General features: G+C 45.0%; 1 protein-coding gene across 2 annotated transcripts; it reads left to right on the forward strand.

The window, feature by feature from the left end:
• Positions 1–9744: 9744 nt before the first annotated feature.
• LOC147464927 (S-adenosyl-L-methionine-dependent methyltransferases superfamily protein) lies at positions 9745–50798 on the forward strand. 2 transcript variants are annotated; one of them, XM_086517105.1, is made up of 10 exons: positions 9745–10020; positions 42523–42601; positions 42699–42793; positions 47207–47287; positions 47447–47556; positions 47841–47945; positions 48039–48131; positions 48248–48316; positions 48469–48557; positions 48674–50798. In XM_086517105.1, exons 1-10 carry the CDS (start codon positions 9889–9891, stop codon positions 50344–50346), a joined length of 2526 nt encoding a protein of 841 aa, XP_086373231.1. In that variant the 5' UTR covers positions 9745–9888; the 3' UTR covers positions 50347–50798. The 2 variants fall into 2 exon arrangements, with proteins under 2 accessions (XP_086373231.1, XP_086373235.1); XM_086517109.1 differs by having other exon boundaries at positions 9746–10020; positions 47216–47287; positions 48674–50774.
• The last annotated feature ends 21291 nt before the right edge of the window (positions 50799–72089 follow it).

Below are 72089 nucleotides of genomic sequence, written 5' to 3' on the forward strand. Positions count from 1 at the left end.
TTTCAATTGAGGTTTTTTCAAATCTCGGATCCCTTCTTGAATCTGTGATGTTGGATCTTTTACCCCAAACTTCTCCAAGCACTTTCCAAATGTTGCCCACATGTTTGGTCTTATCCGGAGGAGCTTTGCTAGCGTAATATTACAAGTCACATGCGTAGACAATATGTATATCAACCCCTTAGAGTCCATATCCTTTCTTGACAAGAGTCTTTGTGATGGCACCACCTTCACATCTGATTTGGCTTCATACTCTCCCATGTATGAGGGTAAGGTTTTCAAAGATTGAGGTTGACTCTTTATAGAGCGTACTGATCCCTTATCCCCCCAATATGAGAGAATGTCTAGATATGCTTGAGATCCTGCCTCGAACTCCTCAATAGGTGGAAGCTGGTTTGGTTGACTCTCTGACTCAACTCTTTTGCGTCGTTTGATTCTCGTATTTATCTCCAAAGCTCATCTAGGCCATCATCCCCTCTGTAGGCCTCTGGTATTGTAGGATGAAAACCATCAGATGTCTGATCCATAGTCTTCATCACTACCCTTGGATTTTCTATTTTTGCTGTGGAATTCTCGATGGTCCCTTTAGTTTCATGCCTCGGTGAGATTATTGATGTTGGAGTTGGAACTTCTATCCAACTCTTTGTGTCAGGACAACGGCAAGGCCGGACTAGACAAGGGCAAGGCCGAGCTAGGCAGTGTGGAAAGGGAGTCCAACTAGGGCAAAGGGATAGGAGACATTGCTATATAGTGGGTGGTTGGGAGGTGGACTCCTAGGTTCTAGTTCCCCTTGTCTTACACTGGTATCAGAGCTTAGGGCAACTGCAGCTATGGCAAAGGGAAGGAGGAGGTCATGAGGTTGTTGCATGCCTGGCTAGAAGAGGTTCATCTCTCTCTCTCTCTCTCTCTCTCTCTCTCTCTCTCTCTCTCTCTCTCTCTCTCTCTCTCTCTCTCTCTCTCTCTCTCTCTCTCTCTCTCTCTCTCTCAAGCTGCGGCTATGGCGGACTGTTAGGTGTCGAGATGAGCGCGAGAAGCGACCCTAGCACACAGGGGAGGTCCAACTTCGACTTGCATGAAAATGGGCGGCGTTGGTCTTGCTGGGTTCGCCTTGTGCCAAGCATGAAAATTCATCACATGGCCACAACGTGAAAAGCCTTTCAACGCCCGTCATCTCCCCGAGATGCTCTGCGTAGTCGGCCCGCCATGGCTGCAAGAGGAATTTCGCTTTTTTTTTTTAATTGGGCACCCTAATTTTGGGGCACCCCCACCCAATTAAGGGTCAGAGCCCATGACTCGGGTCGGCAAGGCTATACACAGGCGGTCGACATTCAAATTCGACCTGGTTTTTGGGGTTTTTGGGGCGATTTTCTCACATCCCTCCACTTTCACAACCCCGACACAGAGACAACAACAAAGGCGATATTGCTATTGATTCGTGGATCATCGAAGCATTGATCGGCAAGGCTACAACCTACCATGGTAGGGAACATGGTATATCCTTGAGAACCGCTTGAGACTCGGTGGCAGGGAACATCTGCACGGAGATGAAAAGCTTAGCATGCATGCTCATGCATCATGCAAAACATCAACGGCACGGCAAGTCGAGCTGCATGATTAACAAGGTATGCATAGATTTTCCGTTTGTTTGGTAAATGTTTCAAAATGCTGCATAGTTATATCATGCAACAGAAGTGAGCACACTCCAAGCACAAGCACGACTTGTGACAGTTATCTGAAGCATTCAAATATTGTTGCCTACATTATTGGCAAGGGCCAATTATTAGTTGCAAGCCCACATCAAGCACGGCTTGAATACACAGAGTCTCAATCAGAAGCATGGCTTCTACTGAGTGCTTGGATAGAGCACGCCCATCTACGGTTCAAGTTTTCTTCAAAGACAAGGTATGAATATTTGTTGCACTTTTCTTGTTTAATTAGTTCTTAGTATGCAGTTGTCAACTATTATATTGGAGCACCGCTCACTTGGTCTCCAAGGTGTTGTTCTAATCATTGAGCAAGGCTCATTAAGTGCATATAAAACTGTTGTGTTACATACAACACTCCAGAGTTAACCCTTGCAACTTCTTATCATGCATGGCATGTACATATCTACAAGGGAAATGTCCCAAGCAAGGCTTTCATTTTTGTACTGCTCCGAATCTGGAGTAGGCTAGGAAACTATCCATTGGAGACATTTTTATAACTGTATGGTATGACCATTTCATGGCTATGCGAGTTCTAGCTACAGTAAGGCAAGTGTAGGCAAGGCCTGTAGTTTGTCATGCAAATTTCTTTCTCGCTTATTTTCCATTGGCAAAGTAGGCAAAAGTACTCGGCATGGACGACCATTTTTCACAGCTTGCAAACCTGCAAAACAGTTAGGAGTATCTTTGCTTGAGTTTTTAAGACATGATCTCGTTTCACAACAAGGCTTATGTCCATGCCTGGCAAAGGTTAGGGCATGGTAATGCTGGAGAATCTCATGGAGATCAGCACAGCCTGTTGCTAATCTTGATGAAGGAGGCCATCGGTGCTAGACAGGACCAACCATTAACAACCATTTCAAGAAGCTGTCAAGCAAATTGTTAGGGCTTGTTTTCACTGAAGCAAGGATCCGTCTCCGTAATCAGGCCAAGTAGGTACGAGGTACATATTTTTCAAGAAATTTTTTATGTTTTGTTTTTCAATACATTGTACAATTTGACAAGGTCAATTATTTGTAACTGCTCGACAAGGTCGATTTTCTTTTACTACGACATTTGTCTATGAGCAAGAGGATCTGTAGATATGAGGCATGGTAGCATCCAAAGTGGGTCTACTGAAAAGCATCATGCAAAGCCAAGACTTCCATGTTCGGCATATGCTATGAGCATACAAACTTGGGACGGACTTGACAATATGCCAGCAGGTTATTTCATAAGAAACGGACGGGCGTATATGATACAAGGGACGTATCTATACATACGACATACCCCACTCGTGCAACAGATATGGCTACGCGCCATTTTTAAGCGAGTTTTCTTCCACGGAATATCGGGCCAAATGGTTACAGCAACGACCAGGTTAGCCAAGTTTAAGTTTTTCTTGTTTTCCCTATTTATACTTTACTTGGCAATTACTGTCATTGTGCAAAGCAAAGTGCTTTGGCAATTTTCAAGGGAGCAAGGCTTCGGGGAACTGGCAAAATAGGAAAAATCATTTCACAGAATCCCTCCCAGTATAAACTGTGCAAGGCACTTACGGTTTTGGTTCTCACGGTTGAGGCCATCACTCTCAGCAAGGGCTTACAATTCTGCATGCAAGGCATGCTAGTGAGGTGGATTCAATTCTACCGCTTCATGCATTACACTTCCGCTATCACACTCGCAACTCCGTCAAGGAAAGACTAAGGATGGATTTATTTTGATATGATTGTTGGCTGCTATCAACACACAACAACACTAACAGGAACCTAAATCTAGGACTTATTTTACGGGCAAAGTGCCAATGCTCAGTCGTCCTCATACAATCACGACCCCTGCATGGTAGGTGGGTCGCAATGACTTTTATGTTCTTCGGTTACCTCTCTCAATGAGAGAGTCATACCGGAAAACTGTGGAATGCTTATACGATAAGCTGCAATTTAGGCATAACATGCGTAAGAGCACACAGCTTGGGTACATGCTCTAACAACTTAAGGAAAGTTCCTCAGCCCAACACGCTCTTGTTCTCTCTCTCTCTCTCTCTTTAAGGGAATAATGAAAATCTTCTAAGAAGCTTTTGATACATGTTTTTCTCGTGAGTCAGCATGAGCCAAGGTGCTATACCTCTCAGCTACCACGTGGCTAAGCTACTACTCAAATTAGTCTTCATCGGTTTGTCCATTGAACACTCATTTGCATAATGGCTATGAGCCATAATGGCTAAGAGCCATTGTCAGATTTTGGGTAAGACCCAACTGTTGGCATTCCTTGGGAGCTTGTGCTTAAGATCGAACAGCTATCTGCCCAGTGGAGTACACGTCGAACACATCGACGTTAGCAGACACTCAAGAGTCTTGTCATTACGGACGTTTAGGGTGTCATTTTTGAACTACATGCTTTCGTGCAACACTCAAGTTGAGTTTTAATCTTCGACTCACATCAGCTGATCTATACCACGGCATCTAGAGGCAGCAAACAGTGGAGACAGCACGGCTGTTGATACAAACTAGGCATCTCACTTGTATGGATTTCTGCTCTCTCTATAGCACGCAGTGTTTTGGGGTAAGACCCCGCGGGTGCTTACTAAATCACCCATATACTTTCAAGGAAAGAATTCCACAATCTATCATGCGGTTGCGGAAAAAATTCAACTTTTCAAGTTGATTCTCATCATTCTGTACACGGTTAACTATGTTGGTTACCGTTACTTGCTAGTTGAGAAGTTCCTACAATGGGTCTGGCCAAGGGGTTTGACTACGTAGATTTTACCCAGCAGGTTTGGATTGCAAAGGCAACACCCAGGGTTTCCAGTGCAAGGTTGCTTGGTTTTTCCACAGGTGTGAGACGTGCTCCTGTGCATTTGAACACGGGTAACTGAACTTTCAGTTCAATCCCCAGGGCCATGCCAAGGGCATGTCGGAACAAGTATTTTGGGCCATAGTGTCCACATTTATGCTGTTATGAATCCACTTGTCGGATTCGATTTGGCACATGTTCTCACATGGGATACAACATGGTCTAGGGACTCAAGGAGTTCGGTTTAGCCAGTGTGGAGCAAGGCTAATGAGGGTCCCTCTCACTCCCGTCGTACAGTTACCTCCACACACAAGTACATCTTGTACTTGTCGGATGTTCTTTTTTCAGACATCCTTAGTTGAGACATATTCCACATGTGGCGAATATGAGTCTCTGGGACTGACACTGGCGCCACTAATTCAAGTATGTGTCACGACAAGGTCCCTAGGTGTTGGTCAAATATGTTTTCTAGACCATACAACACGACGTATCAGGAGAAATTTCGGTGGCCAAAAATTGTCGGATACTTAGAATAACTTGTTCAGGTACAAGTATTGATAAACAACATTATAGATGGTTGTTTATACATGTAGCAAGGCTCTGAGTGGTTAATGAAAACGTTTCATTGTTGTCCCTAGAAGTGATTAATGTTTCGTCTTCTATTATGGTTCAAACATTTCAGCAAGGCTTGAAAATGATTATCACTGAAAGTATTTAGTTTCTTTTTGGAACTATTTACATTCCTCTTTACTGGGTGCTACGCACATCATATTCGCCATCAATATTGGCAAGGATGATCATGGATATGCAGGTTCGGATCTGTTTTTTGCTAAATGCATGCACACTAGGTGTTATGGGCCCTAGTGTTTAGCAAAAGCTGATTTGGAACGGCATGCGTATTCATCCAGTTGTTGCTTATGAAGCACTTTGCACTCTATGTGCAGTATCTCTATGAGACTACTTTAGAGTCTACCAATCACCCACAGAGGTCATGGCTCGGTTTGGGTGCTTGGGGATTTTTCAAGTTAACCACAATGGTTATTCCAGACATTGTTGCTTCCTCAAAAATGTTACACGATGTTGTGATTCCCATTTACTAGTCATTTGGGCAGACTGTCTGTAAACTGTGGGGGAAACACACCTCAGAACTATTAGTTATCCAAGGGGATAGGCAGATTACAAAGTGTAATCTTGGGCTAAAGGATATGCAAAGTGCGTACATTAGCACCAAGCACTCCAATTAATAAGCATTTATTGCTCTTCTTGGAGTTTACTTACTATCAATTAACGCATGTTGCGACTAGGTAGTCTCTTCATGTATAAGTCAGGTTCTCAACCTTGAACACTCGTTAGGGTGGGGCTGTTTACTAATGATGAACTTGGAAAACAAGTCAAGGACTTAAACTTGGCTGATGAGTCATGTTAGCAAGTTACTTTCATGGAAAGTGAAAAGAGGTACTCTTTAGGGTACATCTTTGAGTGATAACTAGTTTTGCATACTCATCTGTGTTCTAAATGGAGTCTACACACTATGATTGGGTAGGAATCAGTAACACAAGATGGTTGCAAATGGACAACAATGTGAAAAATCAAGATGTTACTCTTGGTTTCATTGAACCTCCTGCTGAACCGTGTTCCGGTCAACCAAACAGATGGATCCATGAAGGATGCCACTTGGGAAAACATTAGTGTTCTTAAGAAGAAGTTTCCCACTTTTGTTTTCGACGACGAAAACTCTTCTTTAAGGGGGGAGTAATGTCAGGACAACGGCAAGGCCGGACTAGACAAGGGCAAGGCCGGGCTAAGCAGTGTGGAAAGGGAGTCCAACTAGGGCAAAGGGCTAGGAGCCATTGCTATATAGTGGGTGGTTGGGAGGTGGACTCCTAGGTTTTAGTTCCCCTTGTCTTACACTTTGGCTTACTTGCACGTGGCTCTAGCAAAGCTTAGGCAATTTGGATCTTTCTCTGACACATCTCCAACCTTTTCTTTTTAAACTCTTCATAAGGATACATCATCCATTTTTTTTCCTGGTTTTGCTTAGTTTGAAGTCACGCTTTGTGAGCTTTCATAAGTGCATCTAGAGGTTCATTCGCTTTTTCAACTAGTACAGATCCTCAGAAACTTACACTCTTTGGTCTCTGGTCTCTTTTTCTCGTTAGGTCTCTGGTCTCAGGGATTTTCAACTCAAGGTTAGTTTGTTTCTCTAATCTCTCTAATCTGTCCCTAGTTTGTTTTAACTCCTCCTCTAGGGCTATCTGTTCATGTTCCTTCCTAGCTTTCATGCATGCCTTCCTAGCTTTCCAGGTGTTTCGTTGACTTTTTTGTTCATAAATAGGCACACCTATTTTGGGTTTCTCAATTATCAGTTCTTCCCTTGCTTTTTGAGCTTGCACTCTTGTGATGACCTGTATAGGTATCACCATTTCATTTTCTGAAACGGTACTTGATGGGATCGCCCCCAATATGTTTAATGTAGTTTTCACTATTTTATTTGGGTTTTCGGACAATCCCCGATCAAATGCGTAATGCCGCAATCTGGATAAATACACATTCACTCTCGTGATCTCTGTGTGAGGATAGTCTTTCATAAGGTGGTCACACCACACTTGTAGCACGGTCCTAAGGGTTGGCGAGGTGCTCTTGGAGCCGCTCTTTGTTGATAGGCAGGTCTTGGTCCTGTTAACCCACCGTTGGCTATGAACAACAATGTGCGTTCATCCAAATTGTATCTACCTTCTCTTGCAGCATGAATTGTTGTTGGTGATCCAACATTCCCAATCATGCTCCAAGGTTCCGGTGCTTTTGGCTCTTTGGGTGAATAGTATGTTGAACTAGCCCCGTATTCACTTGGCTCTTTGTAATACACATGCACAAGCACTAAAACTTGTTCCTCCGATTCCTCTATAATGGGTGTATATCTAGTGCCCCACTGGTCGCGTTCCTGGAAGAGGTGGTTGTTGCTCCAAAACTGGCTGTGGCCGTTCAACCCCTCCTGGTCCTGGAAAATTTCCTACCACATACCTAGGAATTGGTGGTACTTGAGGAGGTGCTACTTGGGTTGGTGGAGCATACTATCGCTCTCTCACATACCCCTTGTTGTAGTAACACTCTTCCGTAGCGTGATTTGTCCAGTTCTGCTCAATGGCACACCACTTAGGTTGTTTAGCTTGTGGCTTAGCAAACAGACTTATCCTTTAAAGAACTTCCTCAACAAGTTTCTCTTGATTTATCGTTACCTTGCTCTTTTGTGCTCACTTTGTAGACTTATATCCGCTTTGCTGTGATGATGAGTCATCATCTAAGTCTTTGTAGTCACCTTCCTTGTAAACAACACAATTGTCTACTAGGCATAGTGCCTCCTTGATCAACTTGTTTAAAGTTGAGCTCTTCTTCATATGCAAATCCTTCTGAAGATCTGCATTTCTCAGTCCTTGGATAAATATTAGCATGAGTTGGGATTGAGTTGGTAATTCTTCCATAGGGTAAAATTTTACATAGCATTTCAACCTGAAGACTGCCTTTCTAACGGATTCTCACTCTTTCTGCTTGAACTTATGGATTTGTGATACTGCATTATGAGCTATCCCTCTTTGAGAGAATTCCTTGATAAACTTGTCAAATACCTCCTCCATTGATTCAAAATCTCTACGTTCAACAGAGTCAAACTGGGTGGTGGCATCCTCCTCTAGGATTAACCCAAATCTTGCAGTACTTCCCCAACCTTGATGACATGCACAAAGGCTTCCACATGGTCCCGTGGATCCCTATTTCCAAAATATTTCTTGTTAACCTATTTTTGGACTTGAGAAGGTCTGATCCTTCGGTGATTTATTATTCTAAACATAGGATCCTCTATTCCTCCTCTATAAGCCCTTTGTGGCCTAAGATATGGTACATGTTCCTTCCCTAGGGGTGCTCCTAATCCATAGATCCTGATTGGTCTAGCAAGTGTTCATTCTTCTGCTCGGCTTCTTTCTTCTCATTCTCATTGTGGTGCTTCCGTCCTCATCAAATTTAGCGTTCTTGTCCTACTCTCATCCTAGTATTGCCAATGGAGTGGTGGTTTTGGTGGTGCTTCTAGCCTTGACACAGCCTGATATCCACCCCCTTTTGTGTTCACGTATGGTGTTGCAAAGTGTTTGAGCCATGCTTGGAATGATAGTGATGCTTATGAGTTCTAAGGGTTAGGAAGTGGTTGTTTGTTTGATTGTGCTGTGGTGTCATAATCATCTGAGAAGGGATTTGTAGACTTGATTGGGGTTTTTATGGGCTTTTGCTTCCCTACCAAAGCTTGTGCCATCAGTTCTGGAGTTATCACTCTCCCTACATCGTCTGCGTGAATTGGCTCATATTCTCATTTGTACTTATCGACAAAAACAATATGGTTTCCCATTATCAACTCATATGAAAACAAGTATAGGACTTTGTCCATGTTTAACTCATTCACATTGGGCTCCATGCACCGGTAGTAACAAGCGACTCTTCCTTCCTCGTGCTTGTAAATCTCAATATTTTCATGAATGGTCGCCATTCTCTCACTCTCTTGTCATGAATGTAGCAGGCTCCAGAAAGAGTGAGTATAGGAGGTATCTCTCAAGTCTCCATGACTACTTTTGCTACGTTGTCTCCATATCGATTGTAATTTTTTGGGTCTTTGACAATGAGATAGTGGTTTCCCTCTTCATCGCAAAGCCTATCGCCATCGTCAGTTACCATGATTACTGCTAATCCTCTCGCTGACCGTTCTTCAATACAAATGCATTAACGTCCTTGAACATTAGCATACATCAGGGCCCCATGGCCATTGGTTCCCTTAAGAAAAACTGCAGTGTATTTTGGCATGTTTAAGGGTTTTTGAGAGGTGCTACCTCCCATGGTCCCTTACTGCTGGAAACCTCCAAGTTGTTGGTTAGCCATCCGATGATATAATCCTTTGGATCAAGTGTTAGTATCACTGCCCTCAAACATATCAACAACTATAAAGACATCTTAGTTTCCAAAGACTGACGCCTCTTTTGATATTTATTTTTATATTAATTCTTGAGCAAAGTTACAATGCCGTGGGTCCTCTCTGCTTGAAAGCTCTTCAACAATCAGAGCCACAGAGTGGTCCTGGGGTCTTATTTAAAGGCCTCGAAACCTCTCACATGAAAATCTTCAAACTCAAAAGCCCCAAAAGCTTGAAGGTGCATTTTAGCCATATCATTTTTCTCGCTTATTGGAAACATTTTGTGTGTGTGTGTGTGTGTGTGTGAGAGAGAGAGAGAGAGAGAGAGAATGGCAGGCCTCCATGTATTTTGTTTTGCCTCGTTTTTGAGAGAGAGAGAGAGAGAGAGAGAGAGAGCGCAGAAGAGGAGGAAGAAGACAGAGAGCGCGAAAGAGCGAGAGAGAGATGGGCTGGCCTTAGAGAAGAATGGCATCGCAAGCTTTACCTGGATACCCTGCGCATCACTTAAACTCGCGAACTTCTGGAACTCTTCAAGCTCGCCTCCACAACTTTGTCAAATATGCACTCCTTCAACAGCTAGTACCTCCTGGTTCCACTGTGAGTGCGCCGCTCTTCTCTTCTTTTATTCAAATTCTCACAGACACGTTCTAGCGTGCAGCGACATAGCTACACCCCACTTTTTGAGAGCTGATACAATGCGCCATGTGTACTTTCAGTGCAGAAACCTAGTTTTTCTTTTCGACTTCTTTCATTGATGAACCTGGCGGCAGACTCTAGGATCTTTTTCTGCCTCCATCCTCATGTTCACACAGAACATCAGCTGAGTTTATGTAAACAATGGCGGGAGAGAGAGGTGCGTAGCCAATTGGGTGGGCCATTGGCCGCAGCTTTGACTTGCAGAGTTCAAGTTGGAATCTCCGCGTTTTGCGCTGAAAAGGATGCCGGCATTGTGGATCTTCCCGGGGGGGGGGGGGGGGGGGGGGGGGGGGGGGGGGGGGAGAAGTTAGGATTTTGTAACCCAATGGGTGCACGCCGGGTAGGAAGCATGCACCTTCTTTCCATTCTGCCGCCGGCCAGCCTAAGAGCTCCATAGTGAAGTGATCACAACACGTAACAAAGTGACAAACATCGGCAATACAATTCAATCAACACCATCTTGAGGATATCACAAAGTTGCCAAACCAAAGAGAGCATCCAAACATGTGACCCATGTGACGAAAGTCTTGTTCTGTGGTGAGGGAAGACAACACCTGGCAGGTGAGTCTGGTGGTAGGTTGAGACTTGTTAGGAATTGGAGGTTATTTCCTGGTTTCTGAAGGAGTGGGGCAAGGCGTGCGCAAGGGTGGAGAGAGAGCGAGAGAGAATGACCAAAGAGTAATAACTCTACAACTACAGAGTGCTCATACAATTGGATAAATGAGGGATAGGGACACGTATACTTGTAAAGTGCCTAGAGACCCACAAAATGGGACAGACAGAAGTGTGGTGATGACATATCTTCAACAATTTCCTGTCACGTGCAGTGGAAGTGATTTATGATGATAACTCAGGATGAGTGCTTAGTGTGTACTCACGGTTCCTTTTACTTTGTGAGAGAGTTTCTTTTACCCCATGGGAGAGGTATCCAATAGATTAGAGAGAGAAGAGAGAATGATACTGTGAGCATAGCAACTAAAATACGCGTATTTTAAACGTACAGTACATCTCATAACGTTTTCTATTCTAATGTTTTTTTGCTCAAAACGTATTCTATTCTAATATCTTTTGCTAGTTGATGAAGTGTATTTTAGAGCGTCATGGTGCTTGTTTTGTGTATGCTATGGTTAAACATTGAAGAGTCATTGAGGAGGTGCATGATCCTACTTCATTTGTCCTTATTAAAGTATCATATCTAAAAAAGTTGACATATTTTTATATTTGATTCTAAAAAATACGTGTAGTACGCGTATTGTACGTTGCGTATTAAACGTCCCATCTCAGTGAGTGAAGGTTCTGTAATTGAAGAGAGCCCAAGGGGGCTCACTTCTCAGAGCATCTGGACGTAGAGTCTGAGAGCTAGCACCCGCGGGAAGTGTACTTTGCTCAAAGATTAATATAAAAGAAATACCGGAAGGGGCGCCAATCTTTGTGGCCAATATCTCTCGGCACGGAATTGCAAGCGTTGAGGCGGAGGAGGCAATACGGCAAATTCAAGAGTTTAGCAGAAGATGAGTACGGGCCACCTCGTCCTACACAATATGAACTTCTGGAGATGCAACGTCGACAACAGGTTGACGAATGCACAAAGCAGATGCTTCAGTTTACTAAAGATCCCCAGTTAGCAAAATTTTTGATCGAGGAGTCCATTGCTGAAGTGCATACTCAGTGGCAGAAAGCCACCGAACCACCGATCAAACCGGCAATCAAGAAACCTCCTACTCAGAGGATGTTTACTAAAGAAGAACTTCAAGAGGTGGTTTAGACCTAGATTAGTCAGCTTTTGGACACGAAGAATCAATCGAAAAAGCAATTGAAGAAGCGCAAGAAGGGGACTGACTACCTCGGTTACTTGGGCCGTTAATCTTCTTTTGCATCTGAAGAAAGCAGAAGAAGCGTGCGCGTTTTGAAGGACTACCCAATTCTTCTTTCTCTTCTTCTGACAGATCTTCTAGCTCTTCCAATTCGAGTGACAAGGACAAAAAGGGCAAGAAGCGAAGCAAAAAGCACAGCTTTGGAAAGAACAAGAAAAAGGCAAAGAAGGTCAGATTCTGACCAGTTTTTGATAGCTCTACGAAGGAGTCACCCTCTCACAGTTTGGACTGGCTCCGTTCTTCAATGGCTTGACACGTCAGCTGTTTGTGACAATCTTAGCATTTAGCATCATTGTATCAGCATTTTGTGCAAGTAATAAAGCAAGTACTTGCTTTGACAACAGAGCAAGGGCTCTCTCTCTCTCTCTCTGTGTGTGTGTGTGTCTCTGCGTCTCTCTCTTTCATTCAATTCAGTTTCTTTTTTCAAGCAAAGCAAAGTAACCTTGTGTTTGTGCGGAGTACTAGATCCAAGTTGAATCCTTAAATCCTTCCGCTGCACTTGATATTGGTATCGGAGCTCTGTGCACTTGCGCCACATCGACAAGCTTCTGCTATAGTCTAGCGTCAGTCTTAGCTTAGGACCTAGGCTGGCACCCTTGTGAGCCTCTAGCAAGACGTGCATGTCCAGGTTGGTCATAGGTGCATACCATCTCTTGAACAGTACAATCACAAGCCAGCATAAGCATTTACCACGTGTGAACCACCTCCTAGCATTGCACTTTAATAAGTGACTTTTTGCTTTATTTAACCTTGGTTGTGGGGTTCACTGCTTGACCTAGATTTTAATGCCTATATAGGCAGCATAGGGCAGTGCTTGAAGAGCAGAGGAGAAAGCAGAAGAACCCGTGGTGCCCGCAACACCAAGACCCTCAGCCAACCTCTTAGTGTTTTTCAGCGTTTTCAGCATTCAGTCCATAACCTTGTCGCGGTAATGCACGTTATGCCAAATGCCCACGGTAGTGTAATAACATTTGTCAAAACGCGTGTACAAACCATTTTTGCAAGTGTTTCAAAATTGAAAAACCTAATCTAATGGACTCGTTTAGACATGCAGATCTTGCGAACAGGCTCACAAGATTGCCGGTTTTAATCCTCCTAGGATTCTAGACACCCCTATCTATGAAGAAGGGGAAAACTAGCTCTGGAAGTCGATGAAGCATGGCCACGTGTCACACAGAGCCATGTGCTCGTGACATTTAGCCATTCCCCGTTGTCATGCTACGTACACAATGTGAAATAAAAACATTCACCTCACTTTTGACACTTTTCGATGTATGGAAATAAAAGCAATCATGTATATATTGTGATATATGCTAAAGCGGCTACTACGGTCGTTATCATGTACATATCTATCTAGGGAGTTGTGGCCTTGGATGTGGCGCTGTTGCGTGTTTTTTCACTTGATATGATACCTAATTTGATTTGCAAAAACTGCCAAAAATAGCAACTAACGGACGTCGTCGTAAATTGCATGGAAAGTGACCAAAATGGAAAAGTGATGAAAAATGATGCATATCTATGCTTTTTATGCTTATCCGAGTGATCCCACAAATTTAGGGAATTTTTTGGCTCTGTTTGGGATTTTTTCGCATAAAAAATGGTCTTTTTTGGAACGAAAATTAGCTAAAAATGACCTAGTTTTAGTCAGAAGTGGAAAAAGACCCAAAATTTGACAATTAGCTCATATTGCCGTGGGGAAGAGATAGGGCTGCTTCTTAGTGTAAAAAACTTGCAATTTTCCTCTTCTATGCAATTCACTTCATGGTTGCTTCATGAGTGTGTAGTGCAATCTTGCCTCTCCACTAACTTGTATCTGAGCTTGTGAGAGAGTGAATTAGGGTTTCCCCTCATCAAAATGGTGTGTGGGCTTTCAATATGGAAGCTCTTAAATCTTTGCAAAATCAGAAAATGGTCGTCGTGAAGGTGCAAGCTCGTGAATTCCTTTCAGCTGTTTGAAGTTACGACTATGTAATTGGCGGCGAGGCTACAAGATTCCATGAAAGAGGTTTGAGTTTTGAATGGGTTTTGTGCTTGTATGGAAGTTGAGTGTCACGTGCACATCTAACCCTATGTGTACGTGGACAAGCTAATTCATGGCAAGGGTTCAGTTCAGTTCAGTTAGCCTAGATTAGGAAGTGTTCTGGCACTTCTGTGCGTCTGTTCGCAGACCGTGAGATGTATATCCTCTGGTTGCACACAACATGATCGGATTACCATCAGAACCCATCAGGAGCATTTTTACAGTGCATAGACTTATTTTCCCTATTTTAGATTATTTTTAAGTGACTTTTGTTGGGAACTAGGTAGGGCAAACTTTGTAAGTGGATATATAAGAAACCCTAGCGCCTAGCACTTTCTGGCAAAAGAGGCAGCAGGGACCTGACATCCACAGTGCACCTTCTCAAGCAAGACCCCCCGACAAGAAGACTCAGTGTTTTTAGCCAAGAACAGCCAACGTTTTTCTTCAAGTGCAGAATCAGCCCAGCGTTTTGCATTTGTAGGCCAACCCGACAATACCAGCAGGACAACAGAAGCCTAGCGTTTTTACAGCAGACCCCAGATCAGCCCTAGCGTTTTTGGATAGCAATTCAGCCTCAACGTTTTGCAGTTCCTTCTCGACAGAAGTCCCATATGCATCAGCGTTTTCAGTTTTCAGCATCAAGACACCGCAAAACAAGTCCCGAACCTCGCAGATCTCACTTTCCCGCAGCAGACCCTCACCGCACGGTCAGATCAGCGAGCGTTTGCAGTTTCAGCCCGGAAAACACAGATTTCAGCATCTGCGTTTTCAGCGTGTCGTCATTGCATCGTCGTCGTCACCGACATAGAGTCAGAATTCAGCAGATAAAGATATGTAGATTTCAGCCATTAGCGTTTTCGGATTTCAGCCGGTCTCGTCGTCGTCCTCATTGTCGTTGACATCGTCGGCAAGTCCAAAGCATTGTAGAGATTTGTGCAATCAATAATAGACCGCTTTCGCCATAGAGATTGGGGCCTTCGGAGGAGGGTTTGACAACATTCTGGTGTCGTATTCTCTTCTCTCTCTATCTCTAAGTCTCAGCACCTTCATTCACGATGTTCATCACTTTGTTTGTGTCCATTGCACTCTCCCACTAAAGGAACGGAAGGCTCTCCCTTTCGTAAGTAAAAAGAACCCTTGAGCATAGTTCGGAGCACTCATCTTGAGCAAAGTTCAACCTTCACTTCCGTTGCACCTTACATTGGTATCAGAGCTTTGGCAGTGTTTTGTATCACTCAAGGAAAGAACCACAAGAATTTTTTTTTGCTTGTTGCGGTCGCACGTAACCCAAGTCCTCTTGGACGTGTCGATTCCTAATCGTGTTTTGAAGAGTGACATGAAACCCAAGAAAGAAGGGCTTGTCTAGTCTCCCCTTGTTTCTCTTTTCACTCATTGAGAGCGGAACGTGCACTTAGCGGCCGGCCAATCGACGTGAGGTGGGAAAAAGCAACTTTGGTGTGAATGCAAGGCCGCCAAGGGGTGCGCCTACGGAAAAGAGAAGAGCTCGGGTGAAGAGAAGATCCTTCTCTAACATAGATTTCAAGCGAAAGAAGAACCGCAAGAACCTCAAGAATCCCAAGACCCTCAAGAACCTCAAGAACTCAAGAACCAAGACCCACACGAACCAAACTTCCTCGTGAACTTAAGAACCAAAGATCTCAGTGTATGGTCATCACCCGAAGCGGAATGGATACTTTGCATGAAGGTGATGAGCATGAAGAAGGTGAAGAAGAATTTTCCCCACTAGGAGCTTTTTCCGACCCTCCCTCGTTCCCATCTACGCCAAGGATTGTACCAAATCCTCTGGAGGCTTTGGTCAAGACGATGATGGACAAGAGAATACAACAAGAAGCGCAACGCGCCGCCTTGGAGTGCGAGCGGAAGCAAGAGAAGCAGAACGAATGGCAGCTATAGAGCGTAAATACAAAGAAAGAATGGCAGTCATAGAGCGCGAGCGCGAGCGCGAGCAAGCATGCTTAGCGGCCGAAGAATGAATAGCAGAATTGGATTGCAAGTGCGAAGAGCGTGAAGCACAAAGAGCCCAACACATGCAAGAGTTGTTCCGACTCTTTTCTAGTGTGCAGGTACAGATCGACAAGAATCAGGAGAAGACTCTTTCAGTCTCTTCTTTTCCAAAGCACGATACACATGATTTGCATGATAATGATAAGCATGATGATTTGCATGATCAAGATGTGATTATTCACGAGCATGATGATTTGCAGGAAGAAACTGTGATTGTTCACAAGGATGATGGTTTAGTTGATACTTTGTCTAGTGAAGCTAACCTCATTGCAGATTCGATCAATCACGAAGAACCGATCTTGGCTCTTGAGTCGAGGTCCAAAGAATACCCACAGGAAGATTCGATCAATCACGAAGAACCGATCTTGGCCCTCGAGTCGAGGTCCACAGAATTCCCACAGGAAGTATTATGTGTTCGAATGATTAGTCAGCACGCATTGTTCGAGTGTTTCATTCGTGATGCTTTCTTGTATTTTAGTCACCGTCCGTATGTGATCTCTTTTCCCAGGCATGCCATATTGTACGTTGAACATGATTCACTCATGAATGAGCACGGATGTATGCGGATTATTCATGAAAAGAAGAAATGTTTGCATTCAAGGAATTCACATTCCATGTCTCTTCCTTGGCATGACACAGTATCCGAAAGGCACAAGAAGGATTGAGCATCAAGCATCGGCATTTCCATTGTGTTTTGCCATAGTTGATTGATTTAGATCAGAAAGTCAAGATTCGATCCCATTATTTGCGTGTGTTTGATGAACGGTTTCACACTCCGTCTCTATGTTCATCTCCATTGCTTGCACAGTTTTTTCAAAGAACTAGAATTTTTCCAGTCACTTTACATGGAATGGGTATGTTCATGTTTTTGTGTTGGAAGTGGTTTCAGGAAATTTCAGCCTCGGAGATTCTTGAAGAAGATAGACGCATGACTACAGACGAAGTTGAAGCATTGAAGGAGCCACAGATGATTTTGTGTAGCTTTCGGCGCGGCCCAAAGAAGCAAGCATTGCAGACCTTTATGAAGTTCAAGTATCGCACGACCCATGCATCCGAGTGGGCCGGCGAATAGTACTTTCTAGGATATCAGACGCTGTTGGCGATCTCCCTCAACGCCATAAAGTTCGGTACCCGTACCGCACTTTGAAAAGGAGGGGATGTCACGTGCAATCTAACCCTATGTGTACGTGGACAAGCTAATTCATGGCAAGGGGTCCAGTTCAGTTCAGTTAGCCTAGATTAGGAAGTGTTCTGGCACTTTTGTGAGTCTGTTCGCAGACCGTGCATGTCCAGGCACTTAGAGTAGATGCATATCCTCTGGTTGCGCATAGCATGATCATCAGATTACTATCAGAACCCATCATGAGCATTTTTACAATGCATAGACTTATTTTCCCTATTTTAGTCTGTCACGTGACACATCCAACCCTATGTGTCCGTGGACAAGCTACAACATGATCCGGGTTCAGTTCAGTCAAGTCAGTCTAGATTAGAAGTGATCTGACACTTTTGTGAGTCTATTCGTAGACCGTGCATGCCGAGTCACTTAGCATAGATGCATATCCTCTGGTTGCACACAGCATGATCATCAGTATTCCCTTTAGAATCCATCAGATTCAGTCGGGTGAATTTTTGTCACGTGACACATCCAACCCTATGTGTTCGTGGACAAGCTACAACATGATCAGGGTTCAGTCAATCCAGTCAGTCTAGATTAGAAGTGATCTGGCACTTTTGTGAGTCTATTCGTAGACCGTACATGCCCAGTCACTGAGTGTAGATGCATATCCTCTGGTTGCACACAGCATGATCATCAGTATTCCCTTCAGAATCCATCAGATTCAGTCAGGGGAATTTTCCAGTGCATTTAGCCTATTTTCCCTATTTTTGGTATTTTTCACTTATTATTTTTAAGTGACTTTCCAACAAAAGTAGGTAGGGCAATTTTGCTAAGTTTGTATATAAGCAAACCCAAGTTAGCACTAAATGGCAGAAGAGGAAGCAGGAGCTTCTCGTTCAACAGGCACCTTCTCAGCAGGAACCCCTCAGTACCCCTAGCGTTTTTGGTCTCCATCACCATCTCCCTCTAGCCCTTGGTGTTTTCAGCTTGCATCATCACCAACAGTCCTCCAAGCCCTGGCGGTTGCAGATCGCTAGCAGCAGTACCAGATCCCCTAGCCTTTTCCAGTTTGCCATCGTCGGAACTTCCTAGACAGCCTAGGGCTTTTGCTAGCGTTTTTCAGATCTGCCAGCGTTTTTGTCTTCAGCCATTCCGCAGCAGAAAGGTCAGCGTTTTCAGCCCTATTGGACAGCAGCAGAATCAGCCCTAATTGGTTGCAGAAGAACCCCCATTTTCAGCCATAAAATCGCAACCAAAACAGTCATTTTCAGCCACCGAAACAGTCCCGAAATTCAGCAGATAGAAGACCACAGATTTCAGCCCTAAAGTCGTCGTCGTCATCACCATCTTCGTCATCAGCATAGTCCCAAAGTTGCATCAGTCCATTGCATACGCATTGTACCACTTTGTGCAATCATAAGTAGACCACTCTCGCCGACGAGAGTGGGGCCTTCGGAGGAGGGTTTTACAACGTCTCTGGTGTCGTATCTCTCTTCTCTCTATCTCTCAGTCTCATACACTTGCACGCACATTGTCCATTCACTTTGTTCGTGATCATAGCACTTTCCATTAAGAACGGAAGGCTCTCTAAAAGGAACCTTGAGCACAGTTCGGAGCACTCATCTTGAGCAAAGCGCAAACATTCATTCCGCTGCACCTAACATTGGTATCAGAGCTTTGGCAGTGTTCTGTTAACTCAAGGAAAGAACCACAAGAAACACAGTTTTTTTTTTCGCTTGTTGAGGTCGCACGAACCCAAGTTCGCTTGGGCATGTCGATTCCTAATCGTGTTTGTTGAAGAGGGACAGGAATCCCAAGAAAGAAGGGCTTGTCGAACCTCCCCTTGTGTCTCTTTTCACTCATTGAGAGCGGACTGTGCACTTAGCGGCCGGCCAATCGACGTGAGGTGTGAAAAAGCAACCTTGGTGTGAGCGCAAGGCCACCAAGGGGTGCGCCCGCGGAAAAGAGTAGAACTCGGGTGAAGAGAAGATTCTTCTCAAACGCGATTTGCATGCGAAAGAAAACCTCAAGAACCTCAAGACCCTCAAGAACCCAAGAACCCAAGATCCTCAAGAATCCAAGTTCCTCGTGAACTTAAGAACCAAAGATCATAGTGCATGGTCGTCACCCGAAGCGGAATGGATACTTTGCATACAGGTGATGAGCATGAGAGAGGCGGCGAAGATTTTTCCCCACCATGGGATTTTTTCGACCCTCCCCCCTTTGCCATCTACGCCACGAGTTGTACTAACTCCTATGGAGATGATGGTCAAGTCAATGATGGACATGATGCTGGCTCAACAAGAAGCGACTCGCATTACGATGGAACGAAATGAAAGAAATACAATACAACAACAAGAAGCGAATCAAGTTGCGTTGGCACAACAAGAAACCTATCGCCTTGCTTTCGAACGCGAGCGCGATGAAAGAAATGACCGAAAAGCAGAAAGGGAGGCCGAGCGAGAGGCTCAAAGAGAACTACGAACTCAAGAATTGCTTCGACAAGTGCTAGCCTCGAAGACCGAACCAACCAAAGATCGTGGGAGTTCCTCAAGTGGTGCAAGCCACGATGCGGATTCCAACCATCCAATCACAGAGAAGTTGACTTTCAGTAAGTATGACGGTAAGATGGATGCTACGGTTATTCATTCTTGGTTGCATCAATTTAATGCTTATTTTGCGACAACTAAGAACAAAGGAAATAGCAAAGTCTTGACGACAGCTATGTACCTTGCCGGTGATGCAATCAATTGGTACCACGCATGGCAAGAGGCACAGCTAGCCGCGCACTTAGAGGAAGCCGACGGATTCACGCCTCTTTCCTTCGATTGGGCTGATTTACAAGACAAGCTCAAGGCGCGGTTTATGCCACCTCAGTACCTTGCACGATTGAAGGATGATTGGCGCGCTCTCAAGCAAAATGGTATGCCGGTTATGTCTTTTTCTAATCGTTTTTTGTAGTTAGGTACCCAATTACGCAAAGAGGCATTCCTTTTTGGATTGGACGAGTATATCAAGTACAATGTCGAGGCGCTCGATCCAATCGATCTCAACAAGGCGGTAGCAATTGCTCTCGCACAGGAGATGAAGCACAACAAGGGAAAGCCTAAGGAGAACAAGACTTCCACAAGTACCTTGCAAACTTCTTAGAACCCTCAGAACGGTAAGAATGGTAAGAATGGTAACTCTTCTAACCAATCTTCCAACAGTCTCTCAAAAAAGAATTCTTCCAATGAATCTAAGGGTAAGGCTAACACAATTGCTAAACCTAAGCTTACTCCAGATGAAAAGGTAGCACAAGGAATTGTAGGAGGATACATCACGTCGGAAGAGCAAAGCACTTATTCTAAGGAAGGTCGTTGTTTTCATTGTCACATTAAGGGTCACATAAAAAGAACATGTCCTAAGCTTGAATCGAATGAATCTAAAGAATCCACAGAACCCACTTCCTCTGTCAATGCAATTAATGATAACACGAGTGTGCCCCAAGTTTCTCAGGACCCTCCCATTGATGATTCTTTCATTAAATGTTATGGTCGTACGTCGGGGCACCGCTTTGTCATATTATTTGACCCAGGTAGTATGCATGATGTGATCAATTCCTCTCTTGTTGAGAGAGCCCGCCTCGAAGTTAGTCCGAGATCTCCTATCGAGGTCTCTGGCTTTGTTCCCGGTATGGACACTCTCATCACGGAGGAGTGCCTTGATGTGTTGTTTGCAATTAAGAAACTGCCTTCACTAGAAGATTTGTTGTTTCTCCTCTCTCAGGATGTGATATGATTTTGGGCATTCGATGGTTTCGTGATAATGACGCTCTCATGAAATTTGCGGCTAACACTATAACTCTCAATGTCGACAATGATTCTCCTATTGTCATTCATGGAGAGGACATTGCTCATTCTCCATCTCTCATTGCTAATATGCAGGACAAGATTGAACGGATTCAGGAAAAGAAGACTCTCTCAGTCTCTTCTTCTCCAAAGCAAGACACACAGGATTTGCATGATTGTGTGAATCATGATGATGATTTGATTGATAATGATTTGCATGATGATTTGGATGACAATGACAAGCATGATGATTTGCATGATCAAGATGTGATTTCTCACAAGCATGATGAGTTGCATGAAGAAGATGTGATTGTTCACCATGATGATGTGTTAGTGGATGCTTTTTCTAGCGAAGCTAACCTCGTTGCAGATTCGATCAATCACGAAGGATCGATCTTGGCTCTCGAGCATAGGTCCGAAGAGCCCTCACAGGAAGTGTTATGTGTTCGCATGATTGATACAAGTATCACATGACCCACACCTCAGAGTGGGCAAGCGAAGAGTCTCTTCCAGGATTCCGGATACTAATGGCGATCTCCTTCGACGCCATACAGTTCGGTATCAGTACCTCACTTTGAAAAGGAGGGGATGTCACGTGACACATCCAACCCTATGTGTCCTTGGACAAGCTACAACATGATCGGGGTTCAGTTAGTCCAGTCAGTCTAGATTAGAAGTGATCTGGCACTTTTGTGAGTCTATTCGTAGACCGTGCATGCACAGTCACTGAGTGTAGATGCATATCCTCTGGTTGCACACAGCATGATCATCAGTATTCCCTTCAGAATCCGTCAGATTGAGTGAGGGGAATTTTCCAGTGCATTTAGCCTATTTTTCCTATTTTTGGTATTTTCACTTCTTATTTTTAAGTGTCTTTCCAACAAAAGTAGGTAGGGTAATTTTGCTAAGTTTGTATATAAGCAAACCCAAGTTAGCACTAAATGGCAGAAGAGGCAGCAGGAGCTTCCCGCTCAACAGGCACCTTCTCAACTGGAACCCCTCAGTACCCCTAGCGTTTTTGGTCTCCATCACCATCTCCCTCTAGCCCTTGGCGTTTTCAGCTTGCATCATCGCCAACAGTCCTCCAAGCCCTGGCGGTTGCAGATCGCTAGCAGCAGTACCAGTTCCCTAGCGTTTTCCAGTTTGCCATCGTTGGAACTTCCGAGACAGCCTAGGGTTTTTGCTAGCGTTTTTCAGATCTGCCAACATTTTTGTTTTCAGCCATTCCGCAGCAGAAAGGTCAGCGTTTTCAGCCCTATTGGACAGCAACAGAATCAGCCCTAGTTGGTTGCAGAAGAACCCCCATTTTCAGCCATAAAAACGCAGCCAAAACAGTCATTTTCAGCCATCGAAACAGTCCCGAAATTCAGCAGATAGAAGACCACAGATTTCAGCCCTAAAGTCGTCGTTGTCATCACCGTCGTCGTCATCGGCATAGTCCCAAAGTTGCATTAGTCCATTGCATACGCATTGTACCACTTTGTGCAATCATAAGTAGACCACTCTCGCCAACGAGAGTGGGGCCTTTAGAGGAGCTTTTTACAACGTCTCTGGTGTCGTATCTCTCTTCTCTCTATCTCTCAGTCTCATATACTTGCACGCACATTGTCCATTCACTTTGTTCGTGATCATAGCACTTTCCATTAAGAACGGAAGGCTCTCCCTTCCATAAGAACTAAAAGGAACCTTGAGCACAGTTCGGAGCACTAATCTTGAGCAAAGCGCAAACATTCATTCCGCTGCACCTAACATTGGTATCAGAGCTTTGGCAGTGTTCTGTATCACTCAAGGAAAGAACCACAAGAACCACAATTTTTTTTTTGCTAGTTGAGGTCGCACGAACCCAAGTTCGCTTGGGCGTGTCGATTCCTAATCGTGTTTGTTGAAGAGTGACAGGAATCCCAGGAAAGAAGGGCTTGTCCAACCCCTCCTTGTGTCTCTTTTCACTCATTGAGAGCGGACCGTGCACTTAGCGGCCGGCCAATCGACGTGAGGTGGCCAATCGTCGAGGTCCAAAGAACCCCCTAAGGACGATTCGATCATTCAGGAAGAATCGATCTTGGCTCTCGAGCCTAGGTCCAAAGAACCCTCACAGGAAGTATTATATGTTCGTATGATTGATACGCACGCATTGTTCGAATGTTTCATTCGTGATCGTTTCCTGTATTTTAGTCAGCATTGTTATGTAATCCCTTTTCCTAGGCATGACATTGTATGTTGAGCACGTTTCTCTCATGGATGTGCACGAATGTATGTGGATTTTTCATGAAAAGCTGAAAAGTATGTATGTAAGGAAGTCACATTCCATGTCTCTTCCTTGGCATGACACAGCTGCAGATAGAGCACATGATAGTATGAGGACCAAGCATAGGCATTTCCATTGTGATTTGCCATAGTTGCAGATAGAGCACATGATAGTATGAGGACCAAGCATGGGCATTTCCATTGTGATTTGCCACAGTTGATTGATTTCGATCAAACATAAAAGATTCGATCTCATTGTTTGCATGTGTTTGATGAACGGATTGTCACTTCGTCTCTATGTTCATCTACCTTGCATGCATAGTCTTTGGGGAAGACAAGATTATTTCCATTCACTTTACATGGAATGGGTATGTTCATGTTTTTGTGTTGGAAATAGATTCAAGAATTTTCAGCTATGGAGATTCTTGAAGAAGAAAGAAGCATGACTCTCGACGAAGTTGAAGCATCGAAGGAGCCACAGAAGACTTTGTGTCGCTTTCGGCGGCCCAAAGAAGCAAGCGTTGCCGACCTTTATGAAGTTCAAGTACCGCACGACCCACACATCAGAATGGGCCGGCGAAGAGTCCCTTCCAAGATTCCGGATGCTATTGGCGATCTCCCTCGACGCCATACAGTTCGGTATCAGTACCTCACTTTGAAAAGGAGGGGATGTCACGTGGCACATCCAACCCTTTGTGTCCGTGGACAAGCTACAGCATGATCAGCGTTCAGTTCAGTCAAGTCAGTCTAGATTAGAAGTGATCTAGCACTTTTGTGAGTCTATTCGTAGACCGTGCATGCCCAGTCACTTAGCATAGATGCATATCCTCTGGTTGCACACAGCATGATCATCAATATTCCCTTCACAATCCATCAGATTTAGTCAGGGGAATTTTCCAGTGCATTTAGCCTATTTTTTCTGTTTTTGGTATGTTTCACTTATTATTTTTAAGTGACTTTCCAACAAAAGTAGGTAGGGCAATTTTGCTAAGTAAATATATAAGCAAACCCAAGTTAGCACTAAATGGCAGAAGAGTTAGCAGGAGCACATGCTCAACAGGCATTCTTCTCAGCAAAACCCTCAAGCGCCAAAGCTTCCCATAGCCTAGCGTTTTTGGACCCTCAGCACTTCCCCATCCTTGGCGTTTCCACAGCAGTGCATCGCCGACAGATACTCAGCCTAGCGTTTTCAGTTGACATCGCCAAGACCTGCACAACCCTGGCGTTTTCAGCCATGATCGCTAGCAGTCCCAGATTTGCATAGCGTTTTACTAACGCTACAGAGGCAGCCCAGCGTTTTTGGTTTTCAGCCCTTACCGCATCATATGGTCAGCGTTTTCAGCCCTATTGGACAATAGCAGATTCAGCCCTAGTTGGTTGCAGAAGAACCCCTTTTTCAGCCCTTGAAAACGCAGCCAAAACAGAGATTTTCAGCCACCGAAACAGCCCCGAAATTCAGCAGATAAAAGACCACAGATTTCAGCCCTAAAGTCGTCGTCGTCATCCCCGTCGTCGTCACCGACATAGTCACGAATTGCATCAGTCCATGCATCATCATTGTACACCTTTGTGCAATCAATAAGTAGACCACTCTCGCCGACGAGAGTGGGGTCTTCGGAGGAGGGTTTTACGTCGTCTCTGGTGTTGTATCTCTCTTCTCTCTCTATCTCTCAGTCTCATACACTTGCACGCACAGTGTCCATTCACTTTGTTTGTGATCATAGCACTTTCCATCAAGAACGGAAGGCTCTCCCTTCCATAAGAACTAAAAGGAACCTTGAGCATAGTTCGGAGCACTCATCTTGAGCAAAGCGCAAACAATCATTCCGTTGCACTTAACATGGCCATTTTTCACTTATTATTTTTAAGTGTCTTTTGTTGGGAACTAGGTAGGGCAAACTTTGCAAGTGAATATATAAGAAACCCTAGCGCTAGCGTTTTTCTTAAGTGCAGAACCAGCCCAACGTTTTGCATTTGCAGGCTAACCCGGCGACATCAAGACATCAGAAGCCTAGCGTTTTTGCAACAGACCCCAGATCAGCCCTTGCGTTTTTGGACAACAATTCAGCCTCAACGTTTTGCAGTTTCGTCGCGACAGAAGTCCCATATGCATCAGCGTTTTCAGTTTTCAGCTTTCAGCATCAAGACACTGCAGAACAAGTCCCGAACCTCGCAGAACTCACTTTCCCGCAGCAGATCCTCGCCACACGGTCAGATCAGCGTGTGTTTGTAGTTAAAGCCCGGAAAATGCAGATTTCAGCATCTGCGTTTTCAGCGTGTCGTCGTTGCATCGTCGTCATCGCCGTCGTCACTGACATAGAGTCAGAATTCAGCAGATAAAGATTTGCAGATTTCAGCCCTTAGTGTTTTCAGATTTCAGCCCGTCTCGTCGTCGTCCTCATCATCGTCAACATCGTCGGCAAGTCCAAAGCATTGTAGAGATTTGTGCAATCAATAGTAGACCGCTCTCGCCATAGAGAGTGGTGCCTTTAGAGGAGGGTTTGACAACATTCTAGTGTCGTATTCTCTTCTCTCTCTATCTCTCAGTCTCAGCACCTTCATTCACGATGTTCACCACTTTGTTTGTGTCCATTGCACTCTCTCACTAAAGGAACGGAAGGCTCTCCCTTTCGTAAGTAAAAAGAACCCTTGAGCACAATTCGGAGCACTCATCTTGAGCAAAGTTCAACATTCACTTCCGTTGCTCAGCCAACTCTGTGCATGTAACAAACTGCTGACGTGGCAAAGCCTAAAGAATGGAGCCAACTTACAGAAGCTTTTGAGTTTGAAGGCTTTTCATGTAAACTGCTTTTCAGGCCAAAGGCCTTTAAATATGTGCTAAGGGCTCATTCTCTGGTATGCTTCCTGGAGAAGGTGTAGAGTCTGGAGTACCGGCTTGTACTGTGTTCATGCAATATAAAGAAATACCCAAAGGGGCGCCAAGGTTTGGGGCCAATACTCTTTGGGGTGGAATTCCACCACACTGTGTCTCGTGTTGTCTCTCTCTCACAGTTTTGTTTTTATTGAAGTGCTAAAAGTCTGTTCAGTCTGTTCTTATCTATTGGCACGTGGTGTCCGTCTTGTGACAGTGGTATCAGATGGTATCTTTGCCCTCCAACCCGGACTTAGGCGTGCGTGTATCTAGTGATTTGTTATGGTGCGAAAATTATGGGGGCCCACGATCAGCCTGTCCTTCACTCTCTGCAGCACCTCGTTACCACCGGGATGCGAATGTTACTCGGGAAGGAGCAAGGTCGACCTCTGTAGGGACGACAACTCTCCACCACGAGTTTAACATCCCACCCGTACTTGCTTTTTGTGGGGGACAACGAGTAAGGGCTTTTGAGAAGTACCGCTCGGTTTCATCCACTGGATAGGCTCCTTGGTAAACAAGAAGCCTAAATACTAACCGTTCAAGAAGTGGACTTGGACGACAAGAACCCAGAATTGGATGACTAAGTCTATCCCAACGATTGACTTTAGCTCAGTCCGCTACCACGCATGGGACAAATGGGACGAGAGGCATTCGTGTTTGGCGTTCGAGCCCTATAAGACGCCGGCTTTGAACAAACACGTGGATACCTGCTGCAACTCAATAGGAGCAGTGTTGTGAATATAAAAGAAGAGAGAGTGTTGGCTCTCGCGAGAGTAGGCGTGTCACGTGACACATCCAACCCTATGTGACCGTGGACAAGCTACAACATGATCAGGGTTCAGTGAGTCCAGTCAAGTCTAGATTAGAAGTGATCTGGCACTTTTGTGAGTCTATTCGTAGACCGTGCATGCCCAGTCACTTGCATAGATGCATATCCTCTGGTTGCACACAACAGCATCAATATTCCCTTCAGAATCCATCAGATTCCATCAGGGGAATTTTCCAGTGATTTTAGCCTATTTCCCTATTTTTGGTATTCTTCACTTATTATTTTTAAGTGACTTTCCAACAGAAGTATGTAGGGCAATTTTGCTAAGTTTGTATATAAGCAAACTAGAGCTAGCACTATTTGGAGAAGAGGCAGTAGGAGCTCCCCGCTCAACAGGCATCTTCTCAGCAAGAACCCCGCAGTACCCCTAGCCTTGGCGATTTCAGCTATAGCGTTTTTGGACATCTTCAGCACCTCCCCTCACTTGGCGTTTTCAGCATTGCTTGACCGCCCCGATCACCTACAGCCTAGCATTTCCAAGATCTTCCTCAAGCTGCAGTTTTTAGCGTTTTGGATCGCCATCAAAGGCTGCAGATTTCAGCGTTTTTGCTCAGCGTTTTCAGCATTAAAAAAACGCAGCCATTCAGCGTTTTTACAGCAGGTACAACAGCATTTGTTTTCAGCCCTAAAGCACTGCAGACAGCAATGTTTTTGGTCAAGAAGCTCAGCCCTAAAAACGCAGCCACACCTGCCTAGCTGCACAAAACAGCCCCCCAGTTCCCGCAGATTTCAGCCCTAGAGTTGTCGTCGTCATCGTCGACATAGCCTAGACTTGCATCAGTCACATGCATTGAGTTTGTACCAGTTTGTGCAATCATAAGTAGACCACTCTCGCTGACGAGTAGGGCCTTCGGAGGAGGGTTTTACAACGTCTCTGGTGTCGTATCTCTCTTCTCTCTCTATCTCTCAGTCTCACACACTTGCACGCACAATGTCCATTCACTTTGTTTGTGATCATAGAATTCTCTCATTAAGAACGGAAGGCTCTCCCTTCCATAAGAACTAAAAGGAACCTTGAGCACAGTTCGGAGCACTCATCTTGAGCAAAGCGCAAACAATCATTCCGCTACACCTAACATTGGTATCAAAGCTTTGGCAGTGTTCTGTATCACTCAAGGAAAGAACCACAAGAATTTTTTTGCTTGTTGAGGTTGGACGAACCCAAGTTCGCTTGGGCGTGTCGATTCCTAATCCTGTTTTGTTGAAGAGTGACAGGAATCCCAAGAAAGAAGGGCTTGTCCAGCCTCCCCTTGTGTCTCTTTTCACTCATTGAGAGCGGACCGTGCACTTAGTGGCCGGCCAATCGACGTGAGGTGGAAAAAAGCAACCTTGGTGTGAGCGCAAGGCCGCCAAGGGGTGCGCCCGCAGAAAAGAGTAGAACTCGGGTGAAGAGAAGATCCTTCTCAAACGCGATTTGCAAGCGAAAGAAAACCTGAAGAACCTCAAGATCCTCAACAACCCATGAACCCAAGACCCTCAAGAATCCAAGTTCCTCGTGAACTTAAGAACCAAAGATCATAGTGCATGGTCGTCACCCGAAGCGGAATGGATACTTCGCATACAGGTGATGAGCATGAGAGAGGCGGCGAAGATTTTTCCGCACCAGGAGATTATTTCGACCCTCCCCCTTTGCCATCTACGCCACGAGTTGTACTAACTCCTATGGAGATGATGGTCAAGTCGATGTTGGACATGATGGCACAACAACAAGAAAGCAATCGAGTTGCGTTGGCAGAGCTCGCAAGCAAAGCAGGACAACAAGAAGCTAAGGACCGTGAGCAAGCAGCTAAGGACCGTGAGCGCGACGAAAGAAATGCAAGACTTGCTGCACAACAAGAAGATAATCGCCTTGCTTTAGAACGCGAGCGCGACGCACGCAAAGAAAGAAAACAACAAAGAAAGGCGGAAGAGGCAGCACGAAGCGCGGCCTTGGAGATCGAGCGAGAGGCTCAAAGAGAACTACGAACTCAAGAATTGATTCGACACGTACTTGCCTCGAAATCCGAACCACCCAAGGATCGTGGGAGTTCATCAAGTGGCGCAAGCCACGACGCGGATTCCAACCATCCAGTAACAGAGAAGTTGACTTTCAGTAAGTATGACGGTAAGATGGATGCTACGGTTATTCATTCTTGGTTGCACCAATTTAATGCTTATTTTGCGACAACTAAGAAGACAGGAAATAGCAAAGTTTTGACGGCAGCTATGTACCTTGCCGGTGATGCCATCAATTGGTACCACACATGGCAAGAGGCACAGCTAGCCGCGCACCTAGAGGAAGCCGACGAATTCACGTCCCTCTCTTAGTTGGGCTGATTTCCAAGACAAGCTCAAGGCGCGGTTTATGCCACCTCAGTACCTCGCACAATTGAAAGAGGATTGGCGTAATCTCAAGCAACATGGTATGCCGGTTATGTCTTTTTCTAATCGTGTTTTGCAGCTAGGTACTCAATTACGAAAATCGGATGATGAGCGCAAAGAGGCTTTTCTCTTTGGATTGGACGAGTATATCAAGTACGATGTCGAGGTGCTCGATCCAATTGATCTCAACAAGGCGGTAGCGATTGCTTTCGCACAGTAGATGAAGCACAACAAGGGAAAGCCTAAGGAGAACAAGACTTCCACAAGTACCTCGCAGACTTCTCAGAATCCTCAGATCGGTAAGAATGGTAAGATTGGTAAGATTAGTAACTTTTCTAACCAATCCTCCAACAGTCTCTCAGAAAAGAATTCTTCCAATGAATCTAAGTGTAAGGCTAACACAATTGCTAAACCTAAGCTTACTCCAGATGAAAAGGTAGCACAAGGAATTGTAGGAGGATACATCACGTCGGAAGAGCAAAGGTCGTTGTTTTCATTGTCACATTAAGGGTCACATAAAACGAACATGTCCTAAGCTTGAATCGAATGAATCTAAAGAATCCACAGAACCCACTTCCTCTGTCAATGCAATGAATGATAACACGAGTGCGCCCCAAGTTTCTCATGACCCTCCCATTGATGATTCTCTCATTAAATGTTATGGTCGTACGTCGGGGCAGCGTTATGTTATATTGTTTGACCTAGGTAGTATGCACGATGTGATCAGTTCCTCTCTTTGTTCCCAGTATGGACGCTCTCATCACGTAGGAGTGCCTTGATGTGTTGTTTGCAATTCAACAAGCTGTCTTCACTAGAAGATTTGTTGTTTCTCCTCTCTCAGGATGTGATATGATTTTGGGCATTCGATGGTTTCGTGATAATAAGGCTCTCATTGCTTTTGAGGCTAACACTTTAACTCTCAATGCCAAAAGTGATTCTCCTATTGTCATTCATGGAGAGGACATTGTTCATTCTCCATCTCTCATTGCTAATATGCAGGACAAGATTGAAAGGATTCAGGAGAAGGAGACTCTCTCAGTCTCTTTTTCTCCAAAGCATGACACACAGGATTTGCATGATTATGAGAAGCATGATGATGATTTGATTGACAATGATGAGCATGATGATTTGGATGATAATGATGAGCATGATGATTTGCATGATCAAGATGTGATTTCTCACAAGCATGATGAGTTGCATGAAGATGATGTGATTGTTCACAAGGATGATGTGTTAGTGGATGCTTTTTCTAGCGACGCTAATCTCTTTGCAGATTTGATCAATCACGAAGAACCGATCTTGGCTTTCGAGTCGAGGTCCAAAGAACCCCCATAGGACAATTCGATCATTCAGGAAGGATCGATCTTGGCTCTCGAGCCTAGGTCCAAAGAACCCTCACAGGAAGTATTATGTGTTCGCATGATTGATACGCACGCATTGTTCGAATGTTTCATTCGTGATCGTTTCCTGTATTTTAGTTAGCGTCGTTATGTGATCCCTTTCCTAGGCATGACATATTGTATGTTGAGCACGTTTCTCTCATGGATGAGCACGGATGTATGCAGATTTTTCATGAAAAGTATGCATTCAAGGAAGTCACGTTCCATGTCTCTTCCTTGGCATGACACAGTTGAAGAAAGATCACATGAAAGTATGAGCACCAAGCATGGGCATTTCTGTTGTGAATTGCCACAGTTGATTGCTCTAGATCATAAGAGAAAGATTCGATCTCATTGTTTGTGTGTATGTGGTGAACGGTTTGGCACTCCGTCTATTGGTTCATCTACATTGCATGCATAGTCTTTGAGAAAGACAAGATTTTTTCCATGCACTTTACATGGAATAGATATGTTCATGGTTTTGTGTTGGAAATGGTTTCAGGAATTTTCAGCCATGGAGATTCTTGACGAAGAAAGAAGCATCACTAAAGACGAAGTTGAAGCATCGAAGGAGCCCCAAAAGACTTTGTCGCTTTCGGCCCGGCCCAAAGAAGCAAGCGTTGTAGACCTTTATGAAGTTCAAGTACCGCACGACCCACACATCAGAGTGGGCCGGCAAAGAGTCCCTTCCAGGATTCCGGACGCTATTGACGATCTCCCTCGACGCCATACAGTTCGGTACCTGTACCTCACTTTGTAAAGGAGGGGATGTCACGTGACACATCCAACCCTATGTGACCGTGGACAAGCTACAGCATGATCAGGGTTCAGTCAGTCCAGTCAAGTCTAGATTAGAAGTGATCTGGCACTTTTGTGAGTCTATTTGTGGACCGTGCATGCCCAGTCACTTAGCATAGATGTATATCCTCTGGTTGCACACAGCAGCATCAGTATTCCGTTCAGAATCCATCAAATTCCATCAGGGGAATTTTCCAGTGATTTTAGCCTATTTTCCCTATTTTTGGTATTTTTCACTTATTATTTTTAAGTGACTTTCCAACAAAAGTAGATAGGGCAATTTTGCTAAGTTTGTATATAAGCAAACTAGAGCTAGCACTATTTGGAGAAGAGGTAGCAGGAGCTCCCCGCTCAACAGGCATCTTCTCAGCAAGAACCCCGCAATACCCCTAGCCTTGGCGATTTCAGCCATAGCGTTTTTGGACATCTTCAACACCTCCCCTCACTTGGCGTTTTCAGCATTGCTTGACCGCCCCGATCACCTACAGCGTAGCGTTTCCAAGATCTCCCTCAAGCTGCAGTTTTTAGCGTTTTGGATCGTCATCAAAGGCTACAGATTTCAGCGTTTTTGCTCAGCGTTTTCAGCATTAAAAACGCAGTCATTCAGCGTTTTTACAGCAGGTACAACAGCGTTTGTTTTCAGCGCTAAAGCACTACAGACAGCATCGTTTTTGGTCAAGAAGTTTCAGCCCTAAAAAGGCAGCCACACCTGCGTTTTCAGCCGCACAAAACAGTCCCCAAGGTCCCGCAGATTTCAGCCCTACAATTGTCGTCATCATCCCCGTCGTCATCGTCGACATAGCCTAGACTTGCATCAATCACATGCATTCAGTTTGTACCAGTTTGTGCAATCATAAGTAGACCACTCTCGCCGACGAGAGTGGGGCCTTCCGAGGAGGGTTTTACAACGTCTTTGGTGTCGTATCTCTCTTCTCTTTCTATCTCTCAGTCTCACACAGTTGCACGCACAATGTCCATTCACTTTGTTTGTGATCATAGCATTCTCTCATTAAGAACGGAAGGCTCTCCCTTCCATAAGAACTAAAAGGAACCTTGAGCACAGTTCGGAGCACTCATCTTGAGCAAAGCGCAAACAATCATTCCGTTGCACCTAACATTGGTATCAGAGCTTTGGCAGTGTTCTGTATCACTCAAGGAAAGAACCACAAGAATTTTTTTGCTTGTTGAGGTTGCACGAACCCAAGTTCGCTTGGGCGTGTCGATTCCTAATCCTGTTTTGTTGAAGAGTGACAGGAATCCCAAGAAAGAAGGACTTGTCCAGCCTCCCCTTGTGTCTCTTTTCACTCATTGAGAGCGGACCGTGCGGCCGGCCAATCGACGTGAGGTGGAAAAAAGCAACCTTGGTGTGAGCGCAAGGCCGCCAAGGGGTGCACCCGCGGAAAAGAGTAGAACTCGGGTGAAGAGAAGATCCTTCTCAAACGCGATTTGCAAGTGAAAGAAAACCTGAAGAACCTCAAGATCCTCAAGAACCCATGAACCCAAGACCCTTAAGAACCCAAGTTCCTCGTGAACTTAAGAACCAAAGATCATAGTGTATGGTTGTCACCCGAAGCGGAATGGATACTTCGCATACAGGTGATGAGCATGAGAGAGGCGGCGAATATTTTTCCCCACTGGAGATTTTTTCGATCGTCCCCCTTTGCCATCTACGCCACGAGTTGTACTAACTCCTATGGAGATGATGGTCAAGTCGATGTTGGACATGATGGCACACCGACAAGAAACGAATCGAGTTGCGTTGGCATTGCTCGCAAGCAAAGCAGAACAACAAGAAGCTAAGGACCGTGAGCAAGCAGCTAAGGACCGTGAGCGCGACGAAAGAAACGCAAGACTTGCCACACAACAAGAAGACAATCGCCTTGCTTTAGAACGCGAGCGCGACACACGCAAAGAAAGAAAACAACAAAGAAAGGCGGAAGAGGCAGCACGAAGTGCGGCCTTGGAGATCGAGCGAGAGGCTCAAAGAGAACTACGAACTCAAGAATTGGTTCGACAGGTACTTTCCTCGAAATCCGAACCACCTAAGGATCGTGGGAGTTCATGAAGTGGCGCAAGCCACGACGCGGTTTCCAACCATCCAGTCATCACAGAGAAGTTGACTTTCAGTAAGTATGACGGTAAGATGGATGCTACGGTTATTCATTCTTGGTTGCACCAATTTAATGCTTATTTTGCGACAACTAAGAAGACAGGAAATAGGAAAGTTTTGACGGCAGCTATGTACCTTGCCGGTGATGCCATCAATTGGTACCACGCATGGCAAGAGGTTCAACTAGCCGTGCACCTAGTGGAAGCCGACGAATTCACGCCCCTCTTTTAGTTGGGCTGATTTTCAAGACAAGCTCGTGGCGCGGTTTATGCCACCTGAGTACCTCGCACGATTGAAAGAGGATTGGCGCAATCTCAAGCAACATGGTATACCGGTTATGTCTTTTTCTAATCGTGTTTTGCAGCTAGGTACTCAATTACGAAAATCGGATGATGAGCGCAAATAGGCTTTTCTCTTTGGATTGGACGAGTGTATCAAGTACGATATGGAGGTGCTCGATCCAATCGATCTCAACAAGGCGGTAGCGATTGCTCTCGCTAGGAGATGAAGCACAACAAGGGAAAGCCTAAGGAGAACTAGACTTTCACAAGTACCTCGCAGACTTCTCATAACGCTCAGAACGGTAAGAACGGTAAGATTGGTAAGAATAGTAACTCTTCTAACCAATCTTCCAACAGTCTCTCAGAAAAGAATTCTTCCAATGAATCTAAGTGTAAGGCTAACACAATTGCTAAACCTAAGCTGACTCCATATGAAAAGCTAGCACAAGGAATTACAGGAGGATACATCACATCGGAAGAGCAAAGCACTTATTCTAAGGAAGGTCGTTGTTTTCATTGTCACATTAAGGGTCACATAAAAAGAACACGTCCTAAGCTTGAATCGAATGAATCTAAAGAATCCACAGAACCCACTTCCTCTGTCAATGTAATGAATGCTAACACGAGTGTGCCCCAAGTTTCTGATGACCCTCCCATTGATGATTCTCTCATTAAATGTTATGGTCGTACGTCGGGGTAGCGTTATGTCATATTGTTTGACCCCGGTAGTATGCATGATGTGATCAGTTCCTCTCTTGTTGAGAGAGCCTGCCTCGAAGTTAGTCCAAGATCTCCTATCGAGGTCTCTGGCTTTGTTCCCGGTATGGACGCTCTCATCACGGAGGAGTGCCTTGATGTGTTGTTTGCAATTCAACAAGCTGCCTTCACTAGAAGATTTGTTGTTTCTCCTCTCTTAGGATGTGATATGATTTTGGGCATTCGATGGTTTCGTGATAATAACGCTCTCATTGATTTTGAGGCTAACACTTTAACTCTTAATGCCAAAAGTGATTCTCCAATTGTCATTCATGTAGAGGACATTGTTCATTCTCCATCTCTCATTGCTAATATGCAGGACAAGATTGAAAGGATTCAGGAGAAGGAGACTCTCTCAGTCTCTTTTTCTCCAAAGCATGACACACAGGATTTGCATGATTATGAGAAGCATGATGATGATTTGATTGACAATGATGAGCATGATGATTTGGATGATAATGATGAGCATGATGATTTGCATGATCAAGATGTGATTTTTCACAAGCATGATGAGTTGCATGAAGATGATGTGATTGTTCACAAGGATGATGTGTTAGTGGATGCTTTTCTAGCGACGCTAAGCTCGTTGTAGATTCGATCAATCACGAAGAACCGATCTTGGCTTTCGAGTCGAGGTCCAAAGAACCCCATAGGACGATTCGATTATTCAGGAAGGATCGATCTTTGCTCTCGAGCCTAGGTCCAAAGAACCCTCACAGGAAGTATTATGTGTTCGCATGATTGATACGCACGCATTGTTTGAATGTTTCATTCGTGATCGTGTCCTGTATTTTAGTTAGCGTCGTTATGTGATCCCTTTTCCTAGGCATGACATATTGTATGTTGAGCACGTTTCTCTCATGGATGAGCGCGAATGTATGCAGATTTTCCATGAAAAGCTGAAAAGTATGCATTCAAGGAAGTCACGTTCCATGTCTCTTCCTTGGCATGACACAGTTGAAGAAAGATCACATGAAAGTATGAGCACCAAGCATGGGCATTTCTGTTGTGAATTGCCACAGTTGATTGCTCTAGATCATAAGAGAAAGATTCGATCTTATTGTTTGCGTGTATGTGGTGAACGGTTTGGCACTCCGTCTATTAGTTCATCTACATTGCATGCATAGTCTTTGAGAAAGACAAGATTTTGTCCATTCATTTACATGGAATAGGTATGTTCATGGTTTTGTGTTGGAAATGGTTTCAGGAATTTTCAGCCATGGAGATTCTTGACGAAGAAAGAAGCATCACTAAAGACGAAGTTGAAGCATCGAAGGAGCCACAAAAGACTTTGTGTCGCTTTCGGCCCAAATAAGCTAGGTCAGGCTGATCAAGTCGCACAAGGAATCTGATGGAGAGGCTAACAACAGAACAAGTCGCTGAAGAGGATATATATGAGGGGAAGATGGAAGACGAGCAGGGAGCTCATCGGTGGAGGTCAGCAGAAGAGAGACGGAAGAGAGAGAACCCCCGTTGAAGCAGAGTACTCTGACACAAAAGGATAGAAGGCCAAGGTGGTAAACCGGCAAAGTCCAAGCCAAAAAGTGATCTTGATCATAAGAGGGAAGAAGGAGGTGGATAAAACTAGAGGGTGAAGCCATCGGCCTGTGAAGGGCTAGAGATGGCAGTGGCAGACGTCTGTCGAGAAGTCGTCCCATCCTCAGGATCTGAATCCTTCTTGTGGTCCCGCCGTCGTTTATAACATTTTGCTGCAAAATGACCTTTCTTTCCACAATAGGTACAAGTAATGTCAGGGCGAGAAGGTGTACAACTAGGTTCAGACTGTCCGAGAGCATTACCACCCCTACTGGATGTAGAAATCAATGTAGTAGAAACCGCAGAGGCGTCTGAGGTGGCTATGTCCTGAATGCACGAAGCTATCTGCTACACAACGGGTAAGAGCTCCTCCCAAGTGATAGGAGTAGGGTGCGTGGAAGTAGTAAGTGACTGGAACAAAGAATCATAAGTGTCGGGAAGCTTAAGCAGCAATCCAGTTGCCACGCCCTCGAAAGAGATCTGGTGACCACAAGCTGCTAGCTCATCACGAAGCAGAAGCATGCAGGATATGAAGTCTTGGATAGTCGAAAATGACGAGACCTGTAAGTCCATCAAAGTCTTTTCCAGAGCGAGGATCCTTCCGGGTGTCTTCACCTCATACATGTTGCAAAGGAAACCCATACCTCATGTGCAGTGGTGTGAGAGCGTAAAGACGTCAACACGTTGTCCGCACAGTTGATGAGTAAGAAAGAGTAAAATCTGCAATGGCTCAGATTCCACTGATCCACCATAGCCTATGTAACCACACTACCTGATCCGCCAGAAGCAGTACCATGAGAAGAAGTAGATGAGGAGCCAGCACGTGTAACTACAGAAGAAGTGATAGCTGATGATGTCGATGTAGGAGCACCAGATGCAGGAGCAAGGCCGGGACATACGGCATTGGCAGGATCGGTAAGCCAGTCCCAAAGGTCAAACTGCACATGCATCACCATGATCTTCATCTTCTAGATGACAAAGTTGGAGCCGTCAAGCTTTTTGTTGGGAGGAAAGATGGGCATGGCTGGGAGTGTTGCCATAGATACAGACAAAAAATCAGCAGAGAAGTCTTGTGTGTAAAATCAGAAGCAAAGGTGAGGATAGGATCGGAAAAGCACGCCGGATAGAACGCCAGAAGACCGCGAAGTGGAGGGTACGTGACGGGAGAGGCAAGGGAAATCCGAAGGGCTGCCGATGAAGTAAAGTCGAGGTGCTGTCCAAACTTGAAATCGCAGCAAAAAGGAAGCTCGAAACAGCGTGAGAATGCAGGGGTTTTGAGCAAAAACGCCAGGTGATGAACACCGGATGTCGAGGTTGGTAGGTGAGGGCTGTAAATGCACCAAAACAGGTCGAAAATCAGCAATGGAGAGGTTGGGAAATCACTGGCAATAGTCACAACTGTTCAGCTTCCAAGCGGGAAGACCAAGGGGCAAGGAGCGGGCTCTGGCTGTCCAAGATCTGCAAGAAGAAAAACGCTGAAGTGACGATGAAAACGCTGATCCAATGGTGTCCTGATTGCCACAAAAAATGCTGGTAATGCTGGCTGCTGTCCTGCCCAAAAACGCTAGGGATTAGGGCTGAAAAACGCAGATCAGCGGGCCGCCGTCGTGCAAAAACGCTATATCCTCAGGCTGGCTGAAAAACGTTGATGCAAGGGAGTTCCTCCTGCAAAAAACGCTAGACCAAGGATGGGAAAAACGCAAGGCAGAGGAGAGGGCAGGTGGTGGTGATGGAGGGAGGGCGCTAGTAGAGGGTGTAGAAGATGATGCAGATCCACAAAACGCTAGGGCTGAAGCAAAAAAAACGCTGGTCCCAAAAAAAAAGCGCTAGTAGATTTGAGCAGTTCTTCGCGATGGAAATTTCCGCAGTGTCCTCCCAGGTGTAGGCGATGGCAGATCCAGGCCTAGAGCTCTGATACCATGTTAGAGTGAGCAGCGGAAGAAAAAGAGAGAGAGAGAGAGAGAGAGAGAGAGAGAGAGAGAGAGAGAGAGAGAGAGAGAGAGAGAGAGAGAGAGAGAGAGAGAGAGAGAGAATGGTGATGGACACACAAGAGACAGATGGAAAAGGCTGGTAAGCCCCAATAACTTCGGATGGCATAAACTTAAAACTGATGTGTACAAGATGGCAAGATATGAATGGGAGACTCCTATATATAGGAGCGGGGATATATAGGAGAGTGCATCCCCCGCTCCTATATATATAGGAGCGGGGATATATAGGAGAGTGCATCCCACGCTCCTATATATAGGCCTAGAGCTCTGATACCATGTCAGAGTGAGCAGCGGAAGGTGGAGAGAGAGAGAGAGAATGGTGATGGACACACAAGAGACATATGGAAAAGGTTGGCAAGCCCCAATAACTCTAGATGGCATAAACTGCTGTGTACAAGATGACAAGATATGAATGGGAGTGCATCCCCCGCTCCTATATTTAGGAGAATAGGGAGTAGGTAGGGCAGACTAGAAGCCCCGGCGATAATGCACAACATAACCCATAAATGAGGAAAAATGGAAAAGGACCAGAATAGGTCCGGCCAGGGAAAGTGCTGAGCAAAACCCTAAATGTGTCTGAAGATCCCTGTCCAGCAGGTGTACGGGTGGCCAACCCACAACCAAGGGCCAGTGCACGTGATGTGTGTGAAGCCTGTAGGCAAGATGCTTCGCATCTTGAGATGAAGAATTAATAGGACACTTGCAGGTCTATTTGCACTTCTTTTACGACAAGGAGTTGTTTTCACACTCAGTTCGGGACCTTCACGCAATATCTTCACCCTATATCGGCGGAGTACAACTGCTTGCTACACTGCTCGTGACGGCACGTTACCATGGGGATCTCTCGGCGGTTGTGACACCCGAGACTGTTGCTACACTCGCGGAGTATTGTCCTTCAGTTGACATCGAAGCAGACATCTTCATCATTTGCCTCACATGTTCGGCTTCATGCGGTTTGTTCAGCATCAGGTGCTGAGAGGGGGTGTTAGACTTACAACACCACTCTGTTGCTTCACACGTCTAGGGCATGCATGTACGGCTAGTGTACCTCCGGGCTGGCCACCCTTTGCATATGCATTTAGACTACATTGTCTGGCCGCAACAGGTCGCCCAACTTTTTCGGGCGCCCTCATATTTCATTTATTTCTTGTTGGGTCGTGGGGGATTTTTCCAGGCTTTGCCCTACCTCCCCTTGGGCACCTATTTATGGGGCCAGGGGGTACCCACTTCCACACTATCTGGTTGTTGTATTGGGTCTTTTGCTCATGGTAGTCATGGGTGGCTGATCGCCCACATGTCTTTTTCTCTTATATATGTAATTGAAATAGAAAGATTCATGTTACCTCATTCTCGTATGTGTAAGTATATGCACCGTCCTTTTGATTCCATGCAAATTTGGGAGAGGTTAAGAGTGTAGCCGCGAGGGTGAGAGGCTCACAACCGTTGGGTCCCGGGAAAAACTTTGCTATGATACAACTACTAGGATTAGTGGTGCTGATCCTAGAAATAAGACTAAAACTTCATACTTAAAATTAAACTAAGACTCAAGAGGCGAGAACACTTGTTGAATTGATTTGACTGAATGAATGAATGATCGACACTGGGTACAATAGGCTCCTTATATAGGAGGCAAAAAGACACATATCAAGAGGCATCTGTTGACAAAGAGACATGACTCTATACCAATCGTTGTGACCTGTCGCTGTAGAGACATGACCATTCGGTGTAAGAGTACAACCATTTGTTGAAGAGGTGTAGCCGTTGGGCACCCTTTTGAGGACAGGGATCTCCATTTTTGCCATCTTTGTGTGTGTGCATCAGGATCAAGTGCAAGAAGGTAACATATGGATGAAGTATACGTCACAATCGTGACAGTGGTTCATTTGGAGAGCGCGTTGCTTCCGCTCGAGGTTCGACTTGTCCCATCAGCGGAGACTATACGTGACTTGTCCCATCAACGGAGACTATACGTGACATTTGGCTGGAGTTGGTCCATACACTCAAGAGCCAGTTTGAGAGACTTCAAGGTCGCTCTGACCGCATGCAGGAGCGCCGCAAGGCCTTCTTATGACTTTGGCGACCGGGGCCCTTCTTCACCATGGTTCATGGCGCGCCTAGATGGCAATACCGTCCACCAGTGTAGTTGCTTCCTCCTCCCATATCGTGATTTCGCCATCATTGTACATATCTTACCTTTTCATTGGGAGAGTCTCCCCACATTTTGATGTAGCCCTGTCGAGCAGGGCAAGTTTAGCCTACTGGCAGTTTTCTTAACTAATGGAAGGATCTTTTTCTTGAAAAAAAAAAGAGGAAAGTCGACACGGAACTGCGGAGTTTTGTCCCCAGATGCACTGGCCCCAAAGATTGACACCCCTTTTCGTATCTCTTTATCATTGCTTCGCAAAGGTATAACTTCTTGAGAATCGAGCGCAAATCATGGAAATCTGTCTCAGCCCTTGCGCTCTGTCTTTTTAGGATTTTAGGCCCCTCGGCCGGTGCTCGATAAGTTGGTTGGGTTAAACTCTAACCCCTTTAGGCCTCTCAGATATATCTGCACGTTCAGTTCTTTTGGGTTAGACTATAACTCCTTGTCCTCTCGGCCAGTCCTTTAGGGTTGTCATGCGACATCATCACTTGTGACAGACTAACACAATCAGATACATTTTCATCCATAAGCAAAAATTGCTTGAAGCACATAAACACTTTGCCTTAAGCGGATACACCCATGCCCGAAGTACAAAAGATGGAATATACGTTGGACCACAAACGTCACTATAGACAATTGTAATTTGGGAGTAGCCTACATAGAATCATCCTTGGGAAACTTAGAATGGTGCGGCCAATTCACGTGCATGTTTCAATTGCGCCTCAACCATATCAAATTTTTGCAAAGGAAAAATTCAGATGACCAAAATGTGCATGCCAAAAGTTTTTCATTTGAAACAACCTTCATGCTACGATAGTATCACCAAAACTTAGATCATGCAGAGTATGTCTGTGATCCACAAGTTTGATTATGAGACCATGTTTTGCAAGGGTAAATACAAACAAAAGGTTTTTCTTGATCCCAGGTACAACCACTTGCAACAGTAAGCACAAACTTTCCAACTCCTTGAACTCGATAAGAGGCGTTGTTGGTAGACTTGACAGTATTTCCGTTAGGGACAATTTCAAGAGAAGCAAATCAATTACGATGAGATGTAATGTGCTTAGTTGCACCATTGTCAAAGTACCATACATGCATCGCAAATAGATGGGTCATATTGACACTATGCACATAAAGTCCGTTGTGCATCTTGCGCAACATTTGCTGAATCTACATTTGAAGAAGCATCTGCAAGTGCTTTATTTGCCTTTTTCTTGCATCCCAGCTTGCTCTCAATCTTGAGATTCCTATGAGCATTGCTTGCTGCATGGAGGGAAGCCACTCCTCTTCCTTGTCAAGAGATCAACATGTGTGTAAGTATGAAGGTCATGTGGTTGTGTTCTTTTAGTCTCTTAATCGATTGAGATGGGTAGATTGTCGCGGCCTTAGGAGTGAAGGTCATTTCAAACAACTTCTAGGCCTCACGGTGTCTGCTGGCTAACTATACTGAAGTTTTTTGGACTTGGAGCTTTGTGGATAGGGGTTTGTTGTGGCCTATGGGGCCCCTGCTACTTATCAAGAACATGTTTGAAGTCATGCCCATCTTTTTCGGTTGAATGTCTACATACCATGCAGGTATGTTTTGTATGGGTTAAGGTTCCCCTTCTCAGCGGGTATATGATCTCTTATCTTCTAATGTGTGACAGAAAATTAAGTCCTTATAATGGTGTGCTTATGCTTGGGCGTTGTTAATGCCGCAGATTGCCAGGCTTTGAATATTTTGTCTATTAGTTTTGTACTTCAGATATTTGTATGTGAAAGATCTCCACTGCCCTACTTTTAGTTTTATTCATGCCCCTTGGACTCCAGAACTTTTTGGCACTGTAGTGACAGATGTTCTAGTTTCCTTTTTTAATTCATATGGCTACTGCTACATCCTTCTTGTTTTTGAATTTGCTTGAGCCTTTAGATGTAATTTAAGTGGACAGTCTCAACTCCCAAGCGAAGCTAGAATTACTACCATGTATCAGAGTTAAAGTATTCAAATTACATTGTACTCTGATGTTCACTGAGATGGTGGTTTTCTTGTTGTCTACTTTATTTATATGCCAGAATTTTACAACTCATGATGTTATTTGCATTATGAAGTTTTTCTTTCCTTTTTGTGTGTGTGTGTGTTGGGGGGGGGGGCTGGGGGTTTGTGTTGAGATTTATTATGAATAAAGCTAGGCATTATGAAACTACTGCAAATGTTTTGCTCTTGAAAAGCATGAAATGCATGCTTGCAGGTTTGTGACCTGTACTGTGGTCAAGGGACGGACACAGCAAAATGGGCTCAAGCTCAGATTGGTCGGTATGTCGGTGTAGGTAAGCAGATTACTCGAAGTTTTTTTTCTTTTGTAGCGATTTCTTTCTAGAAATAGAAGCGTTATTGCAACCATTGGCTGCTGTTTCTGGGCTGCAGATATTGCAACATCAACCTTAGAGGAGGCACGGGAGCAATGGAATAACCTCAACAGGCCTTACTCTGCAGATTTTTGTGAAGTCGATCCAAGTTTGGTAAATGAATGATTTTTACATGTTTTGGAATTCGCTGTTTTTTGCAACTGAAATACACAAGAAGCCCCTCTCAATGAAATACATCAGAGAATATGTCCACAAGTTTCCCTTTTTTATCCATAAGGCAATTTTTTTGAAAGAAGCTTAGAAGAAGTCCTATGGAGAGGTTGCATCCATAAAAGTCATGGGCAAGATGGCTGCAAAGTGACAAAGATTTGATGTTGACTTCTAACATGGGTGTTACCAAATTACTTGTTGGAATGTCTTTGGTGCTCTATGTACTCAAAGATATGCTATAAATGTGTTCCTTAAGGCTTTATCATGGCCGTGAGATCATAGAGACTAGAGGCTTCTCCATGTCCCCCCATCCATCAGTGCGACCCGACCTCCCATGATGATCGAATGAAGGTCCGTATATCTCAGCTCCATAGAGCAATCCGGACGCCACCAAAGTGTCAAAGAGCCAGAGCTTCGTCCGAGGCTCTTGAAACTGAACTTGTGAATACATCCTCTCCAATCTACCCAATGCTGCATGGGCTCTGGTCAGCCTAGCCTCTGCTGCTCTCCTCAATGAAAATGCTGGTCCACTAAAGACCACCCCAAGATAAGTGTAAGCATCTATATACTCCACTATCTCCTGGCCGTATGCCAATGGGGGTGCTGACCTCCTAATCCATTGTGGGTTGGTATTAAACACCATAACCTTGGTTTTACCAAGGTTGACAGACAAACCACATTCATGGGCAAACCTATGCAAATCATCCAAGTCCTCCGGAGAGTCGGAGATCAACACAATATCATCAGCATATAACAATAGTGGAATCCATGTCCTTGCCAGTTGTGCACCTCTATCACCATGTCTCAATATAGTCAGAAACCTCATCCACAAACATACCAAATAGAGTAGGAGAGAGCGGGCAGCCCTGCTTCTCCCCAATAGTGGAGTGAACCAGTGTAGATAGACCCTCTGAGGTGCGTACATGCCCCACTACTGACCTGTATAATGCCATGATCCCCCAAATGGCTCTGTGGGTACTCCCATCTCTTGTAGTCTGTGCATCAATCTAGCTCTAGGTATTGTGTCAAATGCTTTGTGGAAGTCCACAAAGCTACAATAGATCCGTTGTTAGACTTACACCACTCTGCTGCTTCACATAGGTCTAGGGCATACTTGTACGACTAGTGTGCCTCCGGTTGGCTACCCTTTGCATGAGCATTTAGACTGTATTGTCCGGCCGCCCAGTTTTGGGCCGGCCGCCCACCTTGTCCGGGCGTCCTCATATTTCATTTATTTCTTGTTGGGTCGAGGGGAACTTTGCTCTACCTCCCCTTGGGCTCCTATTTATGGGGCCAGGGGGGTACCACTTCCATCGTTTGGTTACAGTTGTATTGGGTCTTGTGCTCATGGTAGTCATGGGAGGTTGATCGCCCCCTCCTCACCATATCTTGCATTTGTGGTCTTCTCTCTCTCTCTCTCTCTCTCTCTCTCTCTCTCTCTCTCTCTCTCTCTCTCTCTCTCTCTCTCTCTCTCTCTCTCTCACGCTTCCGCACACGCGCACTCTTACATGGTATCAGAGCTTCAGGCTCTCCACACCGCCACTGCCCCTGAGCCCCGCCCTCTGTGCTCTGCTCGTGTCTCCTGTCTGCAGGCTGTCTCCCATCTGTATCCACTGATGTGAGGCATAGACTGCCAAGGGGCCTGATGCGTCTCGGAGTAGAAGACGATGTCTCTCCTGTCACGAGGACGTGGCAGTTATTAACCATGTCACAGAGATGTGGCAACTGCTAACCTTGGTTGTTGGTTTCTTTCCAATGGGGTTTATTTTATTTGTTTTGAGACCCTCTTTTTGAAGTAGCAAACGGTCGGACATTGTATGGCCAATGTGAACGGTGGATTCACCCGCAGACGGGAAGTGGTCGGCACTGGAATTCGTATGGTAAGAGGATGTCTAGGCTCAGAGCAAGATCATATAGGTTCCCCCGTCGCACTTAGCAAGTTGGTGGATACTAGGAAGTGAACTCAATTAAGGCGTAAAGTCAAGGTGGGACTACCAACAAAAAGTATCCGACAGTTGGGCCACATTGCACTTTTGGATGCGGCTCCAATGAGGATAGATGGTCAGAAGACTAGTGGGAACCCAACGGAAGCATCTCCTAAAATTTAGGGAACTGCTATTTTGGGCCGTGAAATGTGTTCGCGTCATTACCTCCGGTATGACTAGGGGAACATTTTATAACTCTGCCGCGAAGTCAACTGGGCAACCGGTCAGGATATTTTTAAGCGGCAAACCCGAAACGGGAAAATGCTTGAAAATGCGCCAAGTGTCACATTTTCGTGAACTTTCCTCTTGCAGAAAAATGGGTGCTGATTTTTAAGCTGGGAGAGGCCTCATTTGCAACCTGTCACAGGTTAAGAGCTATGGAGTGCTTCCTTTCCCTCTCATGTACAGTGTGGTGCTAGGAGTGATGCCCTGTACACTGCACACTGCTCTCTCTCTCCCCTACGTGCAGTTATGTGATGCCCCACTCATTTGACTGATGTACAGTTGTGTGGGTTCATGCTTTTGTGCTGAGGCAAGAGCCTCCTTGAGCAGGAACAGGGGTAGCTAATTGCTGCTCCAAAGCAGGCACTGGTGAGGGTCATAACCTCACCGTACAGGTGCAAAATCAGCGCTGTGTATGCGCTGTAAATTCACTATTTTTCAGCCATACGGACGCCAGGACCATTGGGAATCGTGCCCCACTGGCAGAGGACAGTTAGGGGACTGTTTGGGACTGAAAACAGGGCAAAAACCAGTAAATACAGCGTGCTGAATTTACTGTTTTTGGACAGGAATCAGAGGGTATACGCCAGTAGAAGCGAGTTCCAGCAGGGGTATTGGTTTCGCGCAAGTTTTGGGGTTGTTATGCTGCCGAAATTTGGCCAAAACAGGCGGTATCTAGTGGGATACAGTCAAAGGATTCCCAGGACTCTTCTTTGTACTTTACCCTCCTAAAGAATAAAGAAATACCGAAAGGGGCGCCAATTTTGGGGCCTACAGGTTGTTGGCGTCTGCTCGGAGCATTCTAGCTGCCGAGCCGTGTGTGTGATTAAGTGTTAATTCTCGTCGCAGGTTCTCTTTGCAAAGTACTCTGTGTGTGTGTCTAAAGTAAAGAATTTCGGGTGAAAGCCAACGCCTACCGCCCTACGGGCCGGTTTCATCTCCCAATAAAACTATCCTCAAAAGCACCCACATCAAGGCGCATAGATCCATTACAATTCCTTGTAGCAACTTTGAGTGTGGTCCCATAGGTCTCGCGAGTCGCATCGTCATGTGGAGCATCGCTCCAATATCACCACCCTTCCATCTCGGTAAAAGACAATCTTACCTTTTTCCCTTGCCGCTCTAATCTCCGGCATTACTTCCTGCACATGAGCGATCTGCGAGAGAGTAAAGTCATCCCCGAGAAAGATGCCTGTCTTCTTAAGAGTTGGTCTCTTCTTCAAAAAGTCCTCAACTTCCATGGAGGGAAAACGAAGGATGAGTGCCCTTTCTTTCGAGGTTCCCCATTGCTTCCATTTTTCTTTTTATTGCCCACTCTCCAAGCTTTTATGTGTGCATCGGCTCATTAACCCCCCATCAAAGACATGAGTTCTTTTACCTCTTCGTCCACATTATTTTGTCTTTAAGGCCGCAAATTCTCACATGTAAAGCGTGCGCACGTCTTTTTTTTTTGCTCCTCTTCTAGTGTCAAGTTAATAATGGTGGGTGTGGACGTTGTTTCCTTGCCTTTTCCTTTCTTGGTAACCTTGATCCATTTCTCCGCCTCATCCGCCTTCTGTTGAGTCTTTGTAATAACATCCACCCAAGAAGTCGTCATTTCTTTGTGCTGCTCTTGTGATGGCCCGCACTTGCTCTTAATCGTGTTGAGTTCTTCTATTAATGAGGGTTGCAATTCTCCCTCTTCAAGTGTGTTTCGTGATCGTACCTCGGCGAGATCCTTCTCGAGTGACGCAATCTCTTCATCTTGGGCTGTCACACGATCTTCCAGTGTAGTTATCTTGCTTTTTTGGACCAACTCGCGTTCTTCGAGCCTCTTTATTGTGCCCAAGATGTTGCGGTTGATCTTGTTAATGGTTTCGGTCATTTCTTCTTGGCACTTTTGAACGGCATCCTCTAAAGGGTCAGTCTTGTCATCCTACTTCATGCTTGATAGCCGCCAAAAACGAGAGGGTACGGAAAGTTCTGGCGGCAGAAAGACGACCACACTATACGCAGATGTGTTTTCACATTATGTATACATGTTCTCCCACATCAAGCATACATGTCAAACATACATTTTGCGTACAGTCTGCGTGCCCTTCTGAGACTCTGAGAGAGAGAGAGAGAGAGAGAGAGAGAGAGAGAGAGAGAGAGAGAGAGAGAGAGATAGATTTTGCAGGTAAGTCTTGAAATAGAGCTGAAATATATGGGGTTGCCAGCTGATTTTGTGACATGCATGGGACGTTTACAGGTGTGGCTTATCTTATGCAGGAAATAAAGTACAGTGTAGTTGTAACAATTTATATTCATGTTTGTTATTTTGCAGGGACATTTACAAGTGTCTCAAATGAAATCTATAGATAACTATTTGTGTAACTATAGATATCAATTTTCACTTATGATATTGCAGGACAGCTTTTTGAAGGAAGAGATGGTGAGGAGCTTATTACATAATGTGGTATCTGTTTTGAAACCGGGAGGCTACTTTTTTGGTATCACGGCTGATTCTTCCACTATATGGTATTGATCATATATTTTTTCTATCAGGAGTGAATGCTTTGCCCATGACATGATTCTGGCATTGCTTTTCCATTATCATGGCTAATGCTTGTCAGGATAAAATTTAGCGGTTTTATTGCAATACAAAGCCCCTTTTCTTTTTTGATGACCTTATACTTTCAAGGGTTTAAGGGATTTCAGTCGTAGCTGATCAGTAGGCTTTTACAGGATACAATATCATAGTCTTCCTTGCTTGAGGTGGAAATAGCATAGGTGTTGGGATCTTAGTGTACTCTCGTTTGTAGGTCAAAGTTTCAGAAAGCTGTTGAAGGGGCTCACAGGGCTGGGGTGTTTCGCGCTCTTCCTCGAGTACACTCGGAGCATTACACTATCAGTTTTGATGATGACAGGCATATTTATTGATCAACTTCTTTCCTCCTTGAATCTATTATGCTACAAGCCTTTGAAATTTAGTGTTCCATTTTCAATTTTTATGGATGCAGGTTTACACCGTTTGGGACGAGGTACACATTACAGTTTGCAGATGGGGTCATTTTTGATGGACAGCAACTAATTCATTTTCCAAGCTTTATCAGGTATGATTTTAAAAGATAAGCATAAAATCAGTGGTGCAAGAAGAAGATACCTTCTTACTTAAAAGGCAACTATCATTCGGAACTAATCAGCAAATGCAAGACAATTTTTGCTCCAGGCTAGCAGAGGAAGTAGGTTTGGAATGCATAGAGCTGCAAAACTTGCAAGAATTTTATGACGATTATAGGTATTTCTCTACCAAGATAATCAATGAAAAATGCATATTCTTTTCCTCTTCGATTTTGATCATTCTTCTGGGGTCAGGTTCTGTTTTGATTTCCTTGAGCTGGTTTTGGCCGTCAAGGAATAACTTTCTTGCTTTATGTTTGTTGAGAGTAGGTTACACTTTCCAGATCTCTTGCGAGCGACTTGTACAAATCTGGTGGATCCTAAAGGCAGGCTGCCACACTTTGCGCATGACATACTAAGTAAAGATCCCTATTATCGCCTAATGGCCTCTGCATATTTGAGGTTTATTTAATTGCCATAAAACCTTGCTTTTACAAGGCTAATAATTTTTGCTCTTTTGTTGTATTCTGTGCAGGCTTATACACCACCTTTATTTTCAAAAAGTCAGAATACCTTGATCCAGACTACATGCTAAGTCCTTTTCCTGCTCCAGATGAAGAGCAGCTTGAATTATGTTCTAAAGATGCCTATGATGGATACAGAGCATCTTTCCAGGATAATTTTCTACCAGCGAAAGAAATTGACATTGTGCCTAAGTCATTACCAACAACCTTTCAACAGAATGAGGCTAGAGAAGCTTGTGTTGCCAGGATCGAGGAAGAGAAAAGGCCTCACCCAACAGCTCTTCTAATTGAAGAAAACATGCATCTTTCTCCAAGAGGTAGTTCTCGTAAGGAAATTGTGAGCGTGGTTGACAATAACAGCAGCTACAAGCAATCTGATTGTGAAGGTAGTCAGGAAGTGAAGCTTGACTTACAGGCTGTTGTTGAGAATGTGACAATGAGTGGTAGAAAAGGGGACAATGAAAGCCAAACTTCTGAAAAAAGTTTGGAGCTACCAGATGTTGCCATGGTGGATGCTTCTACAGTTCCTTCTGATTGTCTAGCTGATAAGGAGCACCCGCACCTTGTGACATATATGGAGGGGCAGGTTTCATCAGAGTTGCCTCCAGAAGTGAGTATAATTAACTCAGGAAGTCCTCTAAAAGAGGTCCTACAGCACCGGGATGCTATTGATGAAGTTAAAGTCTCACAGCAACAGGTTAACGTCGGAGATGAAGGGATGAGAGAGGCTCCAACTACAACAGATGCTATCATTGAAGAGATTCCTAAAGAGAAAAAAGAACAGGGTTTCACAGAAAATCTAGTAGTCGTGGAGAATGTACCTAAACAGTCCAATGTGCACGCGTCTTTGCCAAGCGAGGACCCTTCAAGACCAATTGATGGAGGCCCTCCTGCTGAGGATCCCCCTCCTGTTGTCACAGAGGACAGGATCGTGGCAGACATCGAAGCGAAAGAAATCAAAGTAGAGAAAGTGAGCAATCTGCAATCTGACAATGTGAAGAAAGAGATCCTTAAAGAACCAGAAGTGTCAATGCACGCTGATGCACAAAAACTGTCTTCACCTGCCACAGACGACAATAAATCTTCCGCTAAAGGGAGGGCAAATCCAGCTACTAGAGAAGAAACTTATAGTGGCTTCAATAAACGTTTGAATGCTGGTAGTGACCAGCATTATCGTTCTGGTAGGCCACATCATTATCATCTTCATGTATCACACTCAGAAGAAAGACAGGAACATTCACATGGATCACGGCATCATTCACATCCTTCTCACAAGGTTTCTAGAGACCGGGTGGGTGATCATAGGAGTGAGCTTCCCTCCCCTGGTCACAGAGGTGATAGCCGCAGAGGGCGTGGGCGTTCTCGTAGTAATGCGCATGCCCCTCCTCCTGCCCCCAGTCCCACATTTGTTCCCTTCAGCCATTTTGTTCCTCAAACAGAATTTCCCATTTTTCATAGCCCAAATACTCCAGGGATCCTGGGACCAGGTCCCCCACCTGTGTTGTTGATAGAGCCTATTTGTCCTCTATGGCCGATCCCTCCACCTCTCGAAAGGAGGGTTTTTCCCAAGACCAGAACACCACGCAAGCATGGGAACGATCGAGATTCATCAGCCAGTCGCAGCAGAAGGGAGTCACCCAAAAGACATTGGAAGGATTCCCCACCTCCCGGAACAGAGAGTTAGCTAATGGTGTAGAATCATTTTATTGCTAGAAAGCTTGTTCTAAGCTTTCTCCTCATCCCTTTTGAAGTGTTTGTATCATAGTAAGTGTCAGGATGTGCCGTTCCCTGGCTTGTCTTCATGGGTCAATACTCCGTGATACTGGCTCGTCCACTCAATATATATTTTTGAAGGAGAAACAAGGGTTGGAGAATGGCTTGAAGAGTGGGGATCCCCTTATGTTGTGGGGATCAACAGCATTTTGTGTTGTGATGTATCAATTAGTTGATGTAAATCCATTGCTCATGACTCTCTATTCAGAGACTGAACCTGTTTGTCCCTTGAAGCTCAATGTAAAATTATTTTAGGATAGTATCATCATTTTTATGGTGTTTGCACATGGATGTAAGAATCTCATGTTATGGTACAGGTCAAAGCTCAGGTGTCACTAATGTATGTTGGTCTCTTGCACTGTGGATTTCGTTGTCTACTAGCTAGATTGAGTCCAATACAAAAATGTATGAGTCAATTAAAGTCAGAATGCGTTTCATGTGCTTTGAGTTATAGCGCCCCCACCCCCATCTCTCTCTCTCTCTCTCTCACACACACACACACACACACACACACACACACACACACACACACACACACACACACACACACATTTTCCAGATAGCAGATAGTGGCCATGTTATCATACAATTTAGTGGCCCTCTTAAGTATCGAGTGCCTTTACCTCCACCTCAAAGTCTGCTTGCAAGAGACCATTGGTTCCCGCCTTGAGATAGCTATAATGCTTTAAACCACCCGCTTGCATCCGGACATTTTAGACTACTTGATACCAACACTTGCTTATCCACCTAAACCTTAGACTAGCTTCACGTATTGACCTAAACATAAAAATTTGAATTTTCTCAAGGTTGGAAATACAAAAGAAGACCCAAAACTTGCTAAGCTTGCCATCAGACACTGTTGCTCCCTCTCTTACGTGACTTGATTTGGCTCTCTAATTGGAAAAACATTGTATATAGGTAAGCCAACAAAGTGGGTGGTGCTTGGTGTACAAATTGTGGCGAGTGGTTACAATCGACAAGTCTATTTCTAGCTAGAAACCCCTCTGGCATTTCTCACTTAGTAGAATTTAATGTATATCTATAATTCGTGCCTCCTTGTGATGGCCGGTTTTCGAAACTGTGTCCGCGAGAATCACACTTTAAGGAAGGAAAGGTTTGTTACCAAAAAAAAAAAAAAAAAAACAAAAAAAAGCCCTTTACCATTCACCATCCCCCTCCCCCCCCCAAAGGTTAACTACTGGTAGGGCGTCGTCAGTTCGGCCACACCTCTCCATTATCACCACAAGACTCTCTCTCTCTCTCTCTCTCTCTCTCTCTCTCTCTCTCTCTCCTATTGTCCGGTCCCACCCATATTCTCTCTCTCCTACTCTATTGTTGCATCATCTGGCCCGGTAGGTGCTTTTGGTATTTCTGTCCACACTCCAGCCCCGATGGCTCGCCATAGATAGTATCCTCCTTCTCTCTCCCAAATATTCTCTCTCTCTCTCTCTCTCTCTCTCTCTCTCTCTCTCCACACTCCAACCTCGGCGGGCCGTACCCCCACCTCCTCTCGTCCCCCCCCCCTTTTTGGCGGACCATTAGCCTAAAACACCCCCCCCTCCCTTATCTACACCTAGCTCTCTCCTCTCTCTTAGAATTAGCTACGGCGGGCCTTAGAGCAAGTATCACCTCTCCTTCCCTCTATCTCTCTCATTCCCCTCCTCTCTCCCTCACCACATCCTCCCCCCACTATATCCTCTCTATACCCTATCTCTTCCCAACCCCTCTCTCTCTCTTCCTCCTCTCTTCCCTTGGTGGGACCCCCCGTCCCCCTCCCCCCCCCCCCCCCCCCCCCCCCCCTCTCTCTTCCGCCCGTTGACTAAGCATAACCACCCCCCCTTGCCTTGTCGTGCGCGCTGTCGCTACTCCCGCCAACGACGACAACGAAAAAGAAGGACTCAAATCACGCGCCGCCAACAACAAAAAAGGAAAATGCACCGAAGGCATGCCCCGGCCGACCCCGAAAAGAAGTACACATTACACCGACGCACCGGCAACACACCATTCGAAACAACACACAACCACGACGCCATTTTCAGTAATTTATAAGATATTTTCATCATTTCTTCAGTTTTCAACCAAGCCATTTAAAATCCCACTTTGTAAATTTCCTCTCTCTAAGTGATGGTCACAAAGGCCCACCTAGAGATTCTCATCTTTTAATAACCTCCCAAAACAAAGAAGGGTTAATCACACCGGGCCCACCACTTGCTTTGTCTCCCCGATTAAGCTTACCCTAATCACGTCGGAATTACCATAATACAAGTAGCCAACACCTATAAATTGACACTGAGAGGTCACTATGGGGGGACAGTCAATGAGAAGTCAGCACTTGGTAGAGTGTAGTGGGAAGAGTTGACACTATCACCATCAAGGGGAGGGGGCTTGTGTGTTTGGTTTGCTTTAGGAATTGCACCATGCGAAGGGAGCCACGTCCATCTCTCGACTTCAATGGTCGATGTACACACGTATACACGCTCTTGGTAGAAAGCTTCACAAATCATTGAGTCATCTTAGAGAACGCACCAAGTAGTTTGCACCACCTCTTCTCCCTACCTCTCTATCACCACGGCGTGCCATTTGTAAATACTGCAGAAATAATTCTCCCTCACACCCCCGAGGGTTTTCATCATTTGCAAATCTCTCTCTCTCTCTCTCTCTCTCTCTCTCTCTCTCTCTCCGTGTGTAAGTTTGCGGTGTTCTTATTATCGTGGTTTGTGTCCTAGCCGCTCAAAGCTAGGTGGTGCCCCCTGTTCGCTTTACTGTGACAGGTTCGAGGCGCGCCATTCGGCTCCCGACGTTTTAAAGGCCGTCGGGGTTCGGGGTTCGCTTTGCTCCCGTCATTTGGTGTCCCCACGGAGGAGGGCTTTCTAAGACCCTTCAGTTTACAATGCTGAAAGTGACGCCCACTCTTAATCATGGACGAATGGATGAAGGAATTTTTCAACTGGAGAACGGAAGAAGAGGAGACGAAGGAGGCACTAGCCGCCTTCATTGAAGTACTGTTGTCTGGCTGCAGTGTCGTCAGTATTCAAGAGGTAAATTCTCCATCTCGTGTTGCTCGTTTTAACACAAATTGAGAGCATCAGGTGGGAGGTCGGTGAAGTGCCATCACTGTTGTTAACCAAAACACACTGTCAATGAGTGCCGGCAACGAAAGCAGCGAAATGACTGAAATCGTCTACATCGACATTCATCGCGAAGAAGTCATTCACATCAAAGAAGGGAAGAAAACGGTGAGGCCTCTTTTCCCTAAAGAAACTGTAGTCAAAGTTATAACGCCAAAGTGGCTTAAAGGGGCTGCGCGAGCCAAAGGTAAGGAGAAGATAAGTCAGTTTGGAAACACATGACCCCGAAGGGAGAAGCATCTGGCCAAGCAAGTGCTTCAAGCTCAGAAAGCCGGGTTGTACCGAGCTTGCCAAAGAGGAAGTCATCCGAAGCTAAGCGGCGGAAGGTCGCCTACCGATTTGTACGACGCATGCGAGTGCTACCAATCCACTTCGACAATCCTGAAGAAGAAGTGGTAAGGAGATTCCCATGTCCTAGGGAAGAGTGTTCGGTTACTGCTCTCGCTGTTTTGGAAAGCGAGTGGAGGATCTTTTTCCTCTCCTTGTACAACTTATCCTGAAGAAGCTTTCTCCCACGGGTGAAACCCAGTGGGATGGGGACGAGTTGCAACTGAATGGAGTAGAATTCATGCAACACGTCGACTACGGAAATTACCTGCAATTGCTATTAGCCAAGAGGGTGGCAGTGGTCAGACGCATCGTCATCACCCCGTACGTGCTGAGCAACGAAGGAAAGGTAGAGCCCATGAAATGCGACGACTTCTTGTGGATGTGCCGACTCATCAACACTTTCACGGTAAGACTATAAGTAATTATTCCACCCTCTGTGCATAATGGAAAATGGGTTGACGGCATTCCCGTTCAGATTCCTGCAGCATATGCATGTGAATATCTATGTAGATAGGAAAGTCTTCTACCAACAGAAGATCGTATACCTATTCGGTGCGGCGTACTAGAAGAAATCCTTAATTCCCCAAACCCTATCATTCTCTCCATATTGGATTACCATCATTCCTTTAATGTCTCTATCTTTATCCTGTTTTAATCTATCTACCCAACCCTGTAAAAAGCCGCTATGAGCCGCTACTGTTGTTAATGTATTAATCTAAAAAAAAAAAAAAAAAGAGGTTTGTAATTTCCCGAGTCACTACCATGGCAAGTGTTTCCTTCCCCAGGTTCAGTGGAAAGAAGGGAGAGGATCTCACCACTGACTTTTTGGATGATTTCGACATTGCTTGTGTTGTCTCCAACAAAGATGACGACGCTTCACGACGTAGAATTTTTCCTCTACTGATGAAAGTAGAGGCCAAGTCCTGGTATAATGCATTGCCCAGGACACCAAGAATGCATGGGATGTGTTAAGGGTTGCTTTTGTAAAGAGGTTTGATGGAGGCACAACTTTCGGAGAAGCTATGGCAGCTACTGACGGAATTGAAGCAGGGAGGTCTGCTGGAGTATGCCACCTACGAGTCCAAATTTGTGGGCTTATGGAAGAGATGGGTTGCCTCACTGGAGGAAGGCAAAGGAGCGCCTAATTTCCTAAAGAAGGACCGTTTCATTGCTGGTCTATGGTCGCCGCTTAGAGAGAAGGTGAAGGGAAGGCTTCCTGCAGCATATGAGTTGGCAGTTGAAGTAGCCCGCCTTAAAGACAAGAAGCTGCACATGCAAGCAAGAGTAAACGATTCAGAGGAAACAAGCTCGGCCCGACCAACCCCAGTGACTGCAACAACCAATCATAGAGCCCAACCGCACGAGGCATCAGAAGAGCAGCAAGACCTGCTGAGTCGCATCACCACCCAACTAGAGAGTTTATCTGTGCATCTGGTGCAGCAAGGGCATGCACCTGGCAGGAATCCATAACAAGGAAGAGGACAACAAAGGCAGAACCAAGAGTACCACTGTTACAACTGCGGGAAAGATGGCCATGGAATATACAACTACGACGACCCAAGGAGGCAAAATTTCAATAGAGGGGGGAGACAGAATCGGATCTCTCCGCCAAGAGCAAGACAACCACCACCTAGGCAACCAGGACCAATCCCACCGGTCCAAATCCTTCGACCACTTGTACAACAACAACCACCACCCCAAGCTTTCATTCCGCCACTACCCCCACCACGTGCTGTGAACCAAGCGGTGAGTGTTATTAGCTTGGAGGCTAAAGGGAAGGCAAAGATAGAAGAATCAGTTCAAGAGAAGCACAAAGGGAAAGCGAAGGTAGAAGAAGTGGATGCTATGGGAGTGAAGCGTGCCAGGCACGAAGAAGCATCTCAAAGAGAAGAGAAGATGAAAGGGAAGGCCGAGTCTAGCAAGCAAGCAGCTAAACCGCGGCGGAAGATAGACATCGTGGACTTCTCATTAGGTGAGTATGCAAAACCCTATGACTTAGTTCAGGATGTGTTAATGCAGGGCCCGAAGATAACTTGGCCCCAATTACTCCACCTTACACCAAGGATGAGGAGGCAATGGACAAAATGGTAAGTACCAGGAAATCAAGGCCCAGGATAGCTGGGGCTATCTCTGGAAGGGATCTCGACGACATCCTACCAACCATGGACGCTCACATCAAGGGGCAACGAATCTCAAATGTCTACATAGACGGTGATGCACAAATATGCGTCATGAGTGAAAAGATGATGCACCATCTAGGTCTAGAGGTAAGTAGGCTGGCACCCCGCCGAGCCAAGATGACAAAAAATGTAAGAGTGAAATGCGTGGACATTGTAAATACGGTCAAAGTAAAAGCATTCAATACAAAAGTGGAGGTAGACATCTTCGTCATGCCACACAAAGGGAAGGGCTACCCCATCATTTTTGGGAGGCACCGGAATGATTCAGATGAAGGACGCTAAAGGGAAGTCCATATTCTATGACATGAGGACTGGAAAGCAGCGAAACGTGATCTTGGAGGCTTCAAAAGATGAGTCTCCCAGCGACTATTTGTCTACCTCAGAAGAAGAGACAACCACCACTGACGGAAGTGACAGTAGCATCGAAGTGATGGGGGTCATTCTTAAAGACCCAAAAAGATTGACACAATCAGAAACACCCTTGACAAACCAAGAGGGATCATGAGGTATGCAGTCCTTGGAGGATGCATGTAAGTTACAGAAAATGCTCTCAAATGAGTTAACCAATGAAGAAAGGAAGGAGTATGTCTCCATGCTAGGTAACTTCACTACTTTGTTCATTGATGGCTATGATAAGATCACATGAATTATAGTAGTGTCCACCACATAAAACTGAGGGAAGGCAGTAAACCCGAAGTACAAAAGCTCAGAAGACTTGGAGTAATCCAACAAGAGGCACTTCTTAAAGAAGTGAGGAATTTGCTACAAGCAGGTTTCATGTACCCTGTCGAAGACTCGGAATGGGTCTCCCCAGTAGTAGTCAATGCAACCAAGAAGAGGGATCACTTTCCCCTCCCATTCCAGGATGAAATACTCAATGAAGTGGCAGGTCATGAGCGATACACAGTGTGCGATGGCTACTCAAGATACTTCCAGATTAGCATTGCGGAGGAAGATCAGAAGAAGACAACCTTCATCACACCTTGGGGATGCTTTGGCTACAGAGTGATGCCGTTTGGCCTCACTAACGACCCGGCCACATTTCAACGCTATGTGACTTTTGTTTTCCAACCCTATTTTGGAACATCAATACGGGTTTTCATAGATGATTTGTTACCATATACATGTGGTAGTGATGTGTGTGAACACACTAGGACCGCCGGGGCATTTTTTCCCTCTTTAGGAGGTTTTTTCCCCCGTGCATTGTATATACGCCCATCACTCTAGGGCTATCTATCTTTCCATTGCACACTAAGTAACACACTCTCTATCGTGTGCCTTGAGCTTCCTTCGTCTTCTCCAAGCTGTGTGTGTTTCTCTGCAACCCTAATTCCAACAATTGGTATCAGAGCAGGTCACGTCCTCCCGGGCTTAGTCGCCAGCTGCTCCAGCACACGCCTGCTCACTTTCTCCGATTTCAGTGAGCTTTGGCGAGCGTTCGCAGGTCGACAAATATTTTGGGATAGCTCAAAGAGCTTGGTCTGCTCAGAATTTTGATTTGGGCTCATTTCGGCCTCCGTTTCCACTACGGGCAGTACTGCACAGGCTATTTCGTCATTTTGTGCAGATTTTCTGTCAGTGCCGTTTTCTGCATAACAGGTGCCTTATAGTCTTCTACGGTTTGTGCTATATAGCACAAGTTGTTCCCGCTCCATTTCTCCTATTTTCGGGCAGTTTTCACATCAGGTGCAGCATTTACCATGGCTGACAACAACAACACAGATGTGTTCAAGATGTTTGCTGCTGAGGACAGGTTGGATGGGGACAACTACCCTATGTGGGCTTATATGATGCAACATGTTCTTGTGTCAAAAGGTGTCTGGAACATTGTGCAGGGCATTGATGTACGTCCTGGTTCTGAAGATGTAGGTGATATTGAGGATGTTGCAGGTCTTGCTGCAAGGATTGCAGCTGTTAGAGTTGTTTTGCCTACGGCAGAACAAGCTCGTTGGGATGTTAAGGATGCGCAGGCTCATGCATTGATTGCGTTGTCTGTGAAGCGCACCATTATTCCTCACATCCGTTCAGCAAAATCTGCAAAACAGGCTTGGGATATTCTTGCAGGTCTTTATGCAAGCCGCAATGAGGCTAAAATTGCTTTGCTGCGTAAAGAGCTAGAGTCGAAGATTATGCATGAGGAAGATGATATGGACACTTTCCTTGCTAGTGTCAAGGATATCAATGAGCAACTCATTTCTGCAGGTGAAGTCATTTCTGACAGTTCCCTTGTGCAGACTGTTCTTGATGCCTTACCAGATTCCTACCAGACTTTTGCTAGTACTTGGAGACTGATGACCCAAGGAAATCCTGAAGTTGTCAAGTTTGATGCATTATGCACATTGCTGTTGCAAGAGTCACTTTCTAGAAAAAACAGGACTAGGCAGCGTGCAGTTGAACAGGCTTTTATTGCTTCTCAAAGAAAGGGTGGTAACAGTAATGCAGCCACTTCTTATGGTTCTGCTGCGAGTGGCAAAAATTCTGTTCCTAATGCTTCTGCTGGCAGCACTTCGTCTGGCAATTCTGGTGATAAGGGCAAAAAGAAGATGCGTTGCCATTATTGTAAAGCCAATGATCACTTGATCAAGTCGTGTCCTAAGTTGAAGGCCAAAGAGGCTAAGAAGAAAGAGGGTGGTTCCACTGCAAATGCTGGGTCCACTACAAATGCAGCCATTGTTGAGTCTTCTGTGAAAGGAGATTGTGATGCTGATGTTGATGCAGAATGGGCTTTTAGCGTAGAGTGCACTTACAATCCTGCTGTCCATGATGCATGCTTGTCAGTTGCTGCAGATTCACATGTGTGGTATTTCGACAGTGGTGCTACAAAGCACATTACCTCACATCGTGAATTGTTTACCTCTCTCGAGTCTGTCCCTCATGGGAATTCAGTCACTTGTGCCAACAACGCCTCTTATCCAGTTCAGGGAGTTGGAAAGATTGTGCTCACTGCTGCTAATGGCAGTTCCTTCACACTTGTTGATGCACTTTATGTACCTGGGATCAAGAAGAATCTCTTGTCTGTATCCGCACTTGCTAGACTTGGACTTGTAGTCAAATTTGTGGATGACAGATGTACAGTTCATGATCTCAGTTTTGGTGATGAAATTGTTGCATCTGGGCTTTTGTGCCGTGGGCTATATAAGCTCACTTTGTATGACAAGTGTGGACAAAATTTTGCAAATGCTGTTGCAGATTCAAGGGCTATTTCAGATGCAAAACTTTGGCATGCACGTTTTGGTCATCTGAATTTTGCCAGTTTGCTGCGTTTGCAGAAATCTGATATGGTTGCTTCTTTGCCGCCTCTTGAAGCACCTATCAAACATGTTTGTGAAGGCTGTATTCTGGGTAAAATGCAGCGTTCTAAGTTTCCAAAGGATGGTTCAGTTAGGGCCACATGCAGGTTGCAGCTTGTGCATAGTGATGTTTGTGGGCCCATGCAAACTCCGTCCTTGGGCAATTACCTGTACTTCGTGACTTTCATTGATGATTACTCCAGGCATGCGTGGGTATTTCCGCTTAAAGCGAAGTCCGAAGTTTTTATGTGCTTCAAACAATTTTTGGCTATGGCTGAAAATGTCTCAAAATGTACTATGGGCACCCTCCGTTCCGATCGAGGGGGGGAGTATATGTCTCATGAATTTAATGCATTTCTGGCTAGTCGTGGGATAAAACACCAATGTACAGTGCCTTATACACCTCAGCAAAATGGTGTTGCTGAGAGGAAAAACAGGTCACTAACGGAAATGGCACGATGTATGGTCAAAAGTCAAGCTTTGCCGCATTCTTTTTGGCTTGAGGCCATCATGTGTGCCACTTATGTACTTAACAGGTGTCCTACGAAAGCTTTGCAGTCTATTACTCCATATGAAGCATGGCATGATAGAAAACCTTCTATTGAGCACATGCGTGTTTTTGGCTGTTTGGCATATGCTTTGGTGCCACAAGTGCAGCGCAGAAAATTGGATGATAAGGCTGTCAAATGTATTTTTGTTGGTTATAGTGTTGAAAGCAAAGGTTACAGGTTGTATCATCCGCAAACAAAACGTATTCTGGTTTCACGGGATGTAGTGTTTGTGGAAGATTCTGTTCAACCCTTGCTGTCATGTACTAGAGACAGTAATGTAAGCTCACAGGACATTTATGACACTTTGTTGCCTCTTTTCAGTGGTGGAAATACGAATGTAAGTTCCAATGAGGCAAATGTATAGCCTATGGGGGTTTCTGAAAATGTTTTAGAACAGCCTATTACTAATGCAGATGTACATGATGTACTTGATGAGGAAAGGGCTGAAAATGAGCAGGCTAGAGGTATGCCAAAATGGCTGGTGCACACTTTGCGTGACAGTAAATTGGATGCACCTTTATCTAGTCGTACTCGTTCAGGCTCTCGCCATGCATCTTATGCATCAGATTATTATGCTTTGGCTGTGTCTAGTTTACATGATGTTGAGGAGCCTCTGTCTTTTGATGAAGCACAGAATTCAGAAAATTGGATTGCTGCCATGAAATCAGAATATGATGCACTTATAGAGAATGACACATGGACTTTATGTGATTTGCCTCCTGGCAAAAAGGCCATTGGTACGAAGTGGGTTTACAAGTTGAAACGCAAGCCGGATGGTGAGATCGATCGCCATAAGGCTCGACTTGTTGCAAAGGGTTATGCACAACAAAAAGGCATAGATTATGAAGAGACTTTTGCTCCCACTTGTCGTATGACTACTGTGCGTTTTCTATGTGCATTGGCAGCTCATTTTGGTTGGGATGTACATCAATCAGACATTGTTACTGCTTTCTTGAATGGTGACATATTTGAGGAAGTTTATGTAATGCAGCCTCGCGGTTTTGTCATAAAAGGACAAGAGGACAAAGTGTGCAAATGTAAGAAGGCTTTGTATGGGTTGAAGCAATCTCCTCGTGCTTGGTATGAGAAAGCTGACACTCATTTGGTTAAACGAGGCTTTCGTAACAGTCCAACAGAAAGCACATTGTATGTAAAGCGTGAGGATGATGTATTTCTCATTGTGGTTCTTTATGTTGATGATTTGCTGATCACTGGACCAAATGAGAGACATATTGCTGAATTTAAGGCTGATTTGAATGCTACTTTCAAGATGAAAGATTTGGGGCTGTTGCATCATTACTTGGGTATACAGTTTAAGCAGTGTGATGGTGGTATTGCCTTGTGTCAGAAAAGTTACATAGAGACATTGCTATGTAAGTTTGGACTTGAGGATTGCAAACCTATTGCCACTCCCATGGAAACAAGTTTGAAGTTGAGTCTACATGATGCTGGCGATCCTGCTGATGTCACTCTTTACCAAACTGCTGTTGGCTGCCTCATTTATGTATGCAACACGAGGCCAGATATTCAGTTTGCAGTCTCGCAGGTCAGCAGATTTATGCATAGCCCAGGGTCTAAGCATTGGCAGGCTGTCAAGAGGATTTTCCGCTACCTTAGTGGCACTTTACATCTTGGCTTGTTTTATCCCAAGGGGGGATCATTGCCGCCAGACTTACATGCTTTTTCGGACTCAGATTGGGCTGGTTGTTTTGACACGCGAGTGTCCACAAGTGGTTTTTGTTTCATGCTTGGCAATTCATGTATATCATGGTTGAGCAAGAAGCAACCTACTGTGGCCACTTCGAGTTGTGAGGCTGAGTACAGGGCAGTCTTCACAGCTACGGTTGAGTGTGTATGGCTCAGACGCCTTATGGCTGACTTGGGTGTTGGACAGGACACTGCCAACACTATCTACACTGACAGTCAGAGCGCATTGGCAGTTGCGAGGAACCCAGTTTTTCATGCTCGCACAAAGCACATTGAGGTGCATTACCACTATGTCAGGGAGAGGCTCTCAGCAGGAGAGATCAGCTTGGCTTATGTGCCAACACAGGACAACCTTGCAGATCTTTTCACAAAGGCATTGTCTCGTGAGAAGCTTGAAGCTTTCCACAAAGCTTTGGGCTTACTCCCCTTTGTGGACTGATCCTGTCCTCAGGGCATGGCACTTCCCTTTACTCATGTGCCAGCTCTCGTTCACCGCATCACTCCAGGGGGGATTTGTTACCATATACATGTGGTAGTGATGTGTGTGAACACACTAGGACCGCCGGGTCATTTTTTCCCTCTTTAGGAGTTTTTTTCCCCCGTGCATTGTATATACGCCCATCACTCTAGGGCTATCTATCTTTCCATTGCACACTAAGTAACACACTCTCTATCGTGTGCCTTGAGCTTCCTTCGTCTTCTCCAAGCTGTGTGTGTTTCTCTGCAACCCTAATTCCAACAGATTTTTGCATCTATAGCTCACGAGCCCTTCATTTAAGCATAGTCTATGATGGCTTAACCAGGCTGCAAACCTTGGGTGGCCAGCTCAACATGGATAAGTGTCACATTGGTGAAAGCAAAGTAACTCTCCTTGGTCATGTAATTTCAGCAAAAGGGATCGAGGCTGACCCTAGCAAGATTCAAGCCCTGGTATCTTTGTCGTCACCCACCACTGCTAAACAACTGGTTTCTTTCCTTCAGAAGGTAAGATACTTAAGCAGGTTCATTCACTTGCTATCTCAAGTGGTCCTTCCCCTACAACAACTCACCCAGAGAGATGTCTTCTCATGGAGTGAAGAGAATAAGCAGCAATTTACTGAGGTAAAGCAAATCCTAGCTAAGCTTCATACTATTTCACCTCCTAAGTGGGACAAGCCGTTTTATGTGAACCCTAGTGTGGGAAGTGATACACTCGGAGCCGTGCTAATGGAAAAGGACCCCCAAACTTCTTTCATGTGTCCTATTTACTTCTCTAGTCGTGTCATGACCCCGTTAGAAAAGGGATTTACCGAAGTAGAACACATGGTTCTGGCACTAATGTTTGCTACCACAAAGTTCGGCTCCTATCTCCTGCCTAGACCCTTTGTAATCTTGACAATGGAAGAGGTTTTCCCATATGTAATGCAACACATGGATGTCTCATCTAGGATCTCAAAGTGGTTGATTAGATTACAAGAGTTTGACTACACCATGCAAGTAGAAAACTCCACCAGGGCTAGTTTAGCAGGAATTCTCACTCATCGCCATTATGAGAAGATGCTGAAGGTCAACATGGAAGCAAAGGAAGAAACACCAATGGTAGAGAGTCCTAGGCTGGAAAGAGCTCACTCTCTTTTCTTTGACGGAGCATACAAGAAAACAATGGATTAGTCTGTAGCAGGCATAGTCATTTTCAATGAACAGCAAGAAATAATGTTCTCCATTGGGCAGTTATTACACTCCCACTCCAACAATGAAGCAGAATATGCAGCCCTAATTCTTGGGTTGGAACAATGTATTTCACAAGGAATTCAACGCCTAAATGTGTTTGGCGATGCTTTGCTTTTGATAAGGCAGATAAATGGCACATGGGTTTGTAAGAATAAGGTTTTACTTGGTCAACTATGCCAAGTTAAGGACCTTCTAAAGAAGTTTGAAGCAGTGAAACTATTTCATGTCCCCGGAGTAGAAAATCAAGAGGCAGATGCTCTACCCAAAGAAAGAATACAAGACGTTCCCATAGGAGCAATCAAAAACTGAAGCTACCCCTCTTTCAAGGTAGTGATGCTATGCCTAATATCGTCAGTTTTTTAGATACATGAGATTGTCCGGAAGGATACACCAAAGGCCAGAAACAGTGGCTGGTAAGGAAGGCTACTAGGTACCGTCTTGTAAACGACCACTTGTATTGTAAGGGCAAGGATCAAATTCTCAGGCGGGGGCAACCTCTAGTGAGATCACAGAGGTAATTTCAAGTTGCCATGATGGCATCTACGACGGTCATTTTGCTCTAGATATCACCGGTAGGAAGATTCTACAAGCATGATACTCTTGGCCTAGCTTGAACAGGGATTTACATCATTGGTGTAAGACATGTAAGGCTTGTCAAGTGGCCAGTGATCGCACATTAACCTATGAGCCACAAACTCCTATCATCTCATATGGTCCATTTGAGAAATGGGGAATAGATGCAATCGGTCCTTTACCAAGGGCCCAATCAGGTAAACTATACATCATAGTGGGTGTAGACTACATGACTCGATGGGCAGAAGCAACAGCCACCACCCGCATTACAACCCAAGAGGTAGCAAAGTTCATTTTTGAGCATATTTGTTGCCGTTTTGGCACTCCTCTTGAGATAGTATCGGATAGAGGACCAGGATTTAGAGGTGATTTGGTGGGAGATCTGATGAAAAAGTTAGGCATCATATGCCGAAATTCCACACCATATTATTCACAATGCAATGGTTTGGTAGAGAAGGTCAATGGAATGATTTGTAAAATCATCACAAAGCAGGTGAACAATCACACAGTGGACTGGGATAAACATCTCATGGCAGCTCTTTGGGCTTACAGAACGACATTCCGAACATCACTAGAATTCACCCCTTTCCATCTAGTTTATGGGAAGGAGGCAATTCTACCCATTGAGGTACAGATAGCCAGCTTACAAGTTTTGGCCAGCCAGATACATCGTCCAATTGTAAATCTCAGAAACCATATCCTGGATCTGGAGAGACTCCAACTAGATAGGGAAGAAGAAATCAATCACTATGTAACGTAGGCAAAACGACGCCGGCTCACCTTCAATCAAGGGACTGGAAAAGGGTATGCTAGTGCTAAGATACGACAACAGATTCGACACCAGGAAGGACAAGAAATCTCAACTCAGATGGGAAGGGCCATTCATCATCAAGAAACGCTATGACAACGGCAGCTATAAGCTAATGGAAGCAGATGGAAGAATTCACAAGACTAGGGTCATGGATGGAGACTGAAAATGTATTTTCTTAGGTTTGATCCAGAATTCATGCTAGACATTCCAGAAGAGGGAGAAACCTCTAACTCCAAAGCTAAAGATGCAGAGGAAGGGCTAGAAGCATGAATGCCTCTAGCGAGATGGGAGGGCTAATGATGGCCGGCTTTCGAAAGCGTGCCCTTGAGAACCACACCCTAAGGAAAGAAAGGTTTGTTACCAAAAGAAAAAAAAAACAAAAAAAAGCCCTTTACCATTCACCATACCCCGCCCCCCCCCCCCAAGGCTAACTACCGGTAGGGCGCCGCTAGTTCGGCCACACCCCTCCATTATCACCACAAGACGATCTCTCTCCCTCTCTCCTACTGCCCAGCCCCACCCATATTCTCTCTCTCCTACTCTACCGCTGCATCATCCGGCCCGGTAGGTGCCTTTGGTATCTCTGTCCACACTCCAACCCCGACGGCCGCCCTAGATAGTATCCTCCCTCTCTCTCCCCAAATATTCTCTCTCTCTCTCTCTCTCCACACTCCCAACCCCGGCGGGCCGTACCCCCACCTCCTCTCGTCCTCACACTCCCCTCCCCCCCCTGTTTTCTTTCACCCCGCCCCCCCCCCCCCCCCCCCCCCCCCCTTATCTACACCTAGCTCTCTCCCTCTCTCTTAGAATTAGCTACGGCGGGCCTTAGGGCAAGTATCACCTCTCCTTCCCTCTATCTCTCTCATTCCCCTCCTCTCTCCCTCACCACATCCTCCCCCCACTATATCCTCTCTCTAACCCTATCTCTTCCCAACCCCTCTCTCTCTTCCCCCTCTCCTCCCTTGGTGGGAACCACCCCCCCCCCCCCCCTTCACTCTCTCCCTCTCTCTTCTGCTCGTTGACTAAGCATAACCCCCCCCCCCCCTTTGCCTTGTCGTGCGCGCTGTCGCTACCCCCCGCCCTCTCGAGCCTCGCGCTGTACAGTGCCACCCGCACGGACACTCTCATCCACACCCCCCAACCCCCTATCCCCTCTTTCCTCCCCCCTCACCATCCCCCTCCCCACTCTCACTCTCTCTCGCGCTCTGTCTCGCCCGCTACTGCCCGGCTCCACACCACCGCAAGCTCGCATTGTACACTTCCGCACACGCACGCTATCCCCACATACACACACCACACACATACACACGCACATCCGCTGCGCACGCTGCGCACGCGTGCACACCACCCCTTTCACCATCCTCAACCCCCCCCTGTGAGTCGTCTGCACTGCCAAAAAACCGGAAAAATAGAAATAAATAAATAAATAAATATATATTACATACATTCCCCTGTTCCCACGCACGCTCGCGCACACACATTCGCTTACATATATACACACACTCACGCATGCGTACCCACATCTATATATATACACACACATCCGCCCACATGCACATTCGTACACACACACACACACACACACACACACACACACACACACACACACACACACACACACACACACACATACGCACCACGAATACAAAAAAAAAACAAAGGATTCCACGACTACAACGACAACGAAAAAGAAGGACTCAATTCACGCGCCGCCAACAACAAAAAAGGAAAATGCACCGAAGGCATACCCTGACCGATCCCAAAAAGAAGTACATGCTACACCGATGCACCGGCAACACACCATTCACCGGCAACACGCAACCACGACGCCATTTTCAGTAATTTATAGGGTATTTTCATCATTTCTTCAGTTTTCAATCAAGCCATTGTAAAATCCCACTTTGTAAATTTCCTCTCTCTAGGTGATAGTCACAAAGGCCCACCTAGAGATTCTCATCTTTTAATAACCTCCCAAAACAAAGCAAGGGTCAACCACACCGGGCCCACCACTTGCTTTGTCTCCCCGATTAATCTTACCCTAATCACACCGGGATTACCATAATCCAAGCAGCCAACACTTATAAATTGGCACTGAGAGGTCACAGTCGGGGGGGGGGGGGGGGGGGGGGGGGGGCAGTCCATGAGAAGTCAGCACTTGGTAGAGTGTAGTGGGAAGAGTTGACACTATCACCATCATGGGGAGGGGGCTTGTGTGTTGGGTTTGCCTTGGGAATTGCACCATGCAAAGGGAGCCACGTCCATCTCTCGACTCCAATGGTTGATGCACACATCGTATACATGCTCTTGGTAGAAAGCTTCACAAATCATTGAGTCGTCTTAGAGAACACACCAAGTAGTTTGCACCACCTCTTCTCCCTACCTCTCTATCACCACGGCGTGCCATTTGTAAATACTGCAGAAATTATTCTCCCTCACACCCCCGAGGGTTTTCATCATTTGCAAATCTCTCTCTCTCTCTCTCTCTCTCTCTCTCTCTCTCTCTCTCTCTCTCTCTCTCTCTCTCTCTCCCCCCGTGTGTAAGTTTGCGGTGTTCTTATCATCGTGGTTTGCGTCCTAGCAGCTCAAAGCTAGGTGGTGCCCCCTGTTAGCTTTACCGTGACAGATTCGAGGCACGCCATTCGGCCCCCAGCGTTTTAGAGGCCGTCGGGGTTCAGGGTTCGCTTTGCTCCCGTCACTTGCATTGTAAAAAGTAGTCCCTCCCATTGCTTTCTATTCTTTAAAGCAGCACACATGCTTGCTCTGGCCTGTGCTTGCTCGCACACTTGCGCACAATCGACCCTACTTGAGAAGACGATCACCTAAGCACTCACTGTTGAATAAGGTAATCCCATTCTCACAATGGATTTAGATGCGTGCACACACACACACATCCACAAGCATGTACGAGGACACACACAAAGTTGTGATTATATATACTGATCTTGCCTCACTACCTACATCATCCCTTCTGGCCTCACAATTTTCAATGCTACTTCGATTTTAGAAATTTTCTCACCCATCGTATTAACGTCCCCTGTCCAAAATTGGTGGAAAATTGGTGGTCTCTAGTGCTCTCATGATTATCGCCTTCACACCAAAAATCGATTTGTGCATTATATCTTCCCCCCTCTTTCGTGGCTTGATCTGACTCTTTCGCTTGCGCACAACCTCATGCACATAAGCGTGCTCTCTGCACACACAGGGTCTTTTTCTGCTGCCCACTTGCACAACGAGCATCTTCTGTGCTCATGTACAGACACCCTCACGCCATGCGAAGTGGGTTCACACACACACACACACACACACACACACACACACACACACACACACACACACACACACACACACACACACACACACACACACACACATAGTGTGGTACCTAGTTATAGGTTTTTGGGCTTTTTTTCACCTCCTCACCATGGGACTAGGCTCGTATCTATTATCTACAAATAGGGTTTCACTTAAAGGGTTTACTACCCTATTACCATCTACTTGTTGTGATGGTGCAATGTCTCTCTCTGCAAAACATACGCGGCCTCACCATCGTGTAATACTGTCGGTTCACTCATGGCGATTGTACTCATGACCAGGATCTGGCGGGCCGACTCCCTCCTTTCTCTATATAAAGAGGTGAGGGCACTTCTCAGGCCCTCACTTAGCTTTGTTTGGTTGTCAATGTGCCTAGTGAGATCTGCATTGTGTCTTGACGTTGAAGCATGGAGCTCACTGCTTCTAGTACACAGGTCTGCTTTCTTGGTCATTTTGGTTTTCGTTGCAAGTATTTTATTAGGAAAAAAAAGAGGGGAGCATTATTTTGAGGTTACTACTATTGAGGAGGTTTTGTGTTTTTGATAAAAAGCATATTACTCTTGCTCTGTCGGGTTTATGTTATTCCTTGCTGAGAACCATATAGGGCTAAACATGCCATGGCATGGTGACTATGGTCATTTGCGGATCTGCTGAGGATACAAGTGTTTACTAATTGCCTATTACATAAGGTTGTTTTGGCCTTTTTTCGTTGGGGGCTCCTTTCTGATGCTCTGCTGAACCTGACTTTACTTGGTTAAGGGTTACTGAGCATACCGTAAATGGCCTAAACTAGCAGTAGCGTACTGCTTGAATTAATTAAAATTGTCGTTGTGTATATTTTTTTACTGGTCGTAAAAACTGTCTCTTTCTGTCACTAGAATAAATGGAGGTACCATTATTTCTATGGTCTTTTACCCTGGTTTCCGGCATAAACTGGCATTTCCTTCGGCATACTAACTCTATCTCGCAGGTTGGCTGACTACCTGGTGCTGTACTGCATGAGGGTTTTTTTATTGGTCTAAATATTTGGTTTCATATTAATGATAAGCTTGTTAAGGGGGTGTTGCTCCATCCTACCATATACGATTTATAAACTCATACTGGGCCAGGTAGCACGCCTTTATCTTTTTCAAAAAAACAGTTTTATTACCAGTAAAAACGACAAATTTGGTTTGCTCTTTTCGCTGGCTCAGTGACGATTTAATGTTCCCATTTACTTGGGAATTTCTTGGTTACTGACCGATTGTTGCTTAGGAGGAATTTTTGAACTTAAGGAAGGTTTACCATTGTACATTGCTTCTTTGCATCACTATAGTATGGGAGGCCGGCATTACTGCAGTGTTTGTGACTGTTCCCGGAAATGCACTATCTTTTCGAGTATTACTAAGACTTTTTGATCTCATTAAAAATGGTGGAAGTAGGGTGTGAACCTACTGCTTATACGTATCATATGATTCCTTGGTTACACAATTTTTTGGGTACCTATTGGCTATAACCCGTCATTTTGAAAAATCTACGCAGGTTTCCTGTTTTTTCTCACATTAGGAATTGCATAACATATAAAATGTGAGGATCTTTCAAAAAAAAGAGGAAATAACGTGTTCTTATTTATTTTCAGCAAGAATTTCTTGCCACCTTGGCTGGCCATAAGGCGATAGAAGGTAAGTATACCCACAAAATTGGTGAGTTTTTGATAAAATGGACCGAACTACCTTACCATAATTTAAAATAAACACTTCATTGAACTAGCCTATGGGTAGGATTAGAAATATGTAAAGAAGTTATTTTGCACTAATTGGTGCCTTCAGAAGAAGATGATAAAAAAAAGGGGGGGGGGGGGGGGGGGGGGGGGGGGGGGGGGGGGGGCTTTGACACTTGGATTAGAAGGGTTAATGGCCTTCTAATCAGAATGATGTGAAATTCTTCTATAATATCTTCTTGGGGTTCTTTTTTAAAAATAACATTTACTATGGACTAAGCTTGTAAAAAGTTGAAAAAAAGTTTGTAAGATTGAATGATGGATAACAACTGGTATAGTCCATCGATACCTATAAAACACATCCAAGGCTAAAGTATCTGTTTTCTTGTTTGGATGGATGCAAGTAAGGACTCTATCTTATCTTGGATTGTACTTAAATGATTCTAATACTGAGTTGTTTATGTACATATCTATTCTTTGTTCCATTGCCAACTGTCTTTTGAATGTAAAAGTTCAATTATGTCTTATTATCTAAAATTAAACAACTACAAAAACATCCTATACATAAGGTTTTTCTTTCTAGAGAAACCGGGATGTTGGCTATGGAAACTATCTTTGAAATTGAGTTCTAGGTTGGACCCACAGTCTGTAATCCCTTGACTGGTTGACTGGTGTTAGGCGGTCCTTTTTAGACTCTATTTCTGGTCCCCTACTCACGGCTACTATAGTCCTTGACTTTGCCGGTTTAAGGTTTGCAGGCCCAAAACTACAGTTACTGTTTCTACTTTTATTTATGTTTTTATTGTTCTTTTTTCAGGTCTGTATACCCTATAGAAAGACAACCCGCATGAGCACTAAACACAACCCTAAGAATCATGCAAAGATTCTTGAACAGATTAAGCTATACCTTAAGGACCGTAAACCAAAGAATGCTTTGGCAATTAGAACTAGACCCTTCCTTTCTAGGAAAACCAAAGATTGTATTACTTACTACGGTAAGTAAAAGTAAACCTCACCACACTTTTTTGAAATATTGCAGACTCTTGCTCTCTCACAAGGATTGGAATTGACCTTGGAGCCCCTTTCAGTGGCCACATCTCTTGTACTCAGATGTATTAGTAGCTTGGATGCTTCTCAACTAATATATGACTCGGCTCTTACCTTTGACAAGAAATTTTTTGTCTTACATATGCTGTCTTTTAATGATTGGGTCAAAATTTTGGCTACTCTGGATAAAGACTCCATGGAAGGGGTGAATTTAATTACCCAATACATAGCCCAGCTTCCCTTACTATCCTCACAATACCAACAAGAGCTTGCCCTATTTTCTTCCTCTGGTGATGATCTGTCTAACTTTCTAAGGAAGTTGTGCGGTCTCAATCCCTCCTTTGTTTGTACACCGGCTACTCCAACTATTCCACAAACTGGTGGTATCTTTTGTTGGGATAGTGCAACCCTTGAAGCAGTCAAGGAATTTCAGAGTAATCTTTGTTCCCTCAATGACTCTAACCTCCTGGAGATGGTGCCTAAGATATTCAAAGTTTTTCCTGTCTTACCTCTTAGACAAATTGAAATTGAATCCCTTGGTGGGTTGACCATCAGCTTTGGGTCCTGCCCAACAAAGCGTTCTTAGCACCCACTTTGAGTGAAACTTGGGTTTACCTTGCCAACCTCCATGCCTCTACTGTGGAGGACTACAGACTCAAGATTTTAAAAGGAGGACAATTTCTGGACAAAGGGGAGCTTATCAAAGCACCCTTCAACCTCAATCTCATTGACCACTCCAAATGCCCCTCCAATACTGGCCTCTACATCCGTACCAAAGGAAACATGGAATTTGGCAAGAGTAACCCGGATTTCTACATTGAATCCATATGGAATGTCTTTCGACATTATGTAAAATGTGCCTGCAGATTTCTTGACCCTAAAGCCTCTTGTGAATTCAACATCATGTGGTTCGATCATACCTTTTGGTGTCTTCTCAACCATCTGGACCTACTCTTCCCAGAAAAACCTGTGGATTTTCACCTCTCCCTCATTTTCTCTTGGCTAGGTGGCTAAGCTAAGCAAATTGTAGTTGCGCAGATTGCCTTTAACATCTTCCGTGGACTAATGCTGGATATCCTAAAGGAGTTAAAATATGATGAACCTCGGATTTACTTAACTACTTATGCTAACTTTAAAGGTGTTGAGATCATCACTAGTGTACTTAAACCATGTATTGGTGAAGACGACTCCCCTGCTCTTAAAAGACCCAACTCTTTGACTACCCCAAACTCCTTCACTTCCTTTCTAACACCTAGCTCATCCTCTAACTGGGGAAAAGCTCATAGCTACACTAGGGGTAGAGGCAGGATTCCCCC

The sequence above is a fragment of the Adiantum capillus-veneris genome, chromosome 1 (assembly GCF_014529385.1).
Source record: "Adiantum capillus-veneris isolate H3 chromosome 1, ASM1452938v2, whole genome shotgun sequence".
Lineage (NCBI taxonomy): Eukaryota > Viridiplantae > Streptophyta > Polypodiopsida > Polypodiales > Pteridaceae > Adiantum > Adiantum capillus-veneris.

Excerpts from the sequence above, each read along its gene's own strand:
- LOC147464927 (XM_086517105.1), top strand. The coding sequence starts at position 9,889 with ATGGCATCGCAAGCTTTACCTGGATACCCTGCGCATCACTTAAACTCG. Across the intron at positions 47,557-47,840 it reads GCTGATTCTTCCACTATATG|GTCAAAGTTTCAGAAAGCTG; the intron begins GTATTGATCATA and ends TCTCGTTTGTAG. Across the intron at positions 48,132-48,247 it reads CATTTTCCAAGCTTTATCAG|GCTAGCAGAGGAAGTAGGTT; the intron begins GTATGATTTTAA and ends TTTTTGCTCCAG.